Source organism: Phodopus roborovskii, unplaced genomic scaffold (genome assembly GCF_943737965.1).
Source record: "Phodopus roborovskii unplaced genomic scaffold, PHOROB, whole genome shotgun sequence".
Taxonomy (NCBI): Eukaryota; Metazoa; Chordata; class Mammalia; order Rodentia; family Cricetidae; genus Phodopus; species Phodopus roborovskii.
This window is the reverse complement of record NW_026126408.1, coordinates 5086979-5159067: the sequence shown is the minus strand read 5'-3', so window position 1 is coordinate 5159067 and position 72089 is coordinate 5086979. Positions and strand designations below refer to the sequence as shown.

The 72089-nt window shown below is 42.7% G+C and overlaps 1 protein-coding gene and 1 pseudogene across 3 annotated transcripts; one reads left to right on the top strand and one right to left on the bottom strand.

Moving 5' to 3' along the window:
* Positions 1-20424: 20424 nt before the first annotated feature.
* Positions 20425-64652, bottom strand: Kcns3 (potassium voltage-gated channel modifier subfamily S member 3). 3 transcript variants are annotated; one of them, XM_051181656.1, is made up of 4 exons: positions 64508-64652; positions 48079-48160; positions 35548-35738; positions 20425-22439 (listed from the first exon to the last, which is right to left on the bottom strand). In XM_051181656.1, the coding sequence occupies exon 4, from the start codon at positions 22378-22380 to the stop codon at positions 20905-20907; it is 1476 nt and encodes a 491-aa protein (XP_051037613.1). In that variant the 5' UTR covers positions 22381-22439; positions 35548-35738; positions 48079-48160; positions 64508-64652; the 3' UTR covers positions 20425-20904. The 3 variants fall into 3 exon arrangements, with proteins under 3 accessions (XP_051037613.1, XP_051037614.1, XP_051037612.1); XM_051181657.1 differs by lacking the exon at positions 48079-48160; XM_051181655.1 differs by lacking the exons at positions 48079-48160; positions 64508-64652 and adding an exon at positions 45051-45145.
* LOC127220143 (high mobility group protein B1-like) lies at positions 56862-58562 on the top strand (annotated as a pseudogene).
* Positions 64653-72089: the final 7437 nt, after the last annotated feature.

Genomic DNA, 72089 nt, shown 5'->3' with positions numbered 1-72089 from the left:
ATCTTCCCATTGAGGAGACACCCTGTCTTAGGCTTTCCATTGCCGCCATGAAACACCATGACCAAAAAGCAAGTTGGGGAGGAAAGGGTTTCTTGGCTTACAATTCAGCATTGCTCTCATCACTAAAGGAAGTCAGGATAGGAACCCAAGCTGAGCAGGATCCTGGAGGCAGGAGCTGATTCAGGGGCCACGGAGGGGTGCTGCTTACTGGCTTGTTTCTCATGGCTTGTTCAGCCTGCTTTCTTATAGAATCCAGGACCAACAGCCCAGGGATGGCCCCACCCACTATGGGCTGGGCCCACCCTCCACCCTCCCAACCCCCCCACCCCCGCTGAATCACTAAATGAGAAAATGCCTCACAGCTGGATCTCATGGAGGCATTTCTTCATCTGAGGCTCCTTCCTCTGAAGACTCTACAGCTTGAGTCAAGTTGACACACAAAACTACTCAGTACACTTCCCAAAGACCAGTCCCTGGTCAGCTTCACTCTCCCTCCAGAATGTTCTGGACCCAGTCAAATGGAATTTGGGGTGGCTGTTCTATTCATGATTGTCCCGGCACTGACCATGATCATACCCCACATCAGATGAGGGCAAATATGCTTTGCTTTTATTATTTAACATCTTACCTTAATTATAACTTTAAATCTGCAGAAACATTATTTAGTAAGAAAAGTATCTTGCCTGAATGTTAGCTTTTTACTAAAGTACACAAAAAATAAAACTGTGGGAAATTAACATTGGTAAAATATCATCAATTAAACCTGAGGTCAGTGTCTTACAGCTGAAAACCACATTGCAATGAAACACGCATTGCACAGGTGCTCCCATACTTACAAGCTGCATCTACAAGTGAGTTTGTGTGATCAAAAGATGAAGGGGAAGGGCAAGGAAGACAGCTCTATGGGAAACATGCTTGCTTTGCAAACATGAGGAGACTCCCTGTCTTAGTTAGGGTTTCTATTGCTGCAATGAAATGCTGTGACCAAAAGGCAAGCTGCAGAGAAAAAGGAATAATTTGGCTTACACTTCAGCAGTGCTGTTCTTCACTGAAGGAAGAAGGAAATAAAGGCAGTAACTCAAACAGGGCAAGATCTGGGAAACAGGAGGGGATTCCCAACACCCACATTATATTTGGGTACCCCAGTATATATCTGTAACCCTGAAACAACAGGGAGATGAGGGAGACAGGCAGATCTCTGAAGGTCAGTGGCAGCCAGGCTATGCAAGATAGGGAACTCTAGATTCAGTTAGAGCCCCTCCCTTGAAAATTAGAAGGGAGCTGGGCAGGGGTGGTGAATGCCTTTAATCCCAGCACTTGGGAGCAGAGGTAGGTGGATCTCTGTGAGTTTGAGACCAGCCTGGTCTACAAAAGCTAGTTCCGGGACAACCTCCAAAGCCACAAACCCTGTCTTGAAAAAAACTGAAAAAAAAAAATTAGAAGGGAAAGTGATGGAAGAAGATACTGAATCTTTGGCTTCCGTACAGGTGCACAGTAACAATCAGACACATGTGCACATGTCTCATATATGCATACACACACACATGCACACACACACACACACACACACACACACACACACAAACGATAAATGTACAGTTAGTTCTATGTGGTGATGCCAAATTCTTGACTAATGACTAATGCCAGCTGCTTCCCACCAGCAGCACGTTGTACCTACCCTGTCCTTCTTGTTAATGGGATATGTTGTTACACTTCTTAATCTTCGTTCATCTGATACATGAGAAGAAGTACTGTGGGATTTCATTTCCATTTCTCTAATCACGAATGAGTCTGTACATTTTTCATCGTTTGAGAACAATCTGTCTCGCTTTAATTAACATCCTAAGGATGATACAGAAGAGAGAGTTGGTCAAAATATCCCCTCACCCCAGCTGCATGTGAGAAGAAAGTAAGGATCACAGGTCCAGAGGCAGCCCTTGCCCCTCTTCTAGCCCTCTATCTCGGAGCCCTGGAGCACACTCTGTAGCCAGACACTGGGCCCCATCCTCTCCCTCCAGAAACACTAATCATGGGCTTAGAATCAAATTAACCTGGAGTTTTTAAAGCAAATCACCTTTGGTCTACTGGTTTGTTTGTTTGTTTGTTTGTTTGTTTGTTTGTTTCTAAAATGAGAAAAGTGAAATCTCTATGCTTCATACAAGAATGACTGAGATAAAGACACATGAAACAAGAGACCCTCCTAAATTGTTAGCTCTCCAGGACTGCCTCCCCACCACACACAAAGGCTACCAAAAAGTCCATGATGAACTCTGACACCTCCCTGCTGGTATTAAAGGTGTGGGCCTGACTTCTATAGCTCGTGGCTGACTTCATTTTCTGAGTCCTCAGACAATTTTTAATAAATCATAAATAATATATCACCACACCTTCTTGTGCAAATACCCATGGAAGCAGCTTGACTACAGGTATTTCTTGACTATGAAGCAAGTAGATAGGGTGGATTCCTGAGAACCAAAATGTGGGTACCATGTCATCTGGAACAAGCAAATAATCCGGGTGGGTGGTAGACAAGGTAGCCAGATGCAACCAATAAAAAAAAATCTAAGATACCTTGTTAAGTCTGAAAGACACTAGGATATAATGATCCCTGACCTTAGAAATCTCAATATTACCTTAAACACTAAACTGGTTAACATCACATGTTTCTTCATGGTTCCAAGAAGACGTAGTCCATCATGGTAAGAAATGCTTAGCGGTGGCTGGTTATACTCTGTATCTAGCCCAGAAGCAGAACAAATAGGAAGTAAAGCCTGGCGACACAACAAAACAACAAGGCCCACTCCAAGTGACACACTTTCTCCAGCAAGACTATACCTCCTAAAGGTCACAAACTTCCCGAATAGTGCCAGCAGCTAGAGATCCCACATTCAAACACAGGGGCCTCTATGGGAACCTTTCACACCTAAACACAACAACCACACTCACAGAATACAGCCATTCAAGGAGACAAAGTTTCCCAGGTAAAATACATGACACTTAAATTTGAATTTGGGGGTAAACAGCTAGCTTGGGGTCATAAACATATCCCACCTATACTGCCATCTAAAATTCAAATTTAAACGTTTATGTTTTATCTAGAAACCAAATAACAGGCCTCCCCATCTTGCTGAAAATCACCTGTCTGCTTCCCCACACAGAAGGTGGATATCCTAAACTGTGTCCACTCCACTGGGAACAATTGTACCAGGTAGTTCTCTTTCAGATGCAAACAGTAAAACTTAATTCAAAGAATGCACAAGCATGCTCTCTAGTATCCAAGGTAGCTGAAAGTAGAGCAGCTAGAATTGGCTTAGATGTGTCAGAATAAGGGGGTTTAAGAACCACTGGTGGAGTGATCCACATCTATAACCTCAGCACATGGGAGATGGATACAGGAAGATTCAGAGTTCAAGGCCAGCCTTGACTGCATTACAAGCCTGAGGCCAGCCTGGGAGCTACAAGAAAATTTGTCCCTAAAATCCAACACCAAACAAAATTTGTTTTTTTCTTCATCTCCTAGCTGTGTTTTTCTCTGTCTTATTTAATCAAAGTTTGTTACTCAGTCAATCCTCCATTAATGAGAGATTCTCATTGTTAATGAGCCAAAATAACAGACGAAAAAAATCAACACAGAGATATGATGACTCGGTCATGAGTGAACTATAATCTTTGAAATAAAGCAATCTGACCTTGCATCAGGCTGGAGAAATAATAAGATAAAGTCTAATTAACCCCCTCATTCTGTCTTCCCAAAACAATGATGAAACTATGTAGAAAAATATCTTTATAAAGTGCTGGGCATTATCAGAAAACAAAATGATTTTAAGATGCTTTAAATGCTACAAGCCAAAACTCCAAAGGTATTATCAAATTGAAGGAGGTGACTGAAGTCTATAAAACTCCAAGAAAGAAGCAAGTATGTGTCGAAACTCTTCAAATCACCCTTGCTTTCACAAACACACACGCTATAGATGTCAGGTTTTTGTAAAGTGGCCTTCTAACCTAGCAGTTATATCCTACAGATTTGTCTGGTATGAATGGAAGAATTCTATAATTAATAAATGCTGCAAGCTTGAAATTACTTGCTTTAATGGGAGAAGGAAAACAAAAACACATTTCCGGAGACCAGTCAGGCCTGAAAGCAAACAAATAGCTTAAAATGATTGCTGGGGATAGACACTAGGATGAAGTAAGGAGAGTCATGCCTCTCAAAGCAAAGATTGATGGGGACTGAAAATAGAATCTAGGCAAGCAATTATGCAAGTCTGATGCACAGATATCCCTCTAGAAGTACCCAGAGGGTCGTCAGTAAGGAGCATTACACAGAACAAAGCCATGGCACACAGAGCAAGCACAGGAACTCCTGAATTCATGCTGGGTCTAGATATTCAACTCTTCTCTGCTTCTCTACTGGTGTGAACCCTTTCTTTATAGCAGTGTTTAGAATAAATGAAATCAAATAGCAGGTAAGAGTTGGCCAAAGTTCCTGACACTGACTGCTCAGAAAGACAAAATGTAGGAGGTGTGTTTTATACTAGAAGCATAGTGATAGACTTTTGAAGTTTAATACAGGAAAAACTGGGTGAAATCACATCTCCATTTACCTCAGCAAGTGTTGATAAATTCTGAGGAACCCCACATGGGCCAATCTCTGCATGGAGTTGTATTCAAAGAAAATGGAAACAGAATCTTGGTAGCATAAAAGAAAGATGCAAGTCTTTACAATGAGAGATGGGCAAAGGGGTTCTGTAGAGATTCATTACCCCTGAACTGTTTGTACCACCCACATAGGCTCACAGCATTCTCACAAACACCAACCAAACCAACCAAACTAAGAATAGAAAGCTAGTTACTCCCTAGCTGCAAACTGGCTCTACTGAGTGAGCAGAAATGAACAGGAGTTCAGGTCCCAGTATTGTCAAGTCCCTCGGACACACATGCTGTGACACTCTAATATCCTTGCAAATCAACTACTCATGAAAACAGCAAGTGATCCTTCTGTGTGGTTCATTTAAAACATTATCTATCACTATTACATGGAGAAGTCCAAGATCAAGGTGTGGGTAGAATCATATGGCCACTTTATTATGTGTCCTCCCATGTCAGAGAGAGATGCAAAGTTCTTTGTCTCTTTTTACAGAGACACTAACTCTATCATGAAGGTCCTACTCTCCTGACCTCCTCAAGTACTGACTGCCTTCAAAAAATCCTATCAACAGTGATCACAGCATTGTGAGTCAGGGTTCCAATACAGGAATTTTTGTAAGACACAAATATTATGTCTATAAACCAACATATATATTGGTTTTTCAAGACAGAGTTTCTCTGAATATCCCTGGCTATCCTGGAACTCATTCTATAGACCAGGCTGGCTGGCTGTCTCTGCCTCCTGAGTGCCAGGATTAAAAAAGCATGCACTACCACCACCACCACCACCATCATCACCCCGTTATTATTTTAATCCACAGGGTGGCAAAACTACTTGTTATTCATGAAAGTTCTGACTTTTTTTTAATTGATAAGAATCATTATAATGATTTCTCACTCTGTGTGTGTGTGTGTGTGTGTGTTGTGTTGTGTTGTGTTTGCAATCCCAAACCTGCACACACATGTGTAGTTCAGAAGACAACCTTGTGTGGCAATCCTGAACTTTCATCTTGTTTGAGACAGGATCATTTTTTGTTGTTGTTTGCTGCTGTTGCATAGGACAGGCTAGATGGCCTGTGAGTTTCTGGAGATTCTTCTTTCTCCACTTTCCAGATTCCTCTAGGACCATGGGAGTTACTAATGCACGCTATTGCTCCCAGACAGACTTGAACTCAGGTCCAAATCAGTCTTAGCAAACACTTTACCTACTGACTCATGTCCCCAACCCCATTACAGTGTTTTAGAATCTTTAGCATGCTTATAATTGAAGATTCTTAATAAGAGTAAGAATATTATTTTTAAAGAACCCATGAATACTATGGATCTCAAAATCCCAACAGCTGTTGGGCAATCACCACATAGGCCTCTCAGACCATAATATGTTCCTGTTCACCCACAGCTCAGGGCTCAGCACCCTCATCTGTGTGTTGTCCACACCATTTCCTAATGACTTCCTCTCAAAGCTTTTGTCAGTTGAAAACTTTTTGCTGTTGTTGTTGTTGCTTACAACTAAAAGAATCTCAACAGATATAGAGTGTTTCTTATTCATGTCCACTAAGCTTCCTAGACCTAAGAATGTGAACAGAACCAGAGAAAAGCACAAAGCACAAAAAGGAAGGTCCCTCTGTCCTAGGAATTAAGAATATCAAGTTCTTGCTTTTTCCTGTGAAATGGTGTGGTGCCACATGATAGCTCCTCGGTATATCTCAGGTTCCTCATCTGTGAAATGCTAAATGATTCTGCCAGGCTTTCCAATTCTGACAGCTTATAATTTTATCTTGAGCTCAGAAAGGGCTGATGGATGTGTTTATTTAAAATTGCTCTGCTGATGTTCCACTCATACCCTGCAATGCTACGAAGCACGGCGCCAACCCGAAGATCCAGCCAGAAACAGAGTGAAGAAACAATCCAGACATCGGCATAGGTTTGGAAAGCAGGGTATCTGGGCTTCCTCACCCCACGCTTCTGTCTCTCCATCCATATAATACATAAAGCAATCTAACTGCAAAGACAGGACCTTGAACAACAATGCAAAACTTTAGGAAACTCCAAGCAGAATTACTCCACAGGGTGTAGGGAAAGATTCCTCTAACACCTTCTTTATTGAATTGTTCCCTCTCTTTCCTCGAGTCTGGAAGCAAAGGTATCTATCCATTTCCCACTGTGCTTGCAAATGATCTCCTAATATCATCCCTTCTCTGTGTGTCATACCTAAGCAGTGCCCACCAAGTTTAGATTTAGGGTTTTCCCCAGTGTGCTCTGAATCCATATGTCCTGCATATTTTTGCAAGGTTTCCTAAAATAAATTACATATTAATTCAACCAAAAATTACCAAGGGTAATGGTTCGCTTTGTCAACCTGACACAATCTGGAATAATATTGAAAGAGACTCAATGAGAAATTGTTTAGATTAAGTTGGGCTTGTGGGGCATGTGTGGCTTCAGGGGTGAGGAGCATGTTTTGATGACACTAACTAATGTGGGAGGAACGAGCCTTGAGGGGGCAGAACCTTTCTCAGGGATTTAAGTCCTGAATTGTATACAAACAGAAAAGGCAAACTGAACAGCAGGCAGAAATGCATTTGTTCATTTCTCTGTCTGCTCAAGGCTGGGGATAAGATATGAACAGCTGTTTTCAATTCCTGCAGCTGTGACTCCCCTGCTGTGGTGGGCCATAACCTAGAATAGTGAGATGAAATAATCTTTCTCTCTCTTTCTCTCTCTCTCTCTCTCTCTCTCTCTCTCTCTCTCTCTCTCTCTCTCTCTCTCTCGTTGCTTTGCATCAGGGTACTTCATCACAGCAATGAAGGTGAAATGAAGATTCTGAGCTCTTCGCTTATCCATATAACCAGGGGAGAGGGGGACCACTGAGAAAATGAGAGCTAGACTTCACAACCAGATACTAACTCCATTACACATTTCAGTTGCAGAGTTTAATGATTATAAATGCACGCACTCACCATGCATGTGTATACACCCCTAGGCTTGAAGTTAAAAGGTATCTTGTATAACCCAGAATGCCTGTGACTCCCCAGGGGTATGGCCAGTGGTATCATAGTCTGACTGCAAAAGGGACAGCTACTCATCTGATAAAGGTCAAAGAGGGTAGGGGGGTGTTCAGCATTCTCCAGGTTAGTGTCTGGCTTTAGCCACCAGCTCATGCTTATCCTTATATCCTCGGGAATTCTGTGAAGTCCCTTGTTCTGAGGAACAGAGCTTTTCCATAGCTGAAGCCTGAGTTTGAGAAGGCAAAGTTCTCCCCAGACTGACACTCAAGTGACCTCCAGTCTCTGTTCTTGGTGACTGTTCTGCTAAAGCACCAACCCATATACATATCCAACTGATCTCTGCCTTTCTCTGTTCTCCACACTTGAAGGCGAAATTAAAATCCATCATGTGACTTCCCGAATGCTCACAGGATAAAGACCAACTCTTGCTAACCCACCAGGCCGTGTCCAGTCTGCCTGGCCACCACCTCTCAGCTTCACTCATTCCATTTCCAGCAGGCACCCTAGTCTGGCTCAGCAATGCCCTGGCTCCTCCTGCCCAGGCCCTCTGCATATGCTGTTGTCTCTGCCAAGAACAGTCCCCTTTAACTGCCCTTAACTACCCCTTACCTCATTCTTCCTTCAAACCTGATATGTACCTAATTTGTTGTAGGAAGAATCACTACTGTTGCATGTTTTCATGCCAATGTTGATCATAAATGAACCGCTTCATTTCTAGTTACAGTTCCTTGATTATAGTCTGGCTTTCCAATGAAAAAGTTACAAGAACAGAGGTTGGGATTTTGCTTTGTTGCTTAACTCCGTTATCCTGCTCACTAGCACAAGATGTAATGAATACAGAAAGAAGAGAAGGAAGGATTGGCAGGTCAATGGCCACTACAGTGATGTGAAAGGAGGCAATTATATAAGGAAAAATGAGCAAGGAAACAAGACCAGTCAACAGATGGAAGCTGGAAGAGACCACAGTGAAGAATCCTATAGAACATGAAAGCTCAGAAAGAATGGGTGGGGTGAGGAGATGAGTCAACCATTAAGTGTTTTCTGTGTAAACATGAGGACCTGACTATGAGCACAAAAAACTATGCCCACAGTTGGGCCTGGGACTGTGCACTATAATCCTAGCATGGGAGATAAAGGCAGATGGCTCCCAGCCAGCCTAGCTGAATCAGGTTAATAAGAGATCCTGACTCCAGGGCGAAGAATTCTGTCCTACCTCAACTTGATGTCCCATGTTTTGTTCAAGCCCATGGGGGTCCTGCACCTTTCTGAATGGGGACAGAGGAGGAATGGATGAAGAGAGAATAGTGATGGGGGGGCAGAAAGAGAAGAGGGAGGGAGAACTGCAGTCTGTATGTAAAATAAATGAAAAGAAAACAAATTAAATTTAAAAAAGAGATCCTGTCTCAAAAAATAAAGGAGATTGTAACAGAATAATAACCCCTGAAACTGTCTCCTATTATCCACAAGCATATGCACAAACATGCCTAGGTACTTATTCACACGTGCAAGTGCATGCACACACATGCAAGAGAATGGCCAGACGATTATAAAGAGAGAATATGATTATTGTCCAAGGTTTCTGAAAGTATGGGTACAGATGTGTTCCGTGGTGAGACTTCAGAAAAGGCAGCTCCAGACAGGCTGGGGGTAGGGGGTGCGTGCCTTTAATCCCAGTACTTGGGAGGAAGAGAGGGGTGGATCTCTGTGAGTTTAAGGTCAGCCTGGTATACAGAGCAAGTAGCAGGACAGGCTCCAAAGCTACACAGAGAAACCCTGTCTCAAAAAACTAGAAAGGGTAGCTCCAGGAGAGTAACAGAGGTTAGGCTCAGCCATGAGGACTAGAAGGGAACATGCAGAGAGGATGGGAAGGATGTCACTGCTTACCATCCTTGGGAAGCTTGGGTTAGCATAGGAAAGCAAAAATGATAAGTGTAGATGAGATGGACATTTTAATAGCTGATTTGAATTTACCAGCAATAGAAAGGGGACATCAGTAGCAGGCAAAGGGTTAAGTAAATGTGTGATAGTAGTGCTGGTACCAAACAAGATGCAACTATTATTCAAGGCCTAGAAGACTTTGTCCAGTCACCAGGCACATGGTCAGTACAGAATAAATGAATGAATGAAAGAATGAATGAATGAATGAATGAATGAAAGAATGAAAGAAAGAAAGAAAAGATAAATGTGGACAGCCACAGGTGAGGGATCTAGCTCTGCTAAATATTGAGTGCTGTAGTTTGGCTCGAGCCCACCCCTCCCCACCCCAAGCCTATGTTAAAGATTTGGTTTCCTGTTTATCGCTATTAGGAGATGATGCCTTTAAGAAGGAAGAAGTCTAGAGAGATGCTCTGCCGCTAAGAACACCTACAAAGGCTCCAGGTTTGGTTCCCAGCCCCCACATGACCGCTCATAACCCTTCTTGTCTCCAAGTCCTGTTAGTCATCATGATCTTTTAAATATAGGATCATGTAATCTGCAAATAGGAATAATGTAATGTTTTTCCTTCCTGTTTGAACCCTTTTTATTTATTTTCTTTGGCTTATTACTCTAGCTAAGACTTTAAAGGTTATACTGACTAGGAATGAAGATAGTGGGCATCCTTATGTTAATTTAATTGAAGTACTTAAAATCAGATATGCGTATAATAATATTATTGTAGTACAGCTGCCATCCCATGTGTGGAATACTCTTAAAGATCAAAAATCCCTAAACAACCCTAAAATAGTTCTCAGATTCACCATCAGATGTCAAGGGTTTAAGTTCAGCTTACATAATGAAACTTTAGCTGCAAGTGTATCGGTAATTAGTAAAATCAGAGAGAAAAGTAGCATGGTGTCCAATACTTTCAGCTTTCTCTCACTTAGACAAAATATCTGAGGGAAGATGATTTGAGCTAGATTTCAGACACTTCAGAAGACAGTTGCTTAGTGCTATCAGATTAGACCTTGATGAGACAGAACACCATTCCAGGGACCATTTGTTGAAACTGAGCCACTCACTATGTAGCATTCAGGAAGGTAAGAGAGAGCTGGGTGGGGGCAGGGAGAGGAAGGGAAGGAGGCAGGAAGAGAGAAAGAATAGAGACAACATACACTCTTCAAAGTCATGCCCTCTGTGATATCTACAACCTCCAAGTAGCTCCTACCTCCAACAGTTTCCATGGCTCTCAATAATCCATTCAATTATGAACATATCAGTGGACTGACACATGAATATCATCAGAGATCTGTTATTGTTTTTCATTCTTTACTCTTCAGGCTTTTGTGGGGATGTGTCTCCCAGCTCCCAAATACATCACACATGGAGGTGTGGCTTGTTTCTTGCCTGCTTTTTAAAAATTAACCAGACTACTTTTTGCCTCTGGGCTTTTTCCTTCTCTTACTTCTGTAATCTTACTCTCACTGTTACTCCATGGCTGGCTGGGTGGCTGACAACTGATGCCCTCCTCTCCTTGCTCCTCCTCCTTCTCCTCTCAGATTCTTCCTTCTATTTATACTTTCTGACTTCCAGCCCCACCCATCCTTCCTCCTGCCTCACTATTGGCTGTTCAGTTCTTTATTAGGCCATCAGGTGTTCTAGGCAGGCACAGTAACACAGCTTCACAGAGTGAGACAAATACAACATAAACAAAAGTAACACACCTCAAAAAAATATTCCCCAACAGAGATTGCCTCTGCCAATCAGTCCCAATCAAACCTTCAGCTATCAGGAAGCATTTCATGTTCAAACATAAGAAGTGCCCTGTACGTACTTGTAATATGAATTATCTGAACCTCGTAAACTGGACCTTGATAGCCCCTTTCCTAAGGTTGAGAAAAGTGTGGCTTCATAGAAATTACATAACCTAATCTTAGCTATCCATCAAGAGAGTGGGAAGAGCTGGCCCTGAACCGACTGACTTCCAAGGCCGGTGCTGTTTTTCTGTTTGACTCACACACGTCAGCCTGATAACCATCCTATCATATTAAAAGTTTCGCATTCCCAGGAGCTGTTTCCTTTTCACTACTGTCAGAGCATGGTCACAGAGCAGCATAGAGCATATAGTAGCCTATATTGAATTTCTATTGAACAAAGAAGATGCTCAGGCACTTTCCTACAGGGTTGTATCAGACTGAGCCAGTTGGGGACCTTGAGCTGACACAAGAGACTCCTTAGGGTGGATTCCCAGAGACAGTGATCTAAAATAGGGTCACACGTAGACTGTTGGCTGAGGAAATGAGTTGGAACTACAGTGAGAAACAGATATTTGCCACGACCCAAGGGTGAATGGTGAACAGAAGACAAAGATGGGACCGGACTCCAGATCATACAGTATGATGGATACAGTTAGGGGCCCATGATGACAGCTTGACTTTACTCTGTGAACCTTGTGGAGAGCTTACAATTATTTTCTGTGGGCTGCAGAACTGTAAAGCTGGCCCAAAGACCAAGGGTATAAGCAATCATGAGCCACTTCCAACCAAAGCCAACACCCTTGAGAATCTGGGAAGGATGAAGAAATCCTACAGACCCCCAGCCATGAGGTGACACCATGTCTGTACTGTCTCTCTAGGATCTAGGTACTAGGTAGTAGAAAAGATAAAGAGGAGGATTCTGAGTATTTGGACTATTGTGATGCCATTCTTCTTATACCAGGATCCTCTAGAATCAGCCAAGTTGGCCCAAAGAAGAATGGAGCAAGCATCCAACCTGAGGCTTTGCATTCTGCCTAGCCCAAGATTAAATTTGCACATGCTAGAACTGTCATCTATAGAGAGACTTCCCAGCAACCATAGAGTTGCTGACAGAACTTTACGAATCCATCATTAGCTCTTCAGAGATGAGAAGGCTATTTCTCACCGACTCTCAGCAATGAATGTGTGCACCACACATGCTGACAAACATCTTTCTCAGTTTATAAATATCAGAGCACATGTTCCCACTCCAATGGGAACAGAGCCTATTTGCCCGCTGCAGACAAGGCACGATTTCATCAGCTAATTGCAACTGGAGAAACAGCTCTGCATGTGCCTTTTGTACATCTGGCTTTACAGTGCCATGAACTTTTCAATACACTGCACATTCAAGCTGGTGGCTGGCAGGATACACTTGAGAGGAAAGCTGTGATCAAATGCTACCCATGTTTCCAGAACCAAATGTTCTATTTATTGATGACTTTTTGCTTATTTGTTTTCAATGATGCACTAAAGTCCACTGGGAACCTGATGTATAGCTGTTGGTCTCCTTTTTTAAAAAAATAGTTTATTTAAATTCATTTTATGTACAGTTGTGTGAAGGTGTCAGATCCCCAGGAACTGGAGTTACAGACAGTTGTGAACTGCCATGTGGGTGCTGGGAATTGAACCCAGATCCTCTGGAAGAGCAGCCAATGCTCTTAACCTCTGAGCCATCCCTCCAGCCCCCTTGTTTGTCTTTCTTATAAGCAAAAAAAGTCTCTGATGGAAGAATATTAAGTGTTTATAGGAATACACTGGAAGCATGCTTATATGTTCACAACTATGATCCCTTTCATATATTAAGACACTGAAGCTTGGAGATGTGGAGGGGCTACCCTGAGCCTACTCAGAGAAAAAGAAACAAATATAGAACAGGAACAAACGATCAAAAGATGTTCTGATCCTTGAATAAGTGATCTTCTCCATCTTTGAATCTATTGTATTTCTAACATTTTGTTGTGGTTGTCTTTTTTTAAAAAAAAAATCTTACAGTTCTCTCTGCAGTTTATATTTCTATAATAGTATCTATGATTCTGCTCTTTTGGGTTTTAGATTTTGTAATTTAAAATCTGCCTCAGTGGCTTTTCATACAATTATACCTCTTAAATTATCTTTGTTTTGATACCTGTAAGAGTTTCAACAGTTCATGAACCAGCAGGAGTATCAACAGAAATAAGTTAACCGAAATCATTTATGGATGTATACTGTATGGCAAACACTACACTGAGTAATATAAACAAGCCACCCCGTTTAATTTTTTTCTAATTTCTGTGAGATTATCAGTATTTTCTTCCTATACAAACAAAAAAATACAGGCTCATAGAGGTGAAAGAGCTCGCCCATCATCTATGCCCACTGGAGTAACAATGGCGAGGATATTATGGAGTTAGCCAACTCTTTCTGATTGAATTTGAGCTCTGCCTCACATGAGTGAACATGCAGCTGGTACTCCAAACCTGATCAAAAGCTTCTGGCTGAGCATGCCACAGGCTCTGAAATGTGCAGCTCATGTTTTCCTCATGGACAAGTAGCCTAACTGTCTCTTTGACATTTACACTATACCACAGACAAGTGCCACTGTCTGCCTGGATCAGAGAAGGCAGTCATTGATGTAAAGATACACAATTGAACAAATGCTGAGGATAGGTAATGACTGAGTTTTCAGCCCTAAACAAGACATCTGTATCACCTCTGAGGGCAACATCTGATGTAAAGACTCACAATTAGTCAAAGGCTGAGGATAGGTAACTACTGAGTTCTTGGCCCTAAACAAGACATCTGTATTACCCCCTACAAGGCTCAGAGAGCATGGCAGAAAATGGGCTAGAAAGACTTTGAGAGGCAGAGAATGGGTATGAGCCCTATGCAATGCTTCCTTCTGGACATTTACAATCAGGAACACACAGAGGTCCTACCCTGTGCAAAACATGCACACACAAAACAGACATGGGAAGAGTCAAAACTAGTGGGGAAGGCCAGAGTCAGTAGGAAAGAGTGAAGAGGAGTAAGAGTAACCGGAGTGAATACGCTCATAATCAATCCTACCCATGTATGAAGTTGTCTAAATAAATAACAGCAAAGTTTTACAAAGAAATTGCCTATGGTGAAAAACAGAGAAAAGATTCAAACTTGGATTGCCTGATAAAAGAAAGTCTGTGCTGTCATGCACAGTCCCCACTGTCTGTCATTTCTAATCATTAAGATGCTTGGATGTTCGCACACCATTAGAATGAAAGCTGCTAAGTGGCTGTGTGACTGACTACTTGGAGTTGTCCTCCACAAAGGACAGGAGCCCTCCAAGATATCCAGGTCCCAGTCCCTGGTACCTGTGACTGTCACCTTATATCACAAAAAGACTGCAGATGGGGTTAAGACTTTTATGTAGCAGGAGTAGCCAAGGGGGCTGTGACAGATGTTGAAGCAACACAGGCGTGGAGAAACAGACTGGTTGTGACATGGCAGCAAGCCAAAAACCCCTGCAGCTACTGGGAACTGGAAGAGGCAGGATGCAAACTGTCCCCCTAAAGCCTCCTCCAGTAGAGCCAGCTCTGGTGCCACCTTAATTTCAGTTCCTATCTCTCAAGTTCAGACTCCGAAGACAAATTTCCATTGCTTCAAATCACCAAGGAAGTGGTAACTTGTTATAGCTGTAATGGAAAACTCATAGGCTTGGGAGAGTTGTGAGGCTCTCAACTGAAATACTGACCTCACTTCTTGGATGTTCATAAAACTGAGGGAACTTAATACTTTCTCCCTCCTTTTTGGAAAAATAATAAAAGATACTGAACATCAACTTTAAGGCATCACACACATGTACAATATGTGCACACACATACACACATACACACACAAAACATGCACACATACATTATCACTCTGTGTATGTGTATATATACAGTGAAATGTTAGCTTAAGATGTGTTATATTTGTTTATGCTGTAAAATATTTGTTTAATGATGCAAACATATGTTTAATTCTTTTATGTTACATTTGTTTAACCCTATAAAGCTGTAGCATGAATAATAAAAACCCAGAGACAGATATTTGGGTTCAAGGTGAAGATCAGAAAAGCAACCAACCACTAGAATTCTTACCTCCACCAAGACTGTCCTCAGTGTGTCTGCAGACTGAATACCCTGCACTCCTGTCTCCACCCCCCTTATATTCCTCTCTAGTGCTGGGATTACAGGTGTGCACCAACACCACCCAGCTTCTATGGCTAACTAGTGTGGCTTCTGGGGTTAAAGGTGTGTGCCACTACTCTCCTGGCCTGTATGGCTGTATGTGTGGCTAGCTTTGCATTCTGATCTTCAAGCAAACTTTATTAGATCATAAACAAAATATCACCAAATAAAGCTGTGTTGTTTTGTCTGTCTAAAATTCCTGCTTGATCTAATAAAGAGCTGAACAGTCAATAGCTAGGCAGGAGAGACAATAGGCATGCAGAGAGAATGACTAGGAGAAGGAGAAAGAAGAAGGGGGAGGAGGAGAGGAGGATGCCAGAGACCAGACACCCAGCCACACAACCAGCCATGGAGTAAGAAGAAGAAAGTTAAAAGTCTGTAGGCAAAAGATAATTTAAGAAAAACTGGCTAGAAAAAAGCCAAGCTAAGGATAGGCATTCATAAGTAAGAAAGTCTCTAAGTCTCTGTATATTTATTTGGAAACTGGGTGGCAGTCCCAGAGAGAGAGAGAGAGAGAGAGAGAGAGAGAGAGAGAGAGAGAGAGAGAGAGAGAGAGAGAGAGAGAGAGAGAGAGGAGAGAGAGAGAGAGAGAGAGAGAGAGAGAGAGAGAGAGAGAGAGAGAGAGAGAGAGAGAGAGAGAGAATAGATTGTATGTGTTTTAAACAGGAAAGGGAGGAAAAAGGCAGGAGCCAGAGCTGTGACTATGTTCTAGTATGGATTAGTTCTTTAAGTTGCTACATGACCTTGAGCAATTCATTCCTCTTCCTCACTGTAAAATTGAGAGTGATATAACCTCTGAAAGCCTCTCCAAACTGCCCCAAGTTGTCAAGTCCATGACCTTAAGCAGTGCTTAACCATCTAAGACTGCTTTTCTCCCAGCTTGCCCCTCCTCTCTCTTATTCCCCTAGATTCTCTGGCATCCTGCCTGGGAAGGACAAAGTCAACAGATGCTGCAAATGACCAAGGTTAAGCCACCAGTGCTGTGAGAACAAATTAAAGTCATGCACCCATAGTTTCTCAAGAAACCTTTCACCCAGCCTGGCTACCAGAGCTACAGGAGCCTTCAGTCCTGCCACCAGACACAGAGAGATGGACAACTAAGGCTTTAAGGTAGCCAATTCACAGGGCCCCAACAACAGAAGTCAGACCTCAATGGCTAGGACTCCACTGGCCAAGGACAAAAGAAAAATTAGTTGGCAGATTAAAAGCAGTTCTTATTATGCAAATTTATAATGGAAACAAAGTTGGAAAGAATGTAGCCAAGTTGGAGAGAACATAAATTATCAAGTGTGAGGGACACAAAGGATCCCAGCAATCACCCTCTCCCCTCCAACTCCAAGTGTTTCTCACTTCCTGATCATACAGCTATGAGCCATGGAGTAGATAGGAAACCCCAGGGTCACCATGCCCATGTCTCACTATGCTAGCACGCGCGCGCACACACACACACACACACACACACACACACACACACACACACACACACATTTGTCTGAGAACTTAAACACTTTTTTTTCCCTAACAGAAGGCAAGCTCACAACACTAAATTAAACCATATTGAAACTGCAGTTATCCTATATCAGAAATAATAGATATTGACAACTCCATATGGTACACAATCCACCCTTTTCTCAATGTTGGCATTTCTAAACAGTGCTGTGAATCAACCCTCACAAAATACAGCAGAGGTCTCCAAGCTCCAAGGCAATGAATAGCAGCAGTCTATGACCCTCCAGATGGGGACAACAGCAAGTACTCCCCAAAACTGTTGAGATAAATGTGAAATTAACACAGGATGGAGTACTGGATGTACACTTAAGCATCTGAGAGACCAAATCATTGTGACGAAACAAAAACATCATTAGAATACCAAGCAATCAAAGTTCTACCTATAACTGCATAGTTGGTCCTCCACCAGACAAAAAAGGTCAAAGACACTGGCACTAAAACCGGGTATTGAGCAAAAGGGGAGGAAGAGAAAACAAAGGTAGAGCTTAGCACACTGTGTATGCATAGGGAGACACCCTATGAGAGAACAGGGACCTTTGACAGCAGCAGTGAAGGTTTACTCCACAGTTGAACTCAGCCAAGCTCAGAACAGAGACACTGCCCCCCCAACAATAGCTCTGGTGTATCAACTCCCCCAGGAAGCTCTCACCTCCCTCTTTCCTCCTCTCTCACCCTCTTGACCCTTTTTTCTCTGTCCCAGGGTAAAGGACTGGGGAGGAAATCAGTCCTTTAGCAGAGTTCATGGCCATCCAAATCCCCAGTACTGATGAAAAAACAAGTCAACCAAAGCAGAAAGAAAAGAATTCACAGAGTAGGAACCAAATAAAAAAAACTGAGTGAGTTGTAAGTAACAAACACTCCCTGAAGCGGTCAGCTCAAATGAACCTCAGGAGTCATGGACACTGAAACATCATATGGAGTTTCCCTGGTTTCCTTTGCTGCCAGTTCATGCCCTCGGTCATCCTGTGAAATGGGAGCTTAGCCACCAAGTCCACCAATCCAGACAGAATGGCCCTATGTCTCTCTCTATATACATGAACAGCGAGATCTATGAGGAGTATGGGAACAGGGGATGGGGTGATAAGGTACTGCAGAGCTCTAGCGAAGACCAGAGAGGAGCCACAGCAGACAGACACTTAGCCACAGGTAAGCACCCAGAACTTCCCCCAGGCACAAACACAGCAGTTCTACTCAGTACTGACTCAGAACTCTCCCTGTGATCCCACCAGTTGAAACTACTCAAGCTGCTGGAGAACTAGGTTTTTTTTTACCATGTCTCCTACTCAGTGTCCCTCCGGGCCTGTTCCAGCTTCAGTTATTCTAGAAACATCTGTAAATAACTATGTCTGGTTTCTGGGTCAGGAAAGGAAGACACAGGGGGGGGGGATCAAATTCTGAGTGTACTTGCTGCTCCTCTTCTCTTCGGGGGTGCCTGTTCTGTGGTTACCTCAAACCCACTCCCCTAAGGGTGGTTCAGAGGCCAGCTTTGGAATTTATCTCCCTGGTTTCAAAGCCCAGCTATGTTACTACCAAGTGAACTTAGCAAGCCAACCTCAGCTTCTGCATCTTCAAATGAAGGTGGAAATAAACTCTAGGTGCTGGGGAAATTGCAAGAAGATAAATGAGATTATGTCAGCAAAATACTCACTTATGTCTCCTGCTGCAGCTGCTCCTATTACTACGCCAACGGCCACATAAACAGGCTTCAGTTACTTCACTATTAGTTAGAAAATCTTTAATAAAACAGGATCCCAACTCCTACTTTTACACCATAAAACTGCATTTATGACAGCATCAAAAAGGCATTTTGGTTGAAAAGGTTTGCCAAATGAGAATTCTGATGACACACTCATGTAATAAACATCAAGCTGAGAAGCAAACTATTTTTTCGTGTCTACCTCAGACGTCACAGACATAGTAAGAAGAATGAGGCATTCTATAGTTACTGACAGCCTATAGATAGGCTTTCAATGAGACGCATCTCCACACATAAAACGTTGCACAAGAAATACCTGCAGCTTCTCCATTCTAAAGAGCTCAGGGACTGAACTGGCAGCCAGCCTGCCAGCATCGGTTAGCTTCTTGCTGCATATCCAAAACAGAGTCTGAGGCTATATTCCCTCCATGTGAGATGGAACTGCGCTGTTGGCTCGGACAAAGAGCAGAATGTTTCCTTTTTGCTGTGTGGTTGCTGTGTAAAAGCAGCCATCCCTCTGTCTTTGACAATTTGAAAATGCTGGCTCATCTAGTGGCTGTGGGCACCCCTGCCTTAGAGACTCTGCACTCACTCCTCTACGTAATGGTCCACATCTGTGTGTTTGTGTATTTCTCCTCTCCTCCACTCACCACGTGACTCTCTGCTGCTGAGGGGGTGGGCTTCCCCAGGTCCTTTTAATTTTCAAGTTTCACCCTGGAAGTACAAAGGATTACAAAATTCAAACTGCACTGGGTATACCATTCATTTATACCTACATGTTTAATCACTTTAATTATTTTACATGAGACAGATGATTTAATTATTGATTTGTTCTTCTATCCACCAACCATAAGTATATGTTACAAAAAACTAGCATATCATTTGGGTGTATTCTAAACAGAGCACACATGCATGTACATATTGATACACATGTATGTGCTGTGGCATGCACACGAATGCACAAGTGTGTAAAATCACAGGACAATCTGGAGTATCATTCTTCAAAGCCATTTGTCTTTTTGAGAGAGGGTCTTTCACTAGTCTGAGAGTCAACAAGTAAGCAAGGCTGGCCAACTAATGAACCCCACTCTGCAATGGCATGCATGCAACACCATGCCTGACTTTTTTTTTTTTTTTTAAACTGTGGGTTCTGAGGATAGAACTCAGGTCTCCATCAGAGCACATTACTAACTGAGCTATCACCTCAGTTGCCATGAAAAAAATTCTTGATATTGTGATGGGAGTCGTTTCCTTATGTGGTGGTTTGAATGAAAATGGCTCCATAGGCTCATAAGGAGTGGCACTACTAGGAAGTGTGGCCTTGCTGGAGTACGTGTGGCTTTATTGGAGGAAGTGAGATACTGGTGTGGGCTTTAAGGTCAAAGAAGTAGAAGTCTTGCCAGTGTGACTCAGTCCCCTTCTGTTGCATACTGATCAAGATGTAGGACTCTTAGCTCCTTCTCCATCACCATGTCTACCTGCATGCTGCCATGCTTCTCCCCATGATGATAATGAACGAAATCCCTGAACTGTAAGTCATCCCCAATTAAATATGTTCCTTTATAAAACAACCATGGTCATAGTGTCTCATAGAAACCCTAAGACCTTCCAAGGTCTTACGAGATAATAGGATATACTTGACATAAAAACAAACAAACAAGGCATTCTCCATACTGAATTAGAAGTTTATTGGGCTCCTAATTCCCATGTCTGGAACATGAACATGGATTTACATGCATTGTCTCATGTTGTAGATCTCACATGCATGTCATCTTCAGTCAGCTGGGCCTCTGCTCTATCATCAGTAATTTATAGTTAGCTCAATGTGAGTGAATGACAAATACAGAATGATGCGTAAGCCGTAGCAATAAATCCTTCCCAATATCATTTACTTTTTTCCTCAAAAAACCATATTACAACTCTCTTGTAAAAAATAAATTTCAGAACAAGGCATTTAATTGACCTCACTGAGAAAAATAAAGGTAATTCTATCATTTCAGAATTCAGCAATGAATGTCCAACTATGGCTAAAAGGTACACCCTGAGAATTAAATGATTTATTTGAACAAACCCATTAAGGTTTATAAAGCTGTGTTAACCTAATGTCAGGAAGGGACACAAGATACCAGTGCCAATGCCCCTGCTCATTTTGTAGTACAGTTCTCCAGGGATGCAGTATTGTAAACATCCTCATTGTCTTCAATGCTAGATGCATCCGTAGAGTCAGGCTCACTGACCACAATGCCAATGGAAGACAGACTGGTAATGAAGGCATGTACTTGCTGTGCATAAACATCCCTAATGTTAAAGTAAGGTAGCTCATGGCACTTCTCCGGTGGGTCCTCACTGCACTGATCCACATCGATGTCCTTCTGCTTCTGGTAGTACTTGGAAAACTTGTTGAAGATGATGGTGATTGGGAGGGCTACCACCAAGATGCCACAGATAATACATGTGCTTGCAATGATCTTCCCGGCTAAGGTGACCGGATGGGTGTCTCCATAGCCCACAGTGGTCATACTAATAGTGGCCCACCACCAGCAGATGGGGATACTGGTGAGACTGGATGCAAGTTCATCTTTCTCCACAGAATAGATAAGCACAGAGAAGATGGAAATACCCACTGAAAGGAAGAGAAGAAGTAGTCCCACTTCATGGTAACTGTGCCTCAGTGTGGCCCCCAGAGATCGAAGCCCTACAGAGTGCCGGGCAAGCTTCAGAATTCGGAAAATCCTCATGAGCCGAAGGATCTGGACCACCTTGCCCATATTCTCAATGTCCTCACTCTCTTCTTCCTTAGTGTCCACAGCCAACGTGGCATAGAAGGGAATGATGGAGACAAAGTCAATGATGTTTAGAGGGTTTTTCCAGAATTTCTTTTGAGAAGGGGCAGCAACCAGCCGGATGGCCAGCTCTCCAGTGAACCATGCAATGCATGCAATCTCCACTCCTTCAAGCACAGGGTCATCCACTTCTCCATCCTCATTCTGGAATTCCGACATGCTGTGCACACACATAGCCACGATGGAGGCCAGCACCACACTCAAGGAGGAGATGGCAATGAGCTTGGCCGACAGGCAATAAGCTGGGTTTTCCATTCGAATCCAGATTTTCTTTCGGAGCTGACCAAATCTCAGCTCATCGAACTTCTCCAGCTCCTTCTCAAACAGAGAGGATTCTTCGAAGGAGGAGTCCGTGCTAACGTCATTGCTTTTCTGGTCCCAGTCCTTCTCATGGCTCTCCTCCTTGCGCTCCTGGTATCGGCTGCTGCAGCAGGAGTCAATGAAGAGCTCGTTGATACCCCAGTACTCGATCTCCTGGCAGAAGGAGAACACGCACAGTTCCTCCATGACGTGCAGCTTCCCTGTGTAGTAAAAGTTCAGAACGTATCTGAACAGGGAGGGGTTCCGATCAAAATAGTACTCTTTGTCTGCCACGCTGTAGTCATCACACAGCTCTAGAATGGCCTCTTCAGAGTGACAGGTAAGCAGCCTCCCCAGTCTGGTGTGAGGGAAGCGTAGGAGTGTACTCTGGTCCACAGACTGCTTAAAGCCCCCCACGTTCAAGTTGACAAGTTCCTCGTCTTGTCCAGGGCGATGGAAAAACTCACCAAACACCATGATGGATAGAGGAGGAAGAGTGCTGGCCGGGAAGGGAGATGCCCAAGATCACATCGCACCTGGAAAGAGCACAAGACAATATTATCCTGTGCCCAGTCCTGCCTCATCAGGACTTATTTTTAATCTGCCCTTTCCAGAATGATGGGCTGCACTGAAGGCAAGGCAGGAAATGCACTTGCAAGAAGAAAAGCACAGTTCAGGGCTGTCTGGATGGAGTTCAAAAACCTGAACTGGAAAAAATCTAGTTGTACAAAAGAAAACCTACAATATCATTTAATGACCTAATTCCCATTTCTCTATTAAGCACTCAAATTTCATCTTCTGTCCCCCTCACACACAGAGAAAGAGAGAGAGAGAGAGAGACTACAAAGCAATGCAATTCTGATCACTTACTTGCACAATTTAAACACATCTACAGTCTCAACCATGAGGTTTTTGCCAAGTCAGCTGCTATAGGGCTTTGTAGTCTACATCTGTCCATCCCAAACTCATTCACCCACCCAGAGAGAAAGTGCTGTCCCCTTCTCCACATGTGGTCCATGGGAGACAGAGATGAGCTCTTACAGTGACTGGGCTTCACTTTATGCTCCAGCGATGTGTTCTTTTAGGAGAGCCCATTATTTATGTTTGGACACTGACACTCAGGAGGATATAATTATCTCCCTGTAATTAAGCACCATATATCTTACAGATATCATTACACTTCCTAGGATGGGGTTTCAGGACAACCCACATGGAAAGAAACTGGCTTGGAAAGATCTTTTCAAGTTAAACATGCTGTTTCCTGGGAGGAATAGTCTCTTCTGCCATCCCTGCCCTCTTCTCACAGTCCCTTATGCAGCAGCATCAAGAAGTGTCACGCCATTCACGGTCTACACTGGTTGGGCTCATGACCTGATCTTATTTCTAATATTAACCAGGGTATATCAGATCCATTCCTCAGAGAGAAAATATAGAAGGCTGGGGGAGCAAAGACCTGTTTCCAATTATATGAATTATGTATATGTGCCACATGTGTACAGGTGCCCTTGGAAGCCAGAAGGCACGGATACCCTGGAATTAGAACATCGGGTCGCCATAAGCCAATGCTGTGAACTGGACCCAGGTCCTCAACAAGAGCAGCACAGCTGACTAAAAAGACTGGGAAAGGGAACTCTCAGCAGAAGGTGTAAGCAGTGGGCAGCAGGAAGGCCAGTACATCAGCCTGAAGAAGCGAATTTATTCTGTTGGCAAGACCATAATGAACTGAGCTCCCACTTCAACACTGTCATCTACAAAGTTCATGCTCAAGAACCATATAACTGAGTTACAAGAAAAAAAAATCTATCTCGGTGTTTGTATTGGACCCATTCATAGCTGCCTTGCGCTACATACAGCCAGCAGACTAAAGGTTGGACATGCCTACAAACAGTAAAGGGCCTTCCCAAGTGTATTTGTGACCATGATTTAGATACACTCATGGCACCGTACAAGGCCCTTATCATGCTCTTAGATGCCCTGGCCACCAGAACTGTAAGTAAAAAGTTTTCTTTAAAACTTGAAAACCAAAAATAAAATATCCATTCCACTGAGGGAAAATTGGAAGACCTCTACTGGGGAGAAAGGGGCACACAGAACCAGGGTGAAGCAGGGACTCAAAATGGTATGCTTATAAAGAAAAATATCAAGTTCAGGAGTTTACAAAGCAAAATGGACAGGACATGGTACTTGGTTCAAGAGTAGAGAGAAATACATAGACAGGGTAAAGGAGAATATATTGTCTAATCTGTTTCATTTGGGAACAGTAACACCATGAAAGGACACAAAATCAAGAAGGAATTCCTCTAATGGCCAGCAAAAGCTACCAGCAAGAGAAAAGATTCCTGATCTAAAATAGAAACATATACCACAGGTCATGTCACAGCCTTAAAACAGCCTCTGCCATCCACTCAGGGAAAAAGTCTATAGTCACAAAAAATATTCAGTGTTTGCCTCCAAGACACCAACACTTCATGAGGCCAAAGACCAGAGCATGGCTAATGTATCTTCAATAGATTTGCTGACCCCTTCCAAAATTTCAATTTGCCTCTCTCTGCTTTCTGTTTTTAATTAGGCATCTTCTTTGAAAGGCCTAAGTCTGAGCTGTTGCCTTGGTCCAAATATTTATGTAACATCAGGCCTCTGGTGAACAAGGCAAGCTAATGGTACATAGGGTTGGAAAATGTTCCTAGGAGCTAGTTCATCCAAGCTGACACTAAGACTTTAATGGAAGCCAACTTCTGGTAGATTATGTTTTCCTCTTGGCTGTCCTGGGATGCCACAGTGACTTAATGTTTCATGACACCACAGGCATACAAGGATCCCATAATCAGGGCCTGTAATCCACCTCCCCAATCTCTCCCTGGTGACATATCTAAAGAGCAAAACCACCCATGATGCTCATATTCCCACTGTGTCCCTCTGCTTTGTCCTCCCAGCATTTTCTTTAGTCCACACTGGAGAAGGAAAGGTCATCCAGAAGTCCATCCTAACCCTAATCCTAACCCTAACCTGTTCCACAGAGTCTTATCATAAAAGCAACCCAGGTCATAAAACCGAAGATCACATTGGAGGCTTTTGAAAGAGAAACAGAAGAAGTCATTGCTGGATCAGATCCAACCCTGCAGCTCCAAAGGCAAGTTCAGATGTGCAGGGTCAGGACTGGATTCCTTGACTGCAATCAGACCCACAGCAGCCCACTTGGAGCAAGTAAGATGAAGTTTCTACCCTTACAAATTGCAGTAAGAGTCCCTATGTGCAGACAGCCTTTTTTCCAATTATGGCACAGCCTTATGTATTTTTTTTCTCATCCTGGGAATTCACAGATATGAAAACAAAGAATCTGAGTCGAGGAATGGAGGTAGATGTCTAAACTGGGAGCTTGGTACCTCCATGCTTCAGCACTCCAGCTCACATGCTCAAGATCATATGGATACAGCATGCTATTGGACATCATCACTACCAATGGATGCTGCATTCAGGCTAGCATTTACTAAAATCCATTCATTTGCTCCTTTCAGGAAATAGTGAGTCAAAGGTTACCTCTGTACTACATGATTTAGCTCATATTTATATACACATGCAGTTACACACACTCAGCTCTCCATGTCCCTGAAGTTCTGCACTGAAGGATTCTGCCGGCTCCAAATCAGTGGTGACAATGTAATTTCATCTGTGGGAGCCGCATGAAAGAGTTGTCTTCTGACCTCCATCTACAAATGATGGCATGTTTGTGTCTACACACACTAAATATGTAAGCCTTTTTTAATTCAGAAAAAAAATGTGTGTATTGCAAGATTATTTAACTTTAAGATCGATATAAACTATATAAATACAAAAATCAATTCAAATACATCGACTTGAACACATTTCCATTTTTCTTTTATATTGTCATAGTAAAATGTCAAGAAATATGTTTAATCATGTAAGATTTGTATTTTACGCCCTACTAGTAACATCTGTTTTCTTAACCATGACAATGTCTTCAAGAAGCTGGATTTCAAGCCTGAGGAGATGGTTCAACAGGTAAAGCACCTGCCTCAACCCCATGAGTACTCAAGTTCAGCCCCCAGAACCCATGCAAAAGCCAGGTGAGCCCAGCAAACCATGTGTAACCCCCAAATGCATGGGAAGCAGACATGGGGGATTCCCTGGAGCAAGCTGGCTAGCCACACTATGTGAAACAGTGACATCAGAGTTCAGCAGGAGATCCTGACTCAATATGTAAAGTTGAAACTCCATAGAGGAAACCACTGTGCATCAGTGTGCATCAGCCTTGGGCCTCCATGCACACACAAGTGCACATGCACCCACATACATACACCACAGACATGAACATGTATACACATGTACATAAACATCTGCACACATATACAAATACACACAAAAGAAAGGAGAAAGCCCATGGGTTGATACTCCCTTAACCTAGAGGCAGGAGGGAGGGCCTAGTTCCTACTCCAAATGATTTGACAAACTTTATTGACCCCCTCCTGGAAAGCCTCACCCTCTCTGTGGAGTGGAGGGGATGGGATGGGAGGGTGGTCAGGGGGTATGGGAGGGAGGGAGAGAGGGAAGGAGGGAGGGGGAACTGGAATAAGAGAAAAAATTTTAAAATAAAAAAAAACACAGAAGAAAGGAGAAAGGGAAGGAGGGTGGGAGGGAGGGAGAGAGGTAGGGAGGGAGGGAGGAAGGGAGGGAAGGAGGGATCAGCTGGCATTTTGGTTTGGTTTTTGAGGCAAGGCCTCCATATGTAGCGTAGCCTTGGCTGGTCTGAACTCGCTGTGTACATCAAGCTGGCCTTGAACTAATAGAAATTCATCTACCTCTGCCTCCTGAGTGCTGAGATTAAAGGCTTTTCCCTGACGGTAACTTTTATCATTTAACAGTAATATTATCTTATAATTAGGAAAGTTTGAGTTTTGATATATAACTGGGAAATAAAACACAGACTAAGAAATTAAAAAAAATTGCATGTACTGAATATGTGCACAGCTCTCTCGTGATGCTCTCTGAATGGCAGGGCATAACAACTATTGACACAGCAGTTGCACTATACAAAGTGCCACCCATTACCTGAAGACCACTGTAAGCATGCCGGAGAGCATGCATGGACTTCATACAAACACTACACCATTGCTGAGCACCTGAGGATTTGGGTATCTATAGGGATCTAGAAACCAAGGTTGACTATCTTTCCACTGCACGTATGTGCACATGTAGGTATATAGTGAATCACATGAATACAGACCAACTAATTTATGAGCCATAAATAGGTAAACTTTTCTGATTCAAAAATTTTGGTTATGTGAAAGTAATTTTGTATGGGGAACCATAGCAATATAAAAATGGATTATAGTAAAGACTGCCACATATATCACACAGAAGAGATTTGGTACATTTAATATATGAAGAGGGTTTATTTTTAAGAAGAAAGTGAACTACAACCATGTGGGAAATGGAAAAGAGATAGGAACAGACAGTTCATAGAAAAAAACCACAAATGGTACCGAAGTCAGAAAAAAAAATGTTCAGCCTTCCTCAGGAGTGCATGTGAAAACCACATCAACACATTATATCTAATGCACAAAACTGGAGCCAGATCAGAATGTCTACATGTAGTGCTGGCCAGTCTGTGGGGAAGCAGGCCTCTTCACATTGTGCTGGGAATGTAAAATGAAGGGGAGCCTCCAGGGAGGGGGACTTGGCATAGGCTTTTACCCTCTGACAAGTATTCTCTCTTCTAGAACTCTTCCCAAAGTTAGATAAGCAAAGCACTTGTGTGTAACTGGAAACAGTACAAATGTCCATCAATAGAGGAATGACTGAAAATAAATTATAGTCTACTTATGCACACACATACACACACACACACACACACACATCACTTCATGAACAATGAGATACATACATATATACATACATACAGCACATCACACATGTGTGCAATTAGATATATGTGTGTATATATGTGTAGGATGTGTGTGTGTACACAATGTCAGAAAGTGAACTCAGGAACCATGTTAATGTATATCTAATTATGAGACAAAATTAGATTACAATGAAAACAGACATTTCTTTAAAAATGTAACATTACTGTATATCAAGTTGGTAGCATAGCCTCACATGGAAGAATTACTTCAATGAACTGACTATGCACTCTACTAGTATGTAGACTAGGACAAAAATAAATAACAATATTAAAATATTTTTTAACAATCACAGTTATGTACTTATTCTTTTAAAAATATTTTATTATTATTTTATTATATAGGTGTTTTGCTTGCATATATGTATGTGTACCAAGTGTATGCCTGGTGCTCCAAGAAGCCAGAAGATTCTTGGAACTGGAGTTTTATGAGTGCTGGGAATTGAACCCAGGTCCTCTGGAAGAATAGCTAGTGCTCTTAACCACCTAACTATCTCTCCAGTCCTATATACTTATTCTTAAACATTTATATAGGATCAAGCACAGGCAGTATTATGTTAATGTCCTTAAGCACTCCAAGATGTTAGGTACAAAATAAAAATAAACATGAATATGAGAATCAAAGAAATTAAATAAAAGCTCTCTGATCCTGAATTTGACAGCATAAACATACAGTTTATTTTTGCACATGGAGAGTCTTATTTCCTAGCTCTGTCTACCAAAACAAAACAACAAAATGAACAAATAAAAAACAAAAAACAAATAAGAAAACAGCCTAAAACAGATGACCATATGATGGATGCTACATGAGCAGCCGCTCATCTCTCTCCTTAAAAGTGAGGTACTTATTCTCACCTCTCTAGGAGTGCCAGCAGCTAAGAGTTCTCAGTTAAGTCAGTCCCCACTTGGGTATCACCCTTAGCCACAAGAGAGCTGTTTCCCAGGGTCATTAACATAGCCAATGACTTGTCTATAAGAGGCTTGTCACAACCCAGCATCTTAATATATAAAGGTGGTCCACCTAGCTCTGGAGCTCTGTGACATCCAAGTGAGGTCTGTGTTTAAATCCCATTGAAGACCTCCCTTTATTGAAGCCTCCTTTCCTTACTTCTTCACAGGCCCTGATCCCAAGGGCACCCAACAAATTCTTATACATACCTGCCTTTGTGTATTTGAGAGAGCCCATCTGGAAACACTTAGGAATATCCTAATTTAGTGAGACTGAAACAAATAAATACACTTTCTCCCAAAAAAGAACAAGGGTCCCTTGGATGAACAGCCAATTCCCAGTCTGGGAACAGAAGTACACAAGAGGAGGCTGGAATTCACTTATACACCAGAACACAGGGGAGGCTGTCAAAGACAAGGAAAAGTAAAAAAGATTCGAAGGAAACTGAGAAGACCTCCACCTGCTGAAGAGAAGAAGCATGTGTCTCATGGGGAAAAGCAAAAATCTGCAACAGGTCATAGCATAGCAATACAAGTTCATAGCAATGAATTCCCTGCCGGTCATTGTGTACATGTTTTGTGTGTACGCAGCTGCATGTGTGCACAAGAGTGTGAAAGCCAGATGACCTTACTGTCACTGCTAAGCACAACCCACCTTGTCTTTTGAGACAAGTTCTGTCGCTTGTGCCTAGAACTCACAGACTCAACTAGGCTGGCTGTACAGAGCCTCAGGGATCTGTCTGTCTATGTGCCCAATGCTGGAATTACAAACACACCACATACCACTATGTCTGACTTTTAAAAACAGGTTCTAGAGCTTGAACTTGGCTCCTACTGCTTGTATAACACGTTATCTATTGATAATACCTGCAGCCCCCACAATAATAATTTTTAAAAGGGAATGCAGTACTTGACTGGTCAACTTTGGAGACTACTCAAGTACAACTCATTATTCTATGAAAGTAAAGAGAAAAACCTAACACTTTATTCTACCTTCCTGTGCAAATTGTACTTCAGGAAAATAATACAAGGGTTAATGAAGGAAATTTTTCTGTATAAAAGTATCCCAATAATTTGAAAACCCAGCAGTGGAAATAATCAAATGGCATAATAGAAAGTAATTATTTACATTTAAAAACAAGTTGAGATTTTAAAAGTTGAAAATAATAGCTGAAAAGGAGTTGATGTGATTATACTGAATATCAAAAATAAAATGTAAGATAAAAAATTGTTACTAGAGTCAAAGAACATTTCTAGTAATAAAAATGTCAATCCATCAAAAGGAGGCGCAAGCACTATAAACATACTTAGCAATAGAGCCAAAAAAAAATTACATGAAGTAAAAATAGTGGCAGAACTAGAAGGAGAAATCATTGGCATTTCTATATCCCACCTTCGATAACATATGGAACATTTATACAAATATCCACAGGGAAATAAAAAAGATTCAAACACCATGATAAACCAACAAGATGACAAAGACAGAGCACTTCAGCCAGCAAGAGCTCTTTCTCTCTCTCCCTCTCCCTCCCCCCACTCTCTCTGATGGATGCAGAACAATGTTCTCTAGTATAAACAAAACAGTTAAGTCATCCAATAGTCAGGATAGATTCTAAAGTGTGCTAGTCAACTCAAGTCTGCTTTGACAAATTACTTGAAGTAATCAACTTAAAGACAGAACAGGTTTGCAGTTTCAAACATTTCAGTACATCATCCCTTGGCCCTGGTCTCATGGGTCTATGGAAAGATAGACAGTATAGCATTGTGGGATTACATGGGTCAACCTCAAAGCAACCAGAAAGCCAAGCCAGTAAAAATGGGGGAAGGGGGGCCAATATAATATAGTTCATTACCAAAGAACTAACTTTCTACTGTCTTACTTCCTAACAATTATATCACATCTCAATAGTTCCATAACCAAGGACCCAGCCTCTATCTAACACATACACAGTCCTTTGGAGACATTCAGGATTCAAATTACAGGAAAAGAAAAAATAATAATTTAAATAGTAAAGTACACTAACCACAATGGAATAAAATTATCCATCAATAACAAAAGAAAATCTGGGAATAATTTTTCAAAGTGGAAACTAAACACTTCTCAAGGACCAAGAGTCAAAGGGAAAAAAAATTTAGGGCAATAAACAAAGACAAATTTCAACAAACTTTCAGAGTGCTATAATGCAGTGACTAGGAAAAATATATAGATTTATATGCCTATATTTGAAGAAAGATCTGAAATTAAGAACTGTCGGCCTTAAAATCATAGAAAATGAGTAAAGTTAAGGCTAAATTTAGCTCAAGTAAGAAAATGATAATTACACTTGAAATGAATGAAACAGAAAATAAGAACAGGAATATAGAAAATTCAGAAGGCTAAAACCTGGGTGTTTTTCTAAAAAAAAAAATCAATAAAACTAATCAATCTTTAGATACATTCACTATGAAGGAATGGAAGAAAACACCAATTAGCAAAATCGGTGGTGGAAGAAAGTATGTCACTACTGGCCTTACAGAAGTGGAAAGAACAAAGAACTGTTAGAGCCTTTTGTGAACAAATTCATAGCCACACATGAGATAACCTATGACCTAGATAAAGTAATTAAATTGCTAGAAATATGCAACTTACAGAAAATAACTCAAGATGAGAAAGAAAATCTTTATGAGGCTCACAGGATAGTTAATTTGCAACTTAAAAACTCCGTGCATAGAAAAGCCAAACATCCATCACTCCTTATCATGGATCCTTGAACAGACTTTTCCAAGACCATGAAGAGGTCCTTCCCAATTCTATGACACGGGTATTCCCTTCATACCCTTCATACCAAGACTACAAACAGACACAAGAAAGAAACTCAAGACCATCGTCCCTATGAATACAGATACAAACATAATCAACAAGTCACTAGCAAAGCAAGTCCATTAATACATCCTGGTTAGGGTTCTATTGGTGTGATGAAACACTATGACCGAATGTAACTTGCGAAAGAAAGAGTTAATGTCACTCACAGGTCTTGTAACAGTTCATGTCAAAAGCAGTATGAGGGCAGAAACCTGAAGGCAGCAGCTGATGCAGAGACCATGGAGGATACTTCTTGCTGCCTTGCTCCTTGTGGCTTGCTCAGCTTGTTTTCTTATAGAACCCAGGACCAGGATGGCACTCCACACACACAATGGTCTAGGCCCTGTCATGTCAATCATTAATGCCCTATAGAATTGCCAACAGCCTGATATTATGGAGGCATTTTCTCAACTGAGAGTCTCTCTGATGATTCAAGCTTATATCAAGTTAACATAAAACTAGCCAGCACAACATATAGAAAGGATTCTATACTTTGACTATTCAGGCTTACTTCAATAATGCAGAGCTGGTTTATATATGTAAATCAGTCAGGACATTAAAATATACTGCCATGTATATAGTCCATTGTCATAGAAATGTCATAATACATTGCATCATCATATATGAAATATCCCCCAACAAATAAACACATATAATATACAGAAAATGCATTGGTGGTCACTTAGAGCTGGAGGAACAGAAGAGAACTAGGATTGCTAATGGGTATGGAATTCTTTTAGGAGTGATAAAAAATATTCTGGATCCAGGCAGTGGTGGCTCATGCCTTAAGCACTCAGGAGGTAGAGGCAGGCAGATCTCTGTGAGTTCGAGACCAGCCTGGTCTACAAGAGCTAGTTCTGGAACAGCCTCCAAAGCCACAAAGAAACCCTGTCTTGAAAAAACAAAAACAAAAAATATAACACACACACACACACACATATAAGATAGCCATGAAACCTTATGAATATAAACAGAATATATTTCAGTAAAACTATTTTAGTAAGTTTCACTTAGTGAATGAAGAATTGATACCATTAAAATCTTACTGGTTGGTAGCTCATAATGAAAGACCTGAACAAAATTTTAAATGTAGAAAGGAATTCTGTTGGTCTGGTAATCTTACCTTTATCCTTATACCCAAAGGTAAATATGGCTACTATCATTCACCAAGGAAGCCTCTCTTTACAACAGCTGGAGGACATCACAGAAAACCACTACTAGATACAGTAAAAAGATCCACATCATGGGAAACCCAGTCCTAATACATCACACTCCTGTGTATATGGCTGGGAGAACATTGTGGAAGATGGGATGAAAATATTGTAAGAGAGAATAGCAGGAGGGTTGCTGTAGAACAGTCTCTCCTGGAAATTGCTACATTAACAGGACTGGAACAATGGCAGTATTAATGTACATGCTAACATAGACAGGGAATTTTATGGGCTCTTTACCCTAGACAAAGAACTACAGGTAACTAATGACTCACTGGGAAGTGGAGAATTAGCCTCTACCAGGTATGAACCCCTTGTTGGTTGTACAATGTGAAGTTTCAAGTCAGCCTTGAAATTATACACACCAACAATAAAAACAGATTCAGCAAGCTAGATAGATGATAGATAGACAGACAGACAGACAGACAGACAGATAGATAGATAATAAATAGGTCATAGATGATTACTTGAATATAAATAGATTCATCTTTGTGCTTAAGGTACACATACACACACATATACACACACAAAATAATCAAGGAAAAAGGATTATCAACTTGAGGGTGGCAGGGGGACCATGGGAGGGGCTAGAGGAAGAAAAGAGAGGCAACATGATGTAATCCTATTCCTATTAAATTTTTTTTAAAGAGCTGGACAATAGTTGTCAGTGACTGCCAGATAACAAATCAATAAGGAATTTCCTAACATGCATCAGAGTTAACATTATTTGTTCCCTTAGCAATACCCAATGTAACAAAAGACACACAAGGGCAAAACATCTCCTGGTGGATGTTTAAACAATCCCACAGACATAAATTTGATTGAGCCTGGTCTAGATCTAACTCCTAACTAAACTAAAGTAAGAGATTTCAGAAGAACTTGTTTAATGGCATCAAAAGGGATGCTGGTAGTAAAACTGAGACTATAGGAACCCACACAGAAAAATTGACACAGATCATTAAGAAAAACAGAAAACAGAGTCTTTAGATATATGGATCTTGATTCTAACGAACCAAATGCATATATGCATATTATTTCATTATAGGTTTATTTGCACTGTATTTGCATATGTATTACATCTTCATTACACACATACATAAACATAAATATCAATTAGATGTGTGATGTTATAAAAGACTGTTAACTTTTCAGGGTCCTAATGGTATTCTGAATGGAAATATATACTAAAAAAATTGTAGATAATACTACACAGCATTTGGGATTCATTTATAAAATGGATAGGGAAAACAATAATGTTACACTCTTCCCCGCCACCAAAAACAAAAAATTCCATAAAGTAATCAGAACTAGAGAAAAAAATTAGCTTAGTACTCTTTCCTAACTCATAACATTACCTGTAGTCCATCTTTATCCCCAATATTTAGCCTTTCTTGACCTCTTTCCTTCATGTTATCTTATACCTACATGTACATTGTTTACATGTATACATGCATCATTTCCTAGATTCTAGTATGAGAATCACTTCTCTACCTGAGCCATACTGCATGGAGGGACACTCATACAGATGCCTATAACAGTAGAGTTCTGACACTCTAGGGAAGGAGTTGTGAAGAATTTGAATGTACCGGGTCAAGTCCATAGTTCCCTCCTCCTGGACTCTCTTGCTCTGTTCAACTTCAACAGCCCTTTGTGTCCTCTTTATATCAACATTTGTCACACATTAATGTCACACCTTCTGCACTTGATCCTTACTCTGCACATATACTGAATGCCCACACAGCCCATAGAACTCATCCATCCTCTCCACACTACAGCCTCTTTTGTTAATGACCTGTTCTTGTCTGGCAAACGACATTCAGTTTTATTTGAAAGAATTAACAAAAGCTATTGCTGTTCTCGGAAAAAGTGATAGCAGAAAGATCTAGATCAGGCATGGCGAAATACATGGCTCCAATGGCCAATCTGTGAAGTCAAGCAAGTAAAGGGTCAGTAATGCATTCTCCAGGGTTAAACAGGGAGACTCTACACAGAACCCAAGTACTCTAGGGGATTCAAGGGTAGACTTATCAATGCTCATAAAGAAACAAAACCCTGATTTGTATGTAGGACACTGGAGCTGACCCACTAGGCTTTAGAAATTATATAATTCCAAAGAAATGTGCTTCTGGGCACACTGTGACTGAAGCCTCCTGACAATTCCACTTATGTGGCAGCCATGGTAAGCCAGACATAAAAGGACACTTAGTGTAAGAGCAGTAGTGATCTTTCTTCAAGTCTGAACTGCAAATATTGAGAAAAGAAAAAGTGTAGAGTAGGGAAAGGAACATGTATAACGCTAACTTCCTTTCTTTCTTCTGATGGAAGACACTGAGGCAGGGCCTCATACAGGGCAGACTGACTTGTAACTCACTAAACACCCAGGGATAACTGAACTTCTCATCTCCTCACCTCTGCTCTCAAATGATGGGAGCACAGGAGTGTGCCACCTTGCTTGAGTTTTATACGATCAAACTAAAGGCTTCATGCATGATAGGCAAGCACCATGGGCTATCTCCAGAACTTTCTAAATCTAGTGGTGGTAGGATCACAAGCTGATCTAACCTTTCCAGACCCCTGTTGGTTTCAACTGCTCATCAGATTTTACAATGAGAAGAACTTCACCAACTGTGGATTTCCCTTTTATAGCTATACTGTAAAATATTTTCCTCTTCCTCTAATGACAACGGCTGTCAGAGAAACTGATACAGAAAGACAACTCTTACCCTCGTGGTGGTGATGTTGCACACTCTGTCCTCATCCTGCACAGTGGAACGTCCATTATCATCCAAGAAGCTTCTTCCTTCTTCCCTTACTGGAGTATAGGGTGCACACAGGCATTTAGCGGCTCAAAGAAGAGATGAATGTGGTCCTCTGATTACACAAGCCAAAGCAGAAGCTGTAAAGTCAAGTTCACCTGCAGAGGAAAGCACCAGGCAAGCTGTCACTCAGAGGTGGAAACAAAACCAATACTTTCAATCACCAACTCTGTACTCCAGGCATGTCTTACTGATTAGACACCTTCAAGCCCCATGGAATTTTCATGGTGGAACTGGTCTTACCCTGCAATGGAACCATTGCTGCACCTGAACTCATAGATAGAGTTAAGGACTCCTAGAACTTGGCTACAGAGGACCATTTGGAACATCACATCTGTCACAGGCCATGAAACATCCATGATAAACTGGGCACTGGAGTTAGGACATCACTCCTAGAAGTTATTCTCCTAGCCAATCCGTTAAGGGAGTGCTTGTAGACTTCTAAATGAATATGCTTTAATCCATTTCAGAGGCAAATTTATAAGGGTTACTGCTCTAAAACAATTAATCCCACTGCTACAATTTGAAATCAATAGATTTCAAAGGCTGGACAAATTCAATTCCTCTTTATTTGTACATTGCTATATGTCACTGATCTGAGATAGTTTCAGGTCCTAACGCAGAGTCCTCCACAAACAAGAGGGTGTTCCTGTGTGGACTGGAGTGGGGGGATATCAAAATAAAAAGATAACACCTCTCTCTCAAGTTAGAGAAAGCAAAACTAAAAAAAAAAAAAAAATACCAACCAAGTAAGTCTTGCCTCATGTTGAAGTATTCCCTTACGTCTATGCTGACGTTCAAGCATCTATCCCTTAATTTTTTTCCCCATGTTTTCCAATCAACGTCCTATCCAAAAGGGGGGTGGGGTAGTCAAGGAGAAGAAGAAGAAGCTATTGATTTTGAGCAGAAGACAGGGAAGGAGGGCCTGTGGCTACATAGGTCATTAAGCAAACAGTGTGGTCGAAGACCTAAGGCTCTGGGATCTCACATGGCACACAGTAGCTACTCTAACACCCCAATATCTCACAGTTCCTAAACCAAGTGAACGTGCGCAAACAAACATGTCTGAACAACATCCTGGGGGCTATGTAGGCAGAGGCAGACAGGAACATAGCTTACATGTTGGCCCTAACAGGGACAGAGCACATCCTGACACTCCTCCAGGGTTAATTTCCACTTCTAACCGATGGGCATGAAAATGATCCAGAAGTGAAATGTGGCTCCATGCAAGCTGAACTTCTCAGGTGGAACTCTTGCTAGAAAAGCAGAGAAATCTCTTTGTAAGGATGAAGAATGGGATTTCAGAAGTTAAAGGCTCCTGAGTTGTCCTTCTGCCCCTCAGCCTCCTCTTCATTGCCTCCTGGCAGTATCTTAGATACTTGCCTCACAAACAAAGGCAGAAATGCTACAGTGCCTAATCTTTCCTCTCAGATATCTTTCTTTTTATTATTAATGTATAATTTTTATTTAAGTTAGAAACAACCTTGTTTTACATATCAATCCCATTTCCTGAACCCTCCCCTGTTCCCCCACATCCCCATCCATCCCCTTTCTGCTCCTCAAGGAGGGTCAGGCCTTCCATGGGAGTCTTCAAAGTCTGTCATATCATTTAGAGCAGGGCCCAGACCCTCCCTCATGTGTCTAGGCTGAGGGAGTATCCCTCTATGTGAAATGGGCTCCCAAAGTCCATTCGTATAATAGGGATATATACTGATCCATTACCAGAGGCCCCATAGACTACCCAGTCCTCCCAACTAACTCCCATGTCCAGAGAATCTGGGTTGGTCCTATGCTGGTTTCCCAGCTATCAGACTGGGGTCCATGAGCTCCCCCTTGTTCAGGTCATCTGTTTCTGTGGGTTTCTCCAGCCTGGTCTTGACCCCTTTGCTCATCACTCCTCCCTGTCTGTGACTGGATTCCAAGAGTTCAGCTCAGTGTTTAGCTGTGGGTGTCTGCTTCAGATACCTTTCAAACTGCAACATCTTTTAAGAGAAAGTAAAGTTAACTTGGAGATAATAAACCCCAGACAGCTTTGCTATCATTATACTCATTGCTAAAGGAAGAAAATAAGAGTATTTGGGCTCTTGCCTAGAAGTCCATCGCTTTGGCTCAGCACAGAATGGTCAGGGCTGAGCCAGGAACACACGTTGAGGTTAGCCAAGTGTATCATCTAAACAGTAGATAGGCCTTCAGTCAATGTGTCATGAGTAAATGATGTTCAAACAGCCACTTCCTCCCGGGCAGCTAAACTCAGAATTTGTATGTCTTACTAGATTTCCTATCACCTAGATCACTGTCAGACAATGGGAAGTAGGGAGATGACTTTATTGTAAAGCCACTCCCATCAAAAGCAGGAGAACCTGAGTTTGATTCCCAGATGCCATGTAAAAATGCAGGGTTTGGTGTCCCACCTTTGTAATCCCAACAGGCCAAGATAGGAAGATCCCTGGGAGCCAATGGGCAGCCAGTGTAACCTAATAGACATGCTCCCAGCCAGTAAGAGACTTTGCCTCAAAAAGTGGACTGCATTTCTCTAGATGATACCCAACCCGGTCTTCTGGCCTCCATCATATGTGAGTACAAGCACATATGTGCAAATGTATACACACACACAAACACACACACACACACACACACACACACACACACACACACACACTTTGATTCCAAAACAAGTGTAATACCAGTCAATACTAATTATAAACTTACAGTAATCCATACCACTCTAAGATCATTTGTGTTCTTAATGATCCCCCCCAAAAAAATGATAGCTAACATTTTTTGAGTCCCCCACACCATACTAGCTACATTTTTATGACATTTAAAAACATCTCCTCAACCTTCAACCACTGCATATGCCAAGTACTATTCTCAATTTAGAAGTGGGACATCCATACTCAAAGATGCTATCTGCACACAGTTCGACACCCAAGAAGTTACAGATCCAATGTTCATCTCACTTACTTCAAAAATCAAAGTTCCTCCAGTTATCATCAGGGAAGACTGAGGAAGGATTGAGGGAAGTGAGATAAACATAACCCAAAGCATCAGACTTAGTGGAAGGAAGTGTGGACATCCAAAGTGTTCTCCCTTTCTCTTTCACAACCCCACCTGACATTTGTTTCTATATGTGCCTACCAAGGTTACCAGTGTTGATCTGTTCAAACAAAGGGATCATCAGTGGCTTAGTTGTGATTCAGCCCACCCCTGGCAAAAACCCATCATGTTCCCTCAAGGCCTCATTCTCTCTGCAGAATTCCTCTTTTCACAACAACTGACTTATTTTTGCCATTTCCTCCAGCCTGGCTATATTTCCATTCAGAAGCCATACACAATGACAGTCTCCATTATTGAGGGGAAAAGGTGAAGAATATGTGACATAGTAGATGCTCCCATCATCCAGACACCTGACATTCAATCTTGGAACCGGGGCCAGAGGAAAGAAAATGATAGCAAACAGTACACAGGAATGGCTCTGGCTTCCCTGGCCCTCACCATAGATATGGGGTCACATCTAAAACTATAAAACTACGCCTGGTAAATCAAAACAGATACTCCTTGTGGCCCTGTAGTACTGGCCTGTGTCCTCTCTACTCACACACAAGTCTATATGTCCCCATCACTGTCACACCACATTCTTGAGTGTCATCTAGACTGAGAAAGCACCAGTGTCACACTAGCAATCTTCATATGACTTATCCTTGTCATACAGTGGTGCTTGACACATTTTGTTCAAACCAATTCCCTTCTCGAAAGCCAACAAAATTAAAGAGTAAATTAGAGAAAAAAAAAATCAATATAGATAATGAAAGGCAGCTGGTCAGAGGCAGAGAAGGAAACTGGGAAGGACAAAATGGCTGCCAAGACCTATCCTAGCACAGGAAATACAAATGAAATCATCTTATCCTGGACAGTCAGCACATTCTGCTCCAACACTAGAGCATTTCCAGGCCAGTTCAAAAGTCAAAGGTCAAACCAGTTTCCTGTGAGCTTTGACAAAAGTCTGTGTCTTGGTTAGGTTTTCTATTGCTGTGATGAAACACCATGACCATAAGCAATTTAAGGAGGAAAGGCTTTATTTGGCTTACACTTGCACATCCTAATCTACCACTGAAAGAAGTCAGGACAGGAACTCAAACAGGGCAGGAACTGATGCAGAGCAATGGAGGGGTGCTGCTTACTGGCTTCCTCAGCCTGCCTTCTTATGGAACCTAGGACCACCAGCCTAGGGATGACACCACCCACAGTGGACTGGGCCCTCCCCCATCAATCACTAATTAAGAAAATGTCCTATAGCTGGATCTTATTGAAGCATTTTCAATTTTCCTCCTTTCAGATGACTCTAGCTTATGTCAAGTTAATATAAAACCAGCTGGCAGAGTTCCATCAAGTTTTTGATACCAGAAAATGGATTTCTGATGTTACACAGCTGACCCTGATCTGTGATGAGGACTCTGGGAAATGGTACCTACTCCTAGTCCAGACAACTACCCTGGAGATACCTTGATCTTAAAAACTTCCACAGTAGATATGTCCACCTTGGAACTGCTGCTAGTACAGGGCAGGGTGGCTGTTTCTTGTGGGACTGCCCCACAGATTATGGGATGTTTAGTAGTATCTTAGGTCCTACCTATATACCAAGGTTATAACAATCAGAAATCTCTTCAGAGCTGGCAGAATATCTTAGCAGATAAAGGAGCTTGTCATCAAGGCCAATGACTTGAGTTCAATCCCTGGGAACCACACAAGAAGGAAGGAACCAGTTCCCACAAGCCTTCCTCTGACCATCGCAAGTACACTATGGCATGTGCATATACCCACACATAAATAAATATATTTTTGTCATTTTGTCAAGTGTTCTGATTAGGAAGCAAAATTACCTCCATTTGAGACCAAAACTCTATAAATGAAGTAAAGGTCTAGCTCCTGTTTGCAACTGGGCATGGAGGATAGGACACAGGGACTGTCCTCCAATACTTATTCCTTTAAAATCAGTCATTACATGCCACAATATCAGTCAACAAAAACTTTAAAAATAAGGAAAGATAAGAGCAACTTTAGGGGCTGGGAAGATGGTGTGGTAGGTAAAGTACTTGCCACATAAGATTGAGGGGCTGAGTTTGGATCCCAAACATACACAGAAAAGCCAGTCATGAATGACATATACCTCGAATCCCAGCCATGGGGAAGCAGGTAGAGACAGACAGATTCCTGGAGGTCACAGGCCAGTCAGCCTAGCCAAGTAGGTGAGCTCCAGGTTCAGAGAGAGACCTGATCTCAGAAAAATAAGGTAGCAACACCATCTAGGGTGTAAGTAACACCACCAAGGGCCATATGGGTATCTGTGGCTCCTGTTACCAAAGAGGGCTGTGTGGATACCAGTGTCTGGTCAGGCACCTGAGATCACGTTGGTTTCCTACAGTCATGCTGCTGCCAGGGCCATACTGATCTGGGTAGCCAGCACTGCCACCAGGATCACGATGATAGCCTAGACTGAGCTGCAGCCAAGAGCCATGTGTGTGACTGTGGTCCTGCTGTAGCTGGGGTCTGTGTCGATCTCCATGGCTCATGTTACTACAGGGGATGATAGGAACCATGCATGTTGAAATCCAAGGGCCACGCTGAGCTGGAACTGTCCTTCAGTGGCTGTGAAAAAGCTGCCCTGTCCCTTGCTGGCCACTGTAGCAGAAGAGCTAGCCCAACCCCTCAGCATAGGAGTGGGAGTGCCGGCTCTGATGGCTCAGGTGTAGAAGAGGGAGTGTGGTCCCAGTAACCCTGTTATGACCAAATCAGCTACCACCCCGATCCACACTCAGGACTTTGGGTTGGCACACTCCAGCATCTACCCTATGTATGACCTGTGGGAGCACGTGAAGGGACTCCCGTGGAACCACAGCCACAGGATCTCCATAACTCAGGGCAATAGCAGGATATCCCAGAGAAGTCTGGGTGAGGATCCAGTATTGATGCTGTATCAGAGCCGAAGGCCTTGAACCTGAGCAACAATACATTATACAATGAACTTGCAAGTAAAGCTGTGAAGACAGGGGTGCTGCACAACACACCACAGCTCCCAATGCCACTGAGACAGTGAAGAGGAGTTGGAGAAGTGGGAAAGATGGAGGAGCAAACCATGTTTCCGGTTTGTTTGTTTGCTTGCTTTGCTTTGTTTTTAACTATTTTTTCTAATTTTCTTTGGGAGGGGAATGTTACCAGGGTGAGGGCAGAGATAGTGGGACTGGGAAATGAGCAGGATTGGGATGCATGATGTGAAATTACTGAAGAATCTATTTAAAAAGTAATTATGTTTAAAGAAATAATAAGGTGGTGATTTTTAAGGATAGCATCTAACATTGACTTTTGCCCTCTATCACAGATTCATACAAGTGTTCATGAACACACACATGACATACATATACGTATATATGTGAACACACACACAGAGGAATGCACATACACATGTACCAAACACTCATATGCACAAAGTAAATCTAACCTGTTTCATGTGACTTGAGTATAAGGACAGAGGTTTTTCTCTGTGACCGCCTGCCTTGTGTTTCCTAGGACTATATAACATGCATGCTTTCCTCAATAATACTGTTCCTGCTGAATATACCCACTTTTGGCCAAAGCTCTCCCCCTGCAGAAACTCAATGAATATACTGTAGCAGAAAAATTGCAAATGTATGTCAGTTTTGTGGCCTTGTCACTGTTCATCAATCACATACCAGTTCTTAATAAAACCTGAGGGTAATAAAATTATGGAAATAATAATGGAAGATGAAATTCCATCCTGCCTGTGTCTTGCTTAACTAATGAGAATTTTCATCCAGTGTTTTGCTCAAATAATATTAAAATATCACAATCAGCCTTCCATAATTGGATTTACTGTGCTAAGAGAATTGTACTGATATTTAAATCCTATAATCCAAAGCCATCAGAAGAATACACCTTCCATTTGTTGCTGACATACTTCTTCAACTACATACATACTTCCTCCAAATTATCACATTTCAACAAGTACCTTAATATGAAAAAAAACCTTGAATTCACATGATTTTTTTTAAACTTCAATCAGCCCCAGAAGGAAAATGAAAGCTTCTCAGGTTCTAATATATTCAAGGATTAAAAATAAATTTATAGACATTCTGGTGTTCAGTGAGTAGTCTGGCTAGTGCTTCCTAAAGCGAAGTCTCTAAATCGTACTTGAGAGATCAGTCTGAGTTCTGTTTCTCTCTTGAGTATGCAGAATGAGTGGATGCAAAAGCATCTCCAGTAATCCCTCAGGCCCAGAGCATTTGTAACTAAACACCGCCCTCCTCTCCTCTGGTTCTGTTTCCAGACAACCTCCCCTGTGGGACAGAAGAGCACAGGCACACAGCTGAGTCACCTCCCCAAGACAACCTGTGACACAAAAGCAGACAAGCAGGCCAGAAGCTGCCTGGGGAGGTGTGCTCACATAAATAAGAGCATCACACAACCACTGACCCCAGTCAGTCACCCCTGAGTATTAATAGGGCTCTCAAGTCATTCCCAGTGGTCCACATGACTGCCACTCTTCCACTAGGAAGGAACTCTCCTGGCTTGATGTGATCACCCTTGCCCAGGTGGCTGAAGAAAAAAGGCTCCCATTGCAAGCAGGAAGGTTAAGTGCCCTGTTAGAGGCCTAAGATATTGTACATCCTAATCCTAGCCTTATCTCTCTCCCTTTCCACGGTATGAATAACAAACCACTGTGCTGAAGCACAGATAAACAGAGGAAGGAAAAGCCAGTCACTTTGCAGGGGGCAGGGGAAGGTTTAACACAAAGGTAATAGCAGTGTGCAAACTAGCTTTAGGAAAGTTTTTCAAGGGCATCATAGCCAGAAGACCCACGTTCACATTTCATACAGTATCCTGAGGAAATAAATGATAAGAATGTTAAAAATGCATGTAGGAAGATGTCCAATGCATCATTAATTATTCATAACTTTATGCTAAGAGGACCTAAATGTCCATCGATGGGGCTATAGCCTGGAGATAGCTACTGGAGTGGAGCTCTCTACACCAGTTAAACTCACTGAGAGAAACCTAGTAACCTCTGGCATCGGGTAGGCCCTGCTCTGTGGTCTTCCATTCTGTGCTCATTTAATCTCTACCACGTTCCTGTCTTGGTTTTGAGTTTTAGTTTCTTGGTTTCCTATGACAGGATCTCAGTATCTAGCTCTAGCTGGTCTTCAGCCCATTCTGAATTCCAACCTGGCCTTGAGTTTGTTATGGTCCTCTGTAGATGAGCTTTCTGTCCCACCTGGTCTCACAGCCATTTAGCCCTCCAAAAACACACAGTGGCTTATATTAATTATGAACTGTTTAGCTGATGGCTTAGGCTTCTTACTGGCTTATATAACCCATTTCTATTAACCTAAGTATCTCCACGTAGTCTTGGTTTACAGGAGAATGCCCAAAACACTGTCTTCCCTGTAGCTACATGGCATCTCCCTGGCAGCTTCTCTCTGCCTCCCTCTCCCCAGAATTCTCCTAGTCTGGTAGTCCCGCCAATACCTTCTGCCTGGCTATTGGCTAATCAGCATTTATTCATCAACCAATAAGAGAAACATATTCACAGCATACAGAACATTCCCCATCATTCCTCCCTCAACCTCCCAAATACTGACATTACAGGTATATAGGCACCAAGACACATGGTTTATGAGTAGTGGGGGATTTGCCTTCATTTTACAGATGGGGAAAACTGGAGAATAAGGAAGTTACTAACTCTCCTGAGTCAATGAATACTTCAAAATAAAATGGTGAGGGGGATTGTCTCTTGAAGGTCAAGGCTGGCCTCAAACTCTTCTTCTGATCCTCCTGGCCTGCACTAGAGTGCTGCTGTTACAGACATGCACCACCACACCCAACTTATCACACACTGGGCATTGAACCCAGGGCTTGTGCTTGCTGGGAAATCACTCTACCAACCATACTACACATCCAGCCCAAGAGTCAACACTACTCCATCATGTCTCTCTGATTTGAACTCAAGCAATGCTCTAAAGTCATTCTCCTAACTACTAATATAATAATACAATAGGCCTAGTCAGAAAAGTAAGACAATTATGATACACTGTACGGCAGGGCCCTGTTTTATGCCTGAGTTGATTATAGAGTGAAAAAATATCTTGGATAACATACACCAAAATGATGTGTGCATTTTTTTCTGGGTGATAAAATTTGGCATGATTCTTGCTTTTGACTCTGTATTTGTCAATATTGTGTAAATTTACTGAAGTATGTTAAATCTTATAAAATACCTAGGGAATAGTTAAATCAACATGGAAATATAAAAGAGCACAAACAGCCTGGGTTGGTAGTTGAGCAGGAAAGGAAAGAGACACAGACAGGAAGAGGACTTATAGCATGAAGGGACTTACGACTTGCCAGTGGTAGAATCTTCAGCTGGGTGTCCCTGGGTCCTAAGTAAAATTGTGAGCTGCTTTAATTCATTGGAAGATTCTTTACCCCAAGGAATACCTGGGAAGACAGAGAACAAAAGCTAATGTGGAGCTTGCCCTTGGGGCTCATAGGAGAAAATTACAAAGCAAACAGGAAAATAAGGAACTGAGTAGAAGGTAGGTGCCTGTTATTTCAGAGGGGGATATACCCAGCTAGATGATAGGAGTACTGGAGTCAAACCTTGAGGGGCACAGCAGGTGTGATCAAAGGACACAGAATGGAAGGCAGATCCAAATGGAAGAGGAAGTTCATGCCAATGGGAAGGAAGAGCAGGTGAGTATGGAGTTCAGCCATGATGGAGACATAAGCTCAACACACTGACACAGTTTTTCCTCTTAAAATGTCCAAAGCACTCCATCTGTGTGGATCAACCCCTTCCTGAGCTACGATGAGGGATGTCCCAGAGAGAGGAAACTGGGTTACTTGTAGCCATACAGACTTCCCTGAAACAAGGAGTCCATAGTGCACACCTCCAGAAACCTCTATTCATAAGAATAAAGTCAGAAATGGCAAAAAATCTCCAGGCACAAGTTCTGTTCCTTGGATGTCCAGAGTAGAAAGTGCCCTGGGTACCTCAGTCCACAGGAATTCCTGGGATCTGAGACCGCCAATAGGGAATTCTAGAAGAGTCATCAAAAATGCATGCAGGAACAAAAACATGAAGTAGCTTCAGTAATTCATCCTCTATTCACAGTGTCCTCTCTCCACAAAAGGCAGCACAGGAGGCTGCAGAAGAATTTTAGACAGGCATATCCTGACTTTTACTAACATCAACTGAAACTGAGTGATTCCTTCCATTAAAGCAGGCTTGGGGTAGTATTAACAATATGGCAACTGCAACAATGGACATTCTGGGTAATCCCCAACCCCATAGGAGTTATTGCAGGCTCCACAAAATACCACTTAGGCTCATAATTATTTTGAACTCACAGTAATTACATACCTACTCCTATGACTTTTACAATGATTTCATAAAGAATTTCCATTGCTTCTCTAATGGCCACAAGGACCCATGGCACAAAGCAAGGGACCATGACTCTGATTAGTAAGTCCCATCTCATTGCTCTTGTGTCAACCTCCATTGCTTCCATCTTAGAATTTAAGTTATCTCTGCTGTTCTCTTTGTTTGTGTTAGCTCCTCAAGCTCTTACCCACAAGGCTCTTCTTAACCATCCTTATACACACCAATGAGGTGTGGGCGTGCCTCAGGGCCTTTTCACTAGTTGGTCTCTTCCCAGAATGCTCTAGTCTCATGTAGTTAAAGTCAGCAATTATGTGACATTGATGGAACTTCTTCAGCTTGTCCTGTCTAAAATATCCCTAGCTAGGGCTGGTGAGATTGCCCAGAGGTTAAGGGCACCAGTTAGTCTTCCAGAAGACCCAGGTTTAGTTCTCAATACCCACATGGCAGCTCACAATCATATGTAACTCCATCCAGCTTCAGGGGATCCAATGCTCAGTTCTGGTATCCCTGGGCACCAGGCACATACATGGTAGACAGACACACACACAGGCAAAACACCCATATACAGACACAAAAAAAATAAGTTTAAAAATAAAATAAAATGTCACTATCTCCTCGAATTCCTATTTCCCTCCTTGACTTATGTTTAATCATTAACAATTGTCACTCTTGAAAATATACTTAGAAATCAGGCTGGCTAGATGACTCAATAGGTAAAAGTGCCTGCCACCAAACCTAAAAACCTGAATTTGATCCCTGGAATTTGTTATTTAAAAAAAAAAAAAAAAAAAAAAAACAATTACCACAAGTTGTCCTCTGATCTCCATGACACAAGATATGGCACACATGTGTGGGTGTGTGTCAAATGCATATACACACACACACACTAAATAACTAAAAATGTAATTTAAAAAGTATACATACATACACTTAGAAACACGTCTTCTATTTCTTTATCTTGTTCATTAGAATTCTTAGTCTCCTGTACCCAACACAATATAGGACCTACACCCTCACCTGATACATAATAGGTTCTTCAAAAGTATTTGCTGAATCAAGTGCCAAAAATTTTTGGTTAACTGACACTTTCTACACAGCTTGGCCATAAGCTACTGCCATTCCATGCTATATTTTAATGCGTTCTTGCCCATTAAGTTAAATAAGTTAAATGAGAGAAAAGAAGAATATCACCACCAATGTGCTTTTGAAATATGATCACAACTTCAAGTAGAAAAACAGCTTATCAGATATAGCAGATGGGAAACACATTGCCTTCATCAAAGGCAAGTCAACTGTAATACACACACACACTCACACATACTCACACACACATACACACACACACATATACATGCATACATACATACATACATACTTACACACACACATACATACACATATGCACACACATATGCACATACATACACAAATACACGCATGCACACACATACACACTCACACACACATACACAACTCACACATACACACATACAAACACAAACTCACATACACACAAACACACATGCATACACACATATACAAACTCTCACACATGCATACATATATACATACACGCATACAAACACATACACACAAACACACATATGCATACATACAGACATACAAACACACATACACAAACATGTACACACATGCATGTACACAGACACACATACAAACACAAATACACACACAAACGCATGAATACACACACATACAAACATACACAAACACACACACATATACACACAAATGCATACACACATACATACACACATGCATGCACACATACAAACACACATACACACAAACACACACACACTCACTCACACACATACATACAAACACACACAAACACACATTGAATCAAGTGTATTGTAAAACAGAAATAAATAAATGAAAAATCAGTACTATGGAATAAAATCAATAAAAACACACTGGGCATTTTGTAGTCAGAGATAAAATCATCACACAGAACCCACCTGGCATATGATAAATAAACGAGCAGTGCTTAGATCCTCAGCTCTGGCAATAAATCACCACAGGGTCATGGCATCATGTAACCTGCAGATGATGAAAATGTAAGACAGCATTTTGAGGTGCACCACAGTAAAGTGGCGATGCCATGGGAAGATCTGACACAGCAGAGCTAGCATCCTATTCTGTCTCCAGCAGGGTTTTGTTTTAAAAGCAACAACCACTTCTCTTGGAATAACCCACTAAACCTCACTAAGAATGGACTCCTCCAATTTCCTTTAAAAATGTAGTCAAGGGCTGGGAGTGTGGCTCAGTGGTAGAGTGATAGTCTAGCATTTACAGGGGTCTGGATTCTGTCCTCCAGACTACCACACTTGCAAAAACTTGTAGTCAAGGACAAATAAAGTACTAAGTGACATCAATTGCATCTTGATGAAGATATTCTCAAGTCCTTCAGATATGAAACACACACACACACACACACACACACACACACACACACACACTAAAACCTCCCTGACTGCATCATAGCAACACAGTTGTGTAGCTGTGTCTACATGTGTGTGTACATGTATATATTTTGTCAGAAGTCAACCTTAGGAATCTTCAGTCTGTGTCTTGTGTTTTGTGACAGGGTGTCTTATTAAACAAGGAACTCAACAATTCAGCTAGGCCTGCTGACTGGTAAGTCCTAGAATCTGCTGTCTCCACCTCCCTGATGCTGGGATTACATGTGTGCACCACCATGCCCACCTTTTTCAAACATGGGTTCTGGAGTTTGAACCTATGTTCTCATGCTTGCAAACACTTAACCAACTAAACCATGCCCCTAGCACCAAAACACAGCTCTCTGAAGTTATTTTCTCTACACATCTTTCTCTTTTTTCCTGACAATCCATGCATGTGTTTGCTCAGGACATCTCCAAGCATCCAAATCCCAAAGACGTTCCCTATGGTTCTGCATGGTTTACAGGACAGAGGCATTAGTCACTCTGGATCTCCCTAGGCCCCTCCCATTCCCTACCATTAACACCATTCTTAACTGTCCCTCCCACTTCTCTAATGACATTTGTAAGTAAGCCCCTAGGAAATTCTACTCCCTCTGTTCAAATTTTAAACCTAAGGCCACAAATTAAATGCTCCAGAGGCCAAGCAGATGTCCAAGGTAAAAGGAGGAGGCTCCCTGGCCACTATGAGAAGGCGTACACTAGCCCATCCAAAAGGCAGAGCTCACTACAGTTCACCACTGTCTCTCACCCATGGGTCACAGGAGGCCACATCATCCCATTTGTCAGGAACACTCACAAATCTTATTTTTACAAAAATTTTAAGCATTGAAAACTAGCGTTACTTATACTTTAAGATCATGAGCCAAACCAAAGATATCCATGGCCTGGAAACAACATCCAGACCACCACACTGTCTTCTCTACACCCTAGTCATTCCCAATGACCCCTTTCTGCACCCCCGTTCTTCTCCATGGCCAGTTTTATCCAACCCCCATCTAAAGGCAGAGTGTAGATCTGTAGACTCAATCTAAAGAGAGTGTAGATTTGTATTCTCTCTCTCTTTGTCTCTCCCTCCCTTCCTCCCCTCTTTTCCCCTCCTCCTTTCTCCTCCCCACTCACTCTCACACAACACACATTCTGGGCCTCTAAAATGCCCTACTGGACTTCTCTATTTGAATAACTTATTGGGGCCTTACTTACACACATCCAAATCTTCTATTGTCTCTCTACTCTCACCACACATGAATCTCAATTCAGACATTCAGAAATCATGCCGGCCAGATGCAGATCTTCCCCTCAACACCCACACCCCTTACTGAACCAATGTCAAGGATAAACACAGCCATGTTCCCAGAATCTCTCATCCCTTCCTTTCTCCAGCCCTCCTGCTCTGCTTTCCCTCAGATATTCTGTATCTTTCTACTGGTTGACCACAGTAGACTCTGACTGTGCCTGTTATCTTCTGCCCATCTTCATTCCTCACCCCCCAAATTGAAACCAGGGCAGGATTTTGTTACAGCCACACACAGTAGGCTCTTCAGCCTTCTGGATAAACACAGATCCAGAACACTTACAGGGAAAATGCACCTGCCCCACACAGTGAGTAAGTAGTATTGGAAAGGCTGGTTAAGTTGTCTTGGCCTCAGTTTCATGGCTGTTAAAGTACAGGTTCTGAACACCAACCATATTTCACATGGGACATCCAGGAAGACGAAAGAGGTGACAGATGTAGAGTCCTCTGTGCTTTTGACATAATAAATGATCAACACAATGCTAGACATTGTCATCATTCCTCACCCATCGTCCTTACCTGACACACCACAGCTCATACCCTAGGACTAATGAAGAATTGCTTGACATTTGCCAAAGCTTCCCTGGCTTCTAAGGACTCCAGGTCCCCACACTTGCTTTGTCTGCTCAAAGTGCCCTCCAAGACTCAGCCCCATCCTATTCTCCTTGATCTCAGGTTCCTCCCCTGCCCCACAACCATGCCTGCTTCACCTCTTTAACCAGCTCCTGTCTCCTGGTCAGGGTACTTAATTTACTCCCTGCAACAGAACAATCTGTTTACTGTTGCCACCCTGCATTGGAAAATCTGCAAAGTGAGGAAGGGTCTTATTTTCCTTAATCTTTGTATCCTTAATTCCCAACAAGAAATAATGAGTGTATGAATAAATTAATGACCCATTTGAATTCCTAGATGATACCAGAGAGGCAGGCATACCCACGCATGGTGCTCAGGGAAATGAGTAGGAGACATCATTCTGCCTCTCTTGCTGATGACCCTAACCCTAACCTTATATTCCAGACTCTTGTCCTTACACAAGCCAACTTTATCTCCCTGAGTGAGCATGGGAATAATATACAGGACTTTTTTTTATCACAATACACTGTATGAGAAGCTACAAGACATCTACAAAGTACCAGGGGTTAACAAAGAGAACTGCTGTGTTACCTCAGTGAAGTCGTGCAGGTAGCCTTCATGCAGGGCCAGTCATGACCCACCTTTCTTAAAGGCCTATGTATACACTGTTTACTTTGTGCCCAGCACTGCATCAATTGCTTTGCAGATGCTGCATTATGCAAGATAAATGTTATTATCATTATCCCTATTCTGAGGATGAGGAAACCAGAGATACAGAGGCTGAAAAGCATCCCCAACCAGAAGAGGTAGGGATTTGATCACAACCGGGAGCAAGGTGCTGTAAAAATGGTCTGCTGCCATGTAAATACCACTCTGCTATTTCCTAGCAGTGTGACTTGAGGTTTCCATGAATAAACAGACAAACAGATAAGTTAGAGTTTATACTGCTGTGAGGAAACACCAAGACCAAAAAGCAAATTTGGAGTAAAGGGTTTACATTCCTTACACTTCTATAGCCCTGTTCATCATTAAAGGAAGTCAGGACAGGAACTCAAACTCTGGAAGCAGAAGCTGATGCAGAAGCCATGGAGGATGCTGCTTAATGGCTTGCTTTCTCTAGCTTGCTTAGCCTCCTTTCTTATAGAACCCAGGATCACCAGCCCAGGGATGATACCACCCACAATCATCTGGATCCTTCTCCCATCAATCACCAATTAAGAAAATGCCTTACAACTACATCTCATGGAAGCTGGTCCTCAACTCAGACTCTTCCTCTCTATTGGCTCTAGCTTATGTCAATAGGTAGCAGATAGATAGATGATAGGCAAGATAGACAATAGATGATAGACAAATGATAGATAGTAGACAGATGATAGATAAGAAGATAGATGATAGAAAGATGATAGATAGATAGATAGATAGATAGATAGATGGTAGGTAGCAGATAGATGATAGATAAGAAGATAGATGATAGATAGATAGATAGATATAGATAGATAGATAGATAGATAGATAGATAGATAGATAGATAGATCTAACTCTAGTTACTTCTCTCATTGCTACAATGAATTCCCATACAAGGCTACTTAAGTAAAGAAGGGTTATTTTCCCTTACAGTTTGAAGAGAAGTCCATCATGATGGAGAAAGCACAGTGGCATGTGTGAGAGACAGCAAACTGTGTCCACTGGTAGGAAGCAGAGGGTGATGAATGCTAGTGTTCAACTCCCTTTCTCCTTCTTTTCCAATCCAGGACCCCATCCCATTGAATGGTGCTACTCATAGTTAAGATGGGTCCTGCCATCTCAATTAACCTAATCTAGGTCAACCCTCACATGCATCCCCAGAGGATGATTTCCTAGATTGTGGTTCTCAACCTATGGGTCATGACCCCTTTGGGAGGTTAAACAACATTTCCACAGGAGTCAACTAAGACAATCACAAAACACAGATATTTATATTACGATTCATAACAGTAGCCAAATTACAGTTATGAAGTAGCAATGAAAATAATTGTATGGTTGGGGGTCACCACAACATGAGGAACTGTATTAAACGGTCATAGCATTAGGAAGGTTAAGAACCACTATGTTAGATCTTGTGGATTTGACAATATTAATCATGACAGATGGATGATTAATCATCACAGATAGTAGATACATAGGTACACAGATAATTAACAGATCGATAATAAAACATTCTAATACAGACACACAAATACGTGATGGGTAATAGACAACAGTGACTATAATAAACTAAATAGATTAAAATGAACATCGTATTGATGTCAACATCTGGTGTGTTGTAAATTCTGCATCAGGTTTATCACTAAATACTACAAGAACCCTAAGAGTCATCTAAATAAGAACTGGAGTTCTAACAACATAAGAGTCCCTCCACTTATCTGATGAAATCTGAAAGGCTCCAGGTATACATGGGAGATGTCCCTGAGGACTAAGCCTGGGGAACAGCAGGGTTGGTCCTTAGGGACCTCGTTTTCTCAGTACATTGCAGGCATCCCTGGCTCCATCTCTGCAAATAATCATCTTGAATTTCATCCCGCTTTTAACTCAGTGGGAAAGACTAAAGCGAGCCTTTAAAATGGTGTGAAAAAGGCCTTGAGCATCTCTTCCATCCCTTGGGAATCTTTGGATAGATGTATCAGGAACTGGTTTTGGATGCTCCTAGAATCAAAGAAGAAGGTGAGTTGCCCCACCTGGAACAACTGAAGCCAGAGCCTTCCTGAAAAGGCTCGAAGTCACTCAGTTGATGGAGCATGTAACTAGCTAAGCCCATTCCACCTGCCCACCCAATGGCTTCACTGTAAAGAACTGGATGTCACTCCATTGATAGAGCATGTAACTAGATAAGCACATACCACCTGCCCCACCCAACAGCTACAGTAAAGCACACACAAGAAGCTGGCAGGAGGAACTTGCAGGGACTCCCCTAGCTGTTACCATCACCCAGACAACAACCGAATAAGGACAAATAACTAATACCCCCCCAAGAAAATGTGTCAAGAAGAAGCAAGTAATGCAGCAAAAAGTTCCACTCAACCCTCTGCAAGAATATCTCATTCCTCACTATAGAGAAAAAACTGTATACAGAGGAGAGGGACAGAAAGAGCGAGAGAGAGAGAATCATTTCAGTCATAAAGGAACAGAGGCCCCTCTCCATTGCCTCTCAAATCACACCAGTAGTTTAGTGATGTCATCATGTTCTCACTAATGTCCATACCCTCTTGGCATGCGGCCAGAGGGACTTCCCTATACATAAGTCAAGATGTAGCCATATTCTAGGTACACCTTCAGGGATGCGCTTGAGCTCACTGGACATCAGTCAAGAACTACTTTCTACTTAGTTGGCCTCAGCACTCACCAGTCTGCTTCATGCCCACTCCCTGTTGCAGCCCCAATAGACCATATACCATCCGTAGTGATACAAATATTCTCCCATTGGTTCTAAATTGTTGAACCAACTCCCTCTAATGGGAACCATCTTTGTAAGTAAAGTTTTGTCTTCAGGAAATCAGCTGAAGAGGCTGGAGGGATGGCTCAGCAATTAGAAAACCAGCCAGTGCTTTTTGGGGTTTGAATCCCAGCACCCACAAGGTGGCTCACAAACTTCTATAACCCCAGTCCAGGGGCTCTGACACTTTCCTCTGGCACACAAGTGTACACAGACTGTTAAATACCACCCCTTCCACATACTTGCATTGCATCCCCTGCTCCCTTCCCCCAACATACACAGACCCAAAGCAAAGGAGGTACCCCTACAAATCCATAGAACCCCATTTCCCAGCAATATCCCTGACATTTCATGATATCTATGTCTGATTCACAGCAGACAAGTGGGAGAAGTCTGGTGGAAATGACTAAATGAATGTTCTACTTTAAAAGAAAAAAAAGTGATGGGGGTGGGAGAGATGAGCCAGTCTGCAAGTGCCTGTCTCATAAGCATAAGGTCCAGTGTTCAGATCCCAAAACACATATAAAAAGCTGAACATAGTAGCAAGCACCTGTAATTACCCACCTAGGAAGGTAATGGCAAGAAAATCCCTGGAACTCAGAAGTCAGCTAGTCCAGCAGAATCAGTGAGCTCCAGGTTTACTGAGAGACCCTGCCTCAAAATACAAGGTGGAGAATAATTGAGGATGTCACCATCATCAATATCTAGGTCCACATACATACATAACCAACACTCAAACACACATTCACACCAAAAATAACAAAATTAAGATTTAAAAAAAAGGGCTTTCCTGGTCAAAGTGGAGAGGGGCGGAGTCTTCCCACCAAACTACCTCCCTGGGGCTTCAGCAAGTGTTTTAAGAAGTCATAATTAGGTTTGGTTCACTGTTTGCTGCTATCAAAACACCTGAGATGGAGTAATTTATAAAGATGGGAGGTTTCTTTTGCTCGTAGTTCTTGAGGCTGGGAAGTCCAACAGCTTGGTGCAATATCCAGCGAAGCCTTCTGTCTGCTTGATAGCCCATGCAAGGTCATGGCTCTCCCGCCTTCCTGACAAACACACCAATGCCGTCACAGGGGTTCCATCCACATGACTTCATCTAATCCTAATGACCTTCCAAAGATCCCCACCCCCCTGTACACTCCACTTGTGAATTCCATTCACCCTCTCCACACTCTTAATATTGTCACAGTTACAATTGCAAGATGTGAATTTTAAGAGTCATATGCAAGCCATCATATAAGTTCTTGTTTCCCCATACCCAGTGTGAGCCCTGACATGTTATGGCATTTCCAGAGGGTTTCAGGAAAATGTTTCTTGCCGTTAAGCAAAAACAGAGTGTGTTTGCCAAACCATAAATCCTCAGCATATTTACAACGAAATTCTCAGAGGGCCAAGTGTCTTTTGCTGTAGCAAGTTGCCACGGTGACTACTCCGTGCAGTGAAAAACAAGTTTCACTTAACTTCTTAATAGATACAATAAAATTAATATGACGGCTTGTGGTACCCACACCATTATATAAAAAGAAAATGGGAGGAAATGTGTTTATGCTTCAAAACATCCACATCCAGGTAGGTGCTGCAAGCCATCCTGGAAGGATGTTTTTAATGCTTTGCCCAGTCAACCAAGACTAACTCCACACTTTATGAATATGAAAATAATTATAAAATAATGAGATCCCCGGGCAATAAAAGTTTTTTTAAAATTCTTTTAATTTGATTTATTAAAATTAACTCTCATACCTCCTCTTTTCCAATTCATTTCCTATATGCATCTACCTCTCTCTGAGTTTCCCAGTTCTTGAACAAGACAGAAGAGAGCTAGAAGGCAAAACCAATCTGAAGAGTTCCTTGTTCGCCAGCCAGCAGGGATATTGGTGGTGCAAGGGCTAAGCTTCAGAAGCCAGCTTTACCCGGTACATTTGGTCAGGTGCCCACTTCCCTCTCAAGCCACCATACTGCAAGAAAATCTTCACCACACAGGAATCAGGAATGAATGCTGAGCAAACAAAACCCCAGGTACCCCAAAGTGAAATGTGGCGGCTTTCTTAACCTGATTTGCACAAAGGTTCACATCTGCATGCTTCCTACTTAAAATAAGTAGAGAAATTCACAACTGCTCTACACTTACCCATCTGAGTAATTCCTAAGAAATTCCTGAAGACAGGGTGGTAAAAGCGAGGTTCCTGAGATAAATTTGGATAAAATAGTGCAATACTATCTGACATTGTGTCAAATCAGCTAAACAGTTGGCACCCATGAGCACTGTTGTCTCCTTTTAAAAAAATCTGTTTGTGTGCATGGGTCTGTAGCGTGCGTACATAACCCTCTGCTGGTGGTTCCAATGAGAACTGTCCCCCACTTGGTAAACAGTACATGGCACTGTTTGGAGAGGCTGTACAGCCTTGTTAAAGGAAGTTCATTACTGGGAGTGGGCTTTAAGATTTCATAGTCTCACCCTACGTCCAATTCACTCTCTTTGCATCTCATTTATGGTTGAACGTGTGATCTGCTAGCCTAGTGCTCCATCTGCCTACATTCATGGTTTCCCCCACTCTTATGGACTCTTCCTCTGGGACCATAAGCCATATAAACTCTTCTTTCCGTAAGGTGCTCGTGGTCATGGTACTATATCACAGCAGGAAACAAAAAGTAACTGACATTTTGTCTTACAAGAAAAAGTTATTTCTTCCTTTCTATACTAGAATGGAGGAGGATCATTTGCTGAAAAGTCTCAAGCTGAGCCCCAAGATCTAATGCCTGCATGAAAATGGATTCTGAACTCTTCCCAGCAAGAAACAGACAGGCTAAGTATGAGCTCTGTTGATAAAAATGACTGATAAAAACCAATGGCCCCATTAACATTTAGGGCCATATAACAAAACTGTGCATGCCATGCTTTTCATTTTATCATTCCATAGAAAAGGTACTAGCTGATGAGGCAACATGTGTAACACCTTCCAGAATGTAAGTCTAGAAGAGCTTGGAAAAACACAGTGTTCATCACCAAAAAGACACAGAACACTCTCAAATCAGCACAAGATGTCCATGAGCCTGCTTAAAGGGAAAAGCTCTCAAGGCATAGAAAGGAAGTTCCATGAGGCTACTACTTTCCCATCAAGACATTTCCTCCCAACAAAGAAAAACACCGTAATATAGCCCAGCAACTATTCTTAGAGTATTAAAGAGTGTTCACCTTTATATTGTACATATACTACAAGTTTCAGAAGATGGTGACAAAGGATAATGGGATTTGAGAGGATATGGGGGATATTTGTGGCTTTTTATGTTTTGGCAAAGACAGGAGTAAGCTAATAGACATGGATGGATGGACGGACGGACGGACGGACAGACATATAGGTAGATAATTGACAGATGATAAAAATAGATACATCATTAATTGATAGAGATGGAAGATAGATAAGAGCTGATAGATAGATAGATAGATAGATAGATAGATAGATAGATAGATAGATATGGGTAGATAGATAAATAAATGCTAAATAGATGTCAGATAGATGAATATATGGATGAATGTTAGGTAGATGCCAAAAATATGATATATGACAGTTAGACAGACAAAAAGACAGGTCAATAAGAGACAGAAGATAAGTGACAAATTGACACTTTCTTATGTGACATGTTCCTTTATACTTTTGTCCAGAAGAGAAAAAATTCTAAGAAAAAAAAAAGGGGGGCTCGACCACAGAACACTGTTTCATAGCCAGATGGGCACTGGGCGACTCTGTGCCTCACAGACAAAAATCAACTAAACATAGGCAAAGGAGATCCTAAGAAGCCAAGAGGCAAAATATCCTCATAAGCATTCTTTGTGCAAACTTGCCAGGAAGAAAAACAAGAAGAAGCACCCAGATGCCTCTGTCAATTTCTCATAGTTCTCCAAGAAATGCTCAGAAAGGTGGAAAAACATGTCTGCTAAAGAAAAGGGGACATTTGATACGGCAAAGGTGGACAAGACTCGTTATGAAAGAGAAATGAAAGCCTAAATCCCCCCCCAAAGGGGAGACCAAAAAAAAGTTCAAGGACCCCAATGCACCCAAGAAGCCTCCTTCGGCCTTCTTGTTCTATTCTGAGTATCACCCAAAAATCAAAGGAGAACACCCAGGCTTGTCCATTGGTGATGTTGCAAAGAAACTGGGAGAGATGTGGAACAACACTGCTGCAGATGACAAGCAGCCCTATGAAAAGAAGGCTGCCAAGCTGAAGGAGAAGTATGAAAAGGATATTGCTGCTTACAGAGCTAAAGGGAAACCCGATGCAGTGAAAAAGGGGGTGGTCCAGGCAGAAAAGAGCAAGACAAAGAAGGAAGAGGAAGAGGAGGAGGAGGGTGAAGAGGATGAGGAAGAGGAGGAAGAAGAGGAAGATGAAGATGATGAGTTGGTTCTAGCGCAGTTTTTTTGTTTTGTTTTGTTTTTTGGTTTCGGTTTTTTGTTTTGTTTTGTTAGTTTGGTGTTTTTTTTTTTTTTTTTTTTTTTTTGTTTTGTTTTTTTTTTGTTTGTTTTTTGTTTTTGGGGTTTTTTTGTTTGTTTGTTTTGGTCTATAAAGCATTTAACCCCCCTGTACACAACTCAACTCCTTTTAAAGAAGAAAAATTGAAATGTAAAACAAAAAAATCTAATCACCAAGGTGATCAGAAATAACTGTGGTTCATGCACACAGGCTAGTGGCAAGACACGACTACAAATCCATCTATCCCCCTGCCCTCTGGATAAGTCATAATATCTTAACTTGGCTTAAAGGCCACAGCATGATGGTGCCACCCGACTCTTTGGGCTCCTCCCAAACATTCTCCTAAAATCTTCTCCCAATGCTTAGCACTCAGACCTCAGCTTGAGATTCTCTTGCCCCAAATCCTTCCTAAATGAATTCCTACCCATCCCTAAGTATGAAATGTCTTGTCGTCAGTGGTCTCAGGAAGTCCCTACACTTATAAAACTGGCATCATAAAAACCCACAAGACAACCACTGCCTGGTGTGTGTGATTTATTGACCTCAGAGACCAGGATGCGGAAATACCTTGCCACAACCCGAGCATCTTCACAATGCGAATGCACAAACCACAGCCATTAACCACAAAGTCTCCCATCTCTTTGGCCAATTGTAATTTGTACCTCAAATAAATCATAAGGAATACTTTTATGTTTACCTTGGCACATGAATCAGAGTTTAAGAGAGCCAGACTTTTCCATAGCAAAAGAAAAAGACGTAAGCATACCCAAGCTCCCAGATACAGGCTGCTGGTTGCTTAATCACAGCACTAGGGAGGCAGAAGTGAGTGTGTCTCTGAGTTTGAGGCCAGCCTGGTTTACATATCAATTTCCAGGACAGCTAGGACTATATAGAGAGACCCTGCTGAGGAAAACAGAAGAATGAGGAGCAGAAGGAAGAGCAAAAGGAGGAGGAAGAAGGATGTAGAAGACACAGAAAATAAATTAAATGAATCTTTGAATCCACTTCAGTTCTTACTATCTATGACTTTAAATGGTTCACTGAGAGCCCTGTCTTTAGGGAACAGTGGGATAATGGTGATATTCATGATTGACCTTCAGATCAGCAGCCCTTGTTAACCCTAATGTGATGGTTAGTTTAATTTTATATGTCAACTTGACTGGATTCCTGGATACCCAGATATTTAGGCACACAATATTCCCAGCGTTTCCATGGGGGGCTTTTAATAAGACTAACAAGCAAACTGGTTACAAATCACCATCCATTGTGTTGGCCTCATCAAATTAGCTTAATGTCTGTCTCTCCCTATAGAGATGCACACACATACACACACACACACACACACACACACACACACACACACACACACCTGCCTTCTCTCTTCCATATCTATCACCTTTACCACAGTATACCCAGCTCCTAGCATACTATACATCACCAGGCACCAGGCAGGTATTCAAATTCTTGTGGATCAGATATCTGACCGCCTACATTAATCATGAGCTTTAATGAGCATCTAGTAGGTGCTCTGCTAACAGTAAACAGGACATTTCATTCATTTGGAAGGTCCCCAAGCTCACTGAAGCGAGCTGCTATAAACACTGATTGCTTAATTGTAGCATTGTTGGCTAAAAGCAAGCAGACCATAAGCCTTTATCATTCAACACTTGTGCAATTAAAGACAATATTTATATAGTATCTCCTCCAAGAAAACCATGGTCTAAGGTTCTGCAGGATTCCAAAGAAAGTGAGACAACCCTTACCCCAAACAAAGAAGAAAAAACACTATACCATCCAGGCTAGTGACTATTTTTAGGTTATTAAAGATCACTTTTATAATGGGCTCATTCTTCGAAGTTTCAAAAGACAGTGAAGAGAAAAAATGGTCAGGAACTGGAAGTTCCAGATCAGCTTTTGTTATCATTACACATTCTAAGCATTTTACTGTGCTCATCCTAACTCCTATCCCATTCTTGCGTCCTGCAATAGCAAAGTCTTGAAAAAGGAAAATAATGACAAAAACACATTCTCTTGGTCCTCTCCTATTTACTACTCCCCTCCCATTATCCCCACTCAGCACCATGACCAAGGTCAAAATGCAAAGCTCAAGGCTGAAAATGTTGCTCAGCTGGTGGAATATTCACCTAGAAAACCTAAAATCTGGGTTTGATTCCCCAGCTCTTCATAACTAGGGCACAGTGATGCTTGTCTCTCATCCCAGCACTCAGGAGATAGAGTCAGGAAGTTCAAGAGTTTAAAGTGTAGTCAGCTACAGAGTATGTTTGAGGTCAGTCTGGGACACTTAAGACTGTCTCAAAAATTAAAGGAAAGAAAATGGGGGGAGGAAAAAAGGTTGGCTTCAGAATAAAATTCAAATTCAGTCACCTCTAAGGACTCTCCATTGGAGATGAGAAAAAAAGGTAGAATAGAAAGATCCTGATTTGGAATGAAGAGAAACCTTGCTAAGTTGATGTGCAAGGCTTGTCTCCTTCATCCTACCATCTCTACCCTGTTGTGGTTTATGATAATCGAGATACCTTAAAGACTTTGATGAGACAAGCCTAAGGAAAATTCCTCGGAACACTGGGTTAGGAAATGTGGCTGTCACTGTGACTCTAACCAGGTATCACATAGTCAGTACCCTGAGTTGTCCTACTGTTCCTATATTTATCTTAAGTCTCCAAACCCACAAAGATCATACCTCAGATGCCACCTGCCCTCAGTGCCCAAGGCTCTGAATTTAATGAATTTGACTCAGGGATAAAGTAGTCTATGGTTTTTCTAGGTTTCTCATATCATATATTGTCTGGAAACAACCATGATGTTTGCCTAGCTGGTGATTTTTTAGGTCCTACTTCCATCCAAATTAACCAGTCAGAAGTCCATTGAGAAGCTGACTCAGAAAGACAAAGAACTTTTAAATTCTAATCCTCAAGGTTCCTCTTAAAGTTGAGACACAGAATGTGAAGTCACTTGATAACCACAGGCCTTCTCTACCAAACTCAGTCTGAGATCACTCTACAGGTCAAGATCCTGGGGTCTAACAAGGGGTGCTGAATCTCAAGGTGGCTGTGCAGGTAAGCTGCTGAGCACAGACTTCAGGCTTTACATTTTCGCCCTTCTCATGTAAAACAGGGCAATGATTAAAGCCTACCTCCTATGGTTGTCCACGGAATGAAAGGAGTTAATACCTGTGAAAACCCTTTAGTGTTTAGTGCTTAGTACAGTACAATATTAGCAAGCTAAATCTTCAGAGCAAAACAGAAAGGATGCAGACAAGTGACCTCTGGCCAAGGAGTCACAAAGAAGCACTCACTGGGGTTGGTAGTCTATTCTCTTTAATTGATGTCTCCTTATATATCTCAGAGGTCAGTCATAAGTTCAAAGTCATCTTTGACTATATAATGAGTTTGAGACTAGCCTAGACTATGTGAGACCCTGACTCACACTTTTAAAGGGGGTTTTAGGAAGGATATGTCTCCCTAATGGCAATCTAAGGGTCCACCATCCAGGCACCATCTTCGTCTCTGCCTGAACCTTTCCTAGACTGCTATCTTTCCCTCCCAGTGAAGCCTCAGGCTACCACAGGGCTGGCCTCGGCCCTACTCCAGAAGCACCTAGAGGAATCCCATGCACTGCAAGCTCCCACATCAAGATCACAGGAAAATAAAGAATGCAAGCCTTACATCTTCACATGAGAAAATCCCCAGAAAAGCACCTAGCAGAGTATCCAGCCAATATCTATAGCAGCCAATACATGTTATCTATTTAAAATGTTGTCTATTTTAAAAGGTAGAGGAGGAAAACCCTAGGGTACCTGCTCTCCCCAAGCTAACACACATTCTGACACCACATGCCACACCAAAACAGACAGGAGTCTGTGGAAGGACAGAGAGATGCCATGCTATTTCTGTAAAGGATTACAGTGCAGGAAAGACTTCATCAGACAGAGGAGACAGGAATCTCCTTCTCTCCCCTTCCCAAGAAGAAAGGGGGTTGGAGAGAGAGGACCCTTAGTTGGGGCTTAGCTGGCAAACCCAAATGTGATAGTTACTGTTAACTGTCCATTCGTCACAGTCTAGAATCACCTGGGAGCAGTGAAAGACTGTGAAAAGTCATCTCAATTACATTCATTGATGAGGAATGACCTGTCTGTCCACTGTGGACAGCACCATTCCCTGATCTTGGGGTCCTGGACTGAATGAAAAACCAAAAAGCCAGTGAGCACTCTTTGTTCTTGACTGTGAATATATGTGTTTTCTCAGTCTCAGGCTGCTGTGACTTCTCTGCCAAGATGGACTAGAACTATCAGCCATATACACTTTCATGTCGTTTTATGATTGTAATTTATCATGCTATGATGAGAAAAGAGCTAAGAAACCAATTCTGCACATGAGGTTTCAGTATTTTAATATTGCTGAGCAAACCCAAGACAGCTTTGGACTTCCCAACTTGATCTCCTAAGCAAAACACACATCTAGGCTGCCTTCACTGATGGTTGTGTTTAAGCAGTTTTGGCTCCCACACAAAAGCCCATTAGTTTCCTTAGCATGTTCACAATATGCTTTAGACTCAGAGATCTTAATCGTTCCAGTATAATTTCTCCTCCCCATCTGACAACTTCTGGCAACTTCTGGTACTGAAACGCCAAACAGTTTAAGGGGAGCAGGAATTCAGCTGTGAGGAAGGAGAAAAAGCAAGACTAACTCTAGCCTCCTTCACTGTGGCTGGCCATGTGCACACTGAATGAAACAGCCTCCTCGAAGAGATCAGGACCCAGGGAAATAGTTCAAGAATAGGATCAGCAGATAGTCTTGCAAACCAGTTCCTTTGCTGGGAGGCAAAGTGCAGGGGGAAATGCTTCCTTCCTGTTTACCTGGGCAGGTATTTGCAAGAAGTCTAGAGGAGTAACACACAGCCCTAAACCGACGGTTATGCAAATAGTATAAGCAAATAAATGCAAAGAGTGGGAAGGTTTCTATCTAGTTTCCCTCCTCACCTGTCTCACTGCCTTCAGCAGACAAAGTGAAAGAGAAAACTCAACAGCTTGGAAGAACCACAATTCCACTCTCCCAGTAGAACCAGAAGGAACACCTACGTCCTTCTCTTTAAACACCAGGGCCCTTCAAGTCACTCTTACGGGCGGAGGGAGTTCTTGACAGAATTCTGTTCTTGCCAAAGGCCGCTCAAATTAAGCTATCACCAAGGACACAAAGGGTGTTTCTATCCCAAATCGGAGGGGCACAAGGGGACATAAGCTCTGCAATGCGAAAGGCGCCCAGCCAGGCTCGCCGCGGCCCCTGCCGGCAGATCTGGCTCCTTCCAAGCACCTCCCGAGGTCTGATAGGAGCCACCGGCAAGGATGAAAGAAATTAAGAGTTCCTGACTCTGAGGGCCCACCTCGCGCCACTACTGCAGATTCAATTGCGGAAACTCTAGAGACCATTCCATATGGGCCCAGTGATCCCCATGCCACCCAACCAAGAGCGCACTGACTGTCCCCAGGCGCAGCGCTGCACCAGGGCAAAAGCCCTGGGTACGCTCTCGCTTGCAACTGTCGCGGGGCGCCTTGCAACACTGCAGGGCAGAGGGGAGGGGGAGAAATGACAGAGAAGGCGGAGCAGGAGGCCCGGGAAACACTAACATTTGCCAGGAAAGCGCCTCCTCCCGAGAAGGGAAAGGAAGGGCTTCCTGGCTTAGGAAACGCCCCGGGGATGCCCCCCATGCGAGGTGCTGCCTTTCCCTGGCTCACCCATTCTCTAGCCTCTAGTCGGTCCTCCACTTCACCTTCTACCCCAAAAGCTGGTCTTATCTCCCTTCCGCAGGCGTCTAAAGAAGCCCACAATCGGTTTGGGCAGCCTGCAGCTTGCGCAACAGGCAGAGACCGGGCTCCAGCGACGGCGGGCTCCCAGCTCCGGGACTGGCGGATGGGGAGGAAGCCACAAGCCAGGCGCCCAGCGGGATGCCAAGTCCCTAGTCAACACAGACCTGTGAGGTCGTGCACTCGCGACCTGAGCCACCAGAGACTGGAACAGCAAAAGGTGGGGGAAGGTACAATAAAGTTGAGGGGTCGCATGGAGAAGTATCACGGGCGCACGAGAGGTAGGAACCCGAGCAAGTACCTGCAAGAGTCCGGAGTCCTGATGCGTCTGGCTGGCTGGGCTCTGCGACGCCGCCTGTCCGCGCTGCAGGGATCCGGCCTCGCCGCGCGGCCCCGCGCCCGCCGCCGCGGCGGCAGGAGAGCGGGTTAGCCCGCGCGGTCGCTGAGTCCACGGATCCCGCCGGGCCGGAGCTGGGCGCCTAGGGAGGCGGGCGGGACCGGGCGGGGCCAGCCTCTCAGTCAACGCCCCGCTGCTCTGCGCTCCTCCCGCCGCCTGGCGTCCAGCTCTCCGCCAGGGTTCCCCTGGCCCAGGGCGCGGCGCGGCGCTCGCACGTGAACAGATGTGGATTAAGGGTGTCCCACCGCAAGCCCGGTGCACCGATGGTTGGACCCAGACACAGCAGTGCGGGACTAGTAGTGAAATTCAGGCCGAAGTGCAGAGTCACCTCGGGAGTGCCCGCCCTGCCCCAAAGGGAGTCAAGGTCACGTCCCACGCCTCCCACCTTGCGCACGCCTGGGAGAGATCCGCAGTCCAGCCGAAGAAAAATGACCTCCCGTGGCCCGAGCAAAACACCTCTCGAAAGTCTCGACCAAAGCAACACTTTGCAAAATTGCCGGGGTTTTCTTGAGCTGTCACGAAGCCCCAACTTGTTTTACAACAAAGTGTGAAGGAGGAAACGACCCCGTTTCTGCCACTGTTTGCCACCACCCGCTTCCTGAAGACTCACACACGGTGTAGAATGAGAGGATTTGTTCCATCCCTCGACTTACCAAGTCAGAAGAGATGGCACATCATACGGAGAAAGGAAAGGAACTGAATGGAAAGGGGAAAATGGGAAAAGGAATCACCGGGAGATGGCTCCAGCCAGGGTTGAATTAACAACCAAGCACCTCTGCAAAGGGCAGCCTGTGGTCCAGAAGACACGCCTGGCCTCTCTGCACTGGCACTGAGCGAAAACACAACCAACAGCCCGGAAGAGAAATGGGATGCGTGGAGACCTACCCCCGCGCTCCCCCTCCCGCCCCCAAACTGCAGATTTTTAAGTTGTGCAGATATGCAACCGTTCTCAAAGCCAGCTGCTCAGAGTTGTAGGCGCCCAGTGTTCTCAGGGTTCCCACCAGACATCACAAGGCATGCTGGCTGCTCCCAGCCCAAAGCCACTAATCTAGACTTGCTGGCAATCACTTCAGACAGGCTCCTAGCAAAACCAGGCCAATGGAGACAAGAGGGATCCACACAAAATAAGAAAGATGCTTTTCTGACTTCTTGGAAGCACCCTGTGGTGTCTGTGGGCTTTCTACTAGTTCCTTGTCCATCAAAACCCACACTTAGAGTCAGAGGGGAAAGGGCACTAGGTTTCAGGGACAGGGAGCCTACATCTTACTTTTTTTTTTTATTACATTGCATTTATCTGTATGTATATATGTGGGTGCATTCACACCTTAGCATGTGGAAGGGGGACTCAGATGGTCAGGATTGGTGGCAAATGTCTTTGCCCACTGAGTCATCTCACTTGCCCTTGATGCCTATATCTTCCAAAGACATCTGGCCCATAAAAGAGGGTCCCATGCAGCTGGCAGATGACACCGAAGACCCTGGAGAACCTGGCTCAGAGAAGGCAAAATGAGGATGCAGGCCACAATAGAGCCTATTTGGACCTTTGTCCCTAACTCTTCATTATTTGGTCCCCTCAAGCCTGTCCCTCTGGAGTCACAGAAAACCCCAAGGCATTTGTCTACTCTGCTGTTTGCATGTGTCTGTGAAAGGTAATTTTCATAAACAATTCATCATCTTTAATCTAAGATCTAAATCATTCTAAATGTTTGCAGTATATCAGCATCATGGAATCAATGCTCCCAGGTCTCCCCCCACCCCAGCAGTTAGCTACTTGAGCATTTCCAAAGCACAGTTTATCCCACAAGTCCAGCTTGTTTGCCTCAGAAGGGCAAGGACATACCATCAGTCTGTGTCCCAGAGATGGCACCTGTAAAGCAGAGAGGGCAGTGAGTCCTTCTCCTAAGGTCTGGGTGGCACCAGTAAATAGGACAGTTGGTAAAATCAGACACTGTCGGGAAGGTCCCTTCAGGAGCAAAGCACCGAAATGGTAAGAATGCTGGTGGGGGGAACGAGGAGTCACCATTCTGAGTCAGTGGGTCTGCCACACTCATCTTCCTGAATTCCATGGGGAGCCACATGGTCCTTTAGTTCTGGTTTGTCGCCTATAAGGGAAATTCCTTCCTTACCTAGTGCTCAAATAAAATACACAAAGAAATAAGAAAGCACATTTGCTTCAGAAAGTTTTTGCAGATTCTCTCTCCCATCTTTCTCCTCTCTCTCTCTCTCCCTCTCTCTCTCTCTCTCTGTCTCTCTCCCCCCTCTCTCCTCCTTATCATGAACTCATATATTCACATGCTTCCTCCACCCCACCCAAGCCTATCTTTGATTTTTCATTTTCAACGTCCAAATGGCAGAAAACCAACTTGACACCACCACCCTGAAGGTAAGACAGTACCAGTTCATCTCTTAAGTGAGCACAGGTCTATGGGTGAGAATGAAGATGTCCTCATCTCAGGCAACAGCACAGGGAGTGCGTGTATATTGGTAATGATGGTCAACTTGTGTTGAGTTGATGCCTGTTACTTATGTCCTCTCTTTACCCTGCAGCATGAATGCCACTATAGCCAATGGGAGTGCATAAAACACCTCCCCCAAACCACCTGCTTCAGTGATGGCCTAGTCCCAATTGCCCAGTCCTTCACTCCACTAATGGCTGATTAACAATTAAGAGGTCCCTTCTCCCTCATGGGTTATAAATCTCCTTTCTATCAGACCCCAGTGTCGTGTGCTCCCCTGCTGTGCAGTCCCTAACATGCTGGCTTTTAGCTGTCAGTCTTCCACTAGTGAAGGCGCTCATTGGTAACCACATTTCGGGGACCTTCTGTAGGATATCCATGTTTGTGCAGTGAATGACTGAAGGCTCCGTCTCAGGGGCCCACAAGTTCCATCTGCTCCTCGTGGGTACTTAAGTCTTTTGTTTCTATGCTGCCTTTTGCCAGGTAGGAAGAAAACATGAACCATCACAACTCTCGTTTCGCTTGGTTGCTGGGAAGCTCGGAACTAAATTTATATAAATTAAATTTAGCTCTTAATTAGCTGAAATGTTCTTGCTCCAGATAATTCCAATGATGAGCATGCTTCTTTCCTGAAACAATGGTGCACTCACCTGTTGCCATATTTTTGTAGTGTTTTGTTGTTGCTGCTGCTGTTGTTTTAACAGACCTTAAAGTTCTTAAAAGTTCATAGTCTTGGATTCCAGTTTTCCTCTGCCTCGGACAAGCTCAGCAGTATTTCTTCCCTAGCTAGCTGTTTAGGTTCAGACTATATGATATCCGTGGTCTTTACCAGCTCTAAAAGCTTTATACTTCTATAGATAAAAGGAGACAGTTTATATATTATTAATGAAAGAACCCTGTGATAGACTATGACTCAAGTTTCTAGGCACAAAGGATATACCCCTGGGGTACCTGAACCCACCCTTCAAGGATCTCAGAGAGCCAGCCAAGGTGAGTCCTAAAGAGCATAGTGCCCTGCAAAAGGCCTTGGTTAACATACACTGCATTCCCTAGGGGTATCCTTTAACTCTCTTGGCCAAACACTTTGACAAGATAGGCAATGAAGGGAGTGGCCTTTTAGATGGCTACTACTTGACTTGTCGATACCTCTCAAGTTTTTCACATCCTTCATCTGCATTACTCAGCCCCTCATCAGCCTTCCTACTTCAGCCTTCAGCATCCTGACATCTAAGTCTTGGCCTTGCCCCTGCCCTGTTCCTTAATGCTTCCCTTCTGCACTTAAAAAAAAAACTAATAATTATAAATGCATACTTCATCTACAAAGTAAAGCCAGTGTCACTCATCTGAAATGGTATATAGTGAACTGTCCTCCACAGTTTTATATGTTGAATGTTGTAGCTCAAGACCCTGCTGAGAGTTAAAGAACCTTACAGGATGGGTTCTAGGTCTAGGGGTAGAAAGATGCCCCCAATCCCTGCCTCTCTTTCTCCCTGTTTCCTGCTCCTGTGTACACTCCCAGCACATTATTCTACCTCACCACAAGCCCAGAACACAATGTGGCTCAGAACATCACTCCCCTTCAAGTCATTGATGCCAAGGGTTTTCTTCCACAGAAATCACAAACTACTACTGCAAAATTGGTTCCAGAGCAAGGTCACAACTGTGACTAAAATTGGCCATGTGGTTCTTAGGACTTATTAAATGGTTTGAAAGAGTTTAGAGACAGTGGCTTAAAAGTGTTCAAGACCACTGTAAACATAGCTTAATATGACATTTTATGGAGGTTTGAGAATACCAGGACTCTGATAAAATGTGGGTGGAAGGACTGGATTCACATGGGGTTGCTTTTGTAAATACCCACAATGCTAGTCACCAGGTCATAGGGGATTCCACCCAGATTTCAAGGGTCAGTTAGGGGACCAAACAATGTATGGCAGCATCAGAGTCCCCAAAGGGAAATCTGTTGAGAAGACAATGTTTACGCTGCAATAAAGATGCCAGAATGTTGGAGATGTCAAGCACATGGAATAACCACCAAGGAAAGTCATAGGCAAGAAATGGAGTCAGCTCAAGAAAAAGACCAGGTAGGCTACAGCCATCAAAGCCATAGAGGGGGCTTTCTAAAACAATACTCCAGAGCTCCCTCATGACTCCATGTGCCCTGGATGCTAGCAATAGACCTGCAGGATTTAGTGTTTGCCATGCTGGCTTTCATTCTTACTTTTGTCTCATCCCTTGTTGGTATTTTCTTATTCTTCCATTTTGAAATGAGCATGTGTACACTGTGCTTATGTGTTTTCTAATTAAAACTTTCTATTTCACTCCAAAGAAATCACAGCTAAGGGGTTTCCTTGGGTCTCAGCAAACACTTTGGACTTGGCCTTTTGAATAATATTGGAACTTTTAAGACTCTAGGAGGTAGACTAAATACATTTTGCATGATAAGAAGCAATAATCCTTTGGAGGCCAGTGTGGAATGTTACAGTGTGAATATGAAATGCCTCCTGAGGGCCATGTTTTTAGCACATGGTCTCCAGCTTATGGTGCTATTTTGGGAAGTGTTGGAACCATTAAAGATGGTTCCTAGATGGATAAAGAAAGTCACTGTGGGCATTGCCTTGAAGGTTACATCTGACCCCTGGTACCTTCTTTGCTCTGTGTATCCTATTCTCTATGAGCTGAGCAACCTACTCTTTTACATACCTCAGCCACTATGATATTCCTCCTCATTATGGGCCCAGAGTCAAGACACCAAATGCTATGAACTGAACCCTTTGAAACCATGACTGTCTTAGTTAGGGTTTCTATTACTGCAAGGAGACACCATGACCACAGCAATTCTTATAAAGGAAAACACTCAATGGGGTGTGCCTTACATTTTCAGAGGGTTAGTCCATGGTCATCATGGTGGGACATGGTGGCATGCAGGCAGACATGGTGCTGGGTAAGTGGCTGAGTATATTCTATCTTGACTTGCAGGCAACAGGAACTGGTCTACAACACTGAGCATGGCTTGAGCATATATGAGACCTGAAAGCCCGCCTCCACAGTGACATATTTCCTCAGCAAGGCCATGTTTATTCTAACAAAGCAATAGGGGTCATTTCCTTTCAATACACCATTATGAGCTAAAATAAAACTTTCCAAGGCTGGGTAAATGACAACAATAGAGAGCACTTACTGCTCTTGCAGAGGACCCAGGTTTGATTCTTTTTTCCAGCACCTTCAACGGGTAACACATAGCCATCTATAACTCCAGTTCCAGAAGATTCAACACTCTCTAGCTACAAGAGCACTTGTGCCATGTGGTGTACATAGATTAATACATGTACAAGCACACATACACAAATAGCCATAAACATTTTTTAAAGACAAGCCTTTCCCCTCCTGTGTCATTTGTCAGTATTCTGTCCCGTCGATGAGAAAACCAATTCATGTCCTCATGAAACAAATGTAGTTGTTTTCTCTACTCCTCCCCCATACTTCATGCCAAACTCATTAAAGTTACCCTTTTATACTAGTGTGCTTTTTTTTTTCCCCCAGGTTTGGATTAAGTCATATTTAACTGTGAGATCCTTGAGGGCCGGAACTATGTGATGCCATTCATGCCAGTACCTTCATAATTCATTACAGATGCTCAACAGACTAAGAATGAAGCGATGGATAGATGGATGGATGGATGGATGGATGGATGGACGGACAGACGGATGGACGGACGGACAGACGGATGGACGGACGGACGGACGAATGGATGGATGGAAGGACGGACAGATGGTCCTTCTTGGCTGTATACAAGATTCAGAAAATTGCATATGTGTTATGGTTGTCAACTTGGTGTTTTTGTCAGACTCCTGACAGTGGGAGAGGGGTGTCTCTGGCTCTTTTGCCTGCTCTTGGGATTCTTTTCCTACTACTGGGATGCTACGCCCAGCCTTAATGTGAGGGTTTGTGCTTCGTCTTATTGTAACTTGTTATGTCATGTTTGGTTGATGTTTCTGACTGGCCTGCTCTTTTCTGAAGGGAAATGAAAGAGTGGATGTGGAGAAGAGGAGAGGTTGGTTTTCAGAGGAGTAAAGGGAAAGTAAATGCAGTCAGGATGCATTGTATGTGAGAAGAATAATCGCCCCCCCCCCCTCTCCAATAGGGCTTCTCTGTGTAGCTTTGGAGCCTATCCTGGCATTGGCTCTATAGACCAAGTTGGCCTTGAACTCACAGAGATCTGCCTGCCTCTGCCTCCCTAGTGCTGGGATTAAAGGCATCCACCACCACCACCTGGCCAAGAAGAATAAATTTTAAAAAGAAAAAAAATTATGCAAAACAAAAAATCAAGCTAAGGCATCAAAGACCACTTCATAATGTTCCCCAAGGCAGCTCTGCATCTTTAAGAGCCTTCACTTGTGGGCTGGGACTTAGGATCTATCTCCTACATCCAACTAGAAGAGTGAAATGTATCTCTAGGGTAAAGAGTGCTGAACATATCCAAGAGGGCTTTCTGCTTTCTCAATAGCATCATCTATAGTCACTGCCTAAGTGAGTGATTCTTTCTTGTCTGGAAAGATTCCAGTTTTACACTGAAAGTCCAGCATCCCAGGAACACCACCATTAGTCCAGGGCAAATGGGGACAGTTGGCCATCCTCCTCTGTGTATTTCTTCAGAAGATAAAATTTTCATATCCTGGCATTCCATAAGCTATGGGAAAGCATATAACTGAAGTCTTTGCAGAGGGACGTCAGTGGAAATGGTGCATTCAGTTTCTTGAACATATCCTAGGAGGAAGTGGGCAAAGTACCTCCTCCCTTTTGCCTTTGGGCTCTTTGAAATGCAAAAAAGACAGCTGGACTGGACTTGCTACCAAGATCCACAAGCAAAAGCCATGTAATAAGGAAAGCAGAACAAGAACACAGGCAGGGACTGGATCATCTGAGCCCTTCCTTCACCTAATCAAGGGAAATAAATTTGTATCTTATTTAAATGATTGCTATATGAAGTTTTATGTCACTCATGGCTGAATGTCATGTGCTCCTGTTTG

Coding starts and splice junctions, on each gene's coding strand:
- Kcns3 (XM_051181656.1), bottom strand. CDS start 22,380: ATGGTGTTTGGTGAGTTTTTCCATCGCCCTGGACAAGACGAGGAACTT.